At 49.4% G+C, this 70,458-nt stretch overlaps 2 protein-coding genes across 10 annotated transcripts; both read left to right on the top strand.

Annotated features, from left to right (window-relative positions):
* Nucleotides 1-11,177: 11,177 nt before the first annotated feature.
* Nucleotides 11,178-66,591, top strand: HM13 (histocompatibility minor 13). Of its 9 annotated transcripts, none has more exons than XR_004032935.1 (14): nucleotides 11,180-11,513; nucleotides 24,213-24,311; nucleotides 24,656-24,784; nucleotides 35,017-35,099; nucleotides 42,111-42,199; nucleotides 46,207-46,292; nucleotides 46,385-46,510; nucleotides 47,244-47,301; nucleotides 52,229-52,312; nucleotides 57,162-57,198; nucleotides 59,178-59,280; nucleotides 63,238-63,323; nucleotides 65,109-65,311; nucleotides 66,146-66,576. XR_004032935.1 is itself a non-coding variant. In XM_030825409.1 (14 exons), the coding sequence occupies exons 1-14, from the start codon at nucleotides 11,331-11,333 to the stop codon at nucleotides 66,243-66,245; spliced, it is 1,410 nt and encodes a 469-aa protein (XP_030681269.1). In that variant the 5' UTR covers nucleotides 11,180-11,330; the 3' UTR covers nucleotides 66,246-66,591. The 9 variants fall into 9 exon arrangements, 6 of the variants coding, with proteins under 6 accessions (XP_003273538.1, XP_003273537.1, XP_030681269.1 ...); XM_030825409.1 differs by having other exon boundaries at nucleotides 65,109-65,255; nucleotides 66,146-66,591; XR_004032936.1 differs by lacking the exon at nucleotides 24,656-24,784 and having other exon boundaries at nucleotides 11,178-11,513.
* Nucleotides 44,096-46,199, top strand: LOC105737510 (malignant T-cell-amplified sequence 1-like). Its single transcript, XM_012511947.2, has one exon. It carries the CDS (start codon nucleotides 44,307-44,309, stop codon nucleotides 45,231-45,233), a length of 927 nt encoding a protein of 308 aa, XP_012367401.2. The 5' UTR covers nucleotides 44,096-44,306; the 3' UTR covers nucleotides 45,234-46,199.
* Nucleotides 66,592-70,458: the final 3,867 nt, after the last annotated feature.

The following is a 70,458-nucleotide window of genomic DNA, read 5'->3' as shown; positions in this document are numbered from 1 at the left end:
TACAATATCTGCTCTACAATGTTTAAGCTTATAGAAAGTGGAGTCCAGAAAGGGAAGAGTCTTGGAAGCAGCTTTTGCTTTGGGGCCTAGAACCAAACCTCCCCTAGGCAAGAGGGTACAGAAAGGGGAGGGACAAATAGAGAGAGAAAGATGCAAAGTATTAATAATACATCAAATCACCCTGGTACGTAAATGCTATGTGCTGCGAGGGTTTGTTTGCCTTTTAAGTAACTCAGATAAAGATAGAAAAGTGGTCAGGGGCTGGGTGCGGTGGCTCATGCCTATAATCCCAGCACGTTGGGAGGCTGAGGCAGGAGGATCGCTTGAGCCCAGAAGTTTGAGACCAGTCTGGGCAACATAGTGAGACCCCGTCTCTACTAAGAATACAAAAAGTAGCTGGGTGTGGTGGTGGGTGCCTGTAGTCCTAGCTACTCGGGAAGCTGAAGCAGAAGAATCACTTGAACCTGGGAGGCAGAGGTTGCAATGAGCGAGATCGTGCCACTGCACTCCAGTCTGGGTGGAAGGTGAGTTTGAAGCTAGGACCCATAAGAAGGAGCTACCTTAATGATAATAATAATTTAAAAAAAAAAAAAAAAGCGGGGAGAGAGAAGACCAGGCAGGGGACACCTATACAAAGGGTCTGAGGCAGAAAAGAGCTTGGATCGCAAAAGGAGATGTGCAATCAATGAGCTGGACAACTAGGCCATGTTGAAGAGCGTGAAGTTATTTTGAGGGCAGGGGCACCGGGGAGTCATTGAAGGGTTTCAAGCAAAGAGATGCGATGTGCAGGGGACTCCAGGAGACAAATTAGGAAGCTGCTGAAGAGCCCAGGAGGGATGGGCTGGCTTGGATTGGCCAGCAGCCTTAGATATGAACAGCCCCAAATTTCTGTGGCTGGAATTGGCCTTAAAGTCAAAGACTGCATTTGAGCCTCAGAGCGGCCTGCTGCCTCCCCATGAGCCAGGTCCCAGTGGTGGCCCTCCATCCCAGAGTTCTGGCCCCGCCAGAACCCAGCTACGTAGCGGTGGCTGTTAACTGGCTTATGTTGCCCTCTGCTGGCAGGAGAGGGCACCTGAGCAAGGGGAGCTGCAGCCTCCCAAAGCCACTGCGGTGGGTCAACAGCGCGGTGGCTCACATCTGTAATCCCAGCATTTTGGGAGGCTGAGGTGGGTGGATCATTTGAGGTCAGGAGTTCGAGACCAGCCTGGCCAATATGGTGAAACCCCGTCTCTACTAAAAAAAAAAAAAAAAATTAGCCGGGCATGGTGGCGCACGCCTATAGTTCCAGCTAGGGAGGCTGAGGCAGGAGAATCGCTTGAGCCCAGGAGGCGGAGGTTGCAGTGTGCCGAGATTGCACCACTGCACTCCAGCCTGGGTGACAGAGCAAGACACCATCTCAAGAAACAAAAAAAGAAAAAAAGAAACAACTCCAGGTGGAGACAGGGACGGTGCCTCCACCCCACCCATCTTCCCCATCTCAGGTCCTGGCACACCATCATGCAGTAGGTCAGCTCAGAAACCCAAGACACAGTCTTCACACTTCCTTCTCCCTCACGTCCCATCAGGGAGTCCTTTTCATCCTATTTCCTAAACACAATCCTAAATTGGAAATATCCTAGATCTATCTTAATCCTGTCCACCTCTCTTTGTCTCCATTGCCCCCCAACCTCAGTCAAAGCCACCAACATCACTTCTTTAGTCTGTTTACTCACTTTTACTCTTGTCCTGGCCAATCCTTTTCCCACTCAGCAGCCGGAGTCCTCGTGGTGTCCTCTGATTCCAAGATCCTTTCTCCTCAGTGTTTGAGCCAGATGGGGAAATCCCTGAGAAATACAGAGCCCCACACACCAGGGCACCCTGTCCATGTAGAAAACTGTCCTGAAGATGCAAGACAACAGAGGTGCTCACATCAGAGCCCCACAAACAAGGCACTTGGCCACCCTCCTACTGGGAATGTTTCCCCCTGTCTCTACTGGTATCCTAGCCTCATGCCATCCATCTCACTGGCTCCTCTCCTTCCACGTCCTCAGCTCCATTTCTTTTTTTTTTTTTTTTTTTTTTTTGAGACCAGGTCTTCCTCTGTCCAGACTGGGAGTGCAGTGATACAATCACAGCTCACTGCAGCCTCAACCTCCTGGGCTCAATGATCCTCCCACCTTAGCCTCCTGAGTAGCTACAGACACGTGCCACCACACTTGGTTAATTTTTGGTTTTGGGGGTTTTGTTTATTTGGTAGAGACAGAGTCTGTGTTGCCCAGGCTGGTCTTGAAGTCCTGGCCTCAAGTGATCCTCCCTCCTCAGCTTCCCAAAGTGCTGAGATTACAGGTATGGGCCACTGCACCCAGCCGCCGCTCCCTCATATTTCTGTCTGCTACTTCTCTCCCTCCCACAAATTCCTGTTCACCTCTAATGCAAAGCAGATTTGCCATTTCAGCCCTGCCAGCCAGGGTGCTTAGGGCTCACATTTTCCTCAAGCAGGTTGCCATGGTATCTTCCTGTAATGTACATATATATATACAGTCCCCTCCCTAGGAAAAATACCAGTATCAGGACAATAGCATTTTCACCCAGATACATTGTGAGGCTAGCATTCCTTCTATGACCCTGACGTTCATCTCATGACAGTCGATTTTTTTTTTTTTTTTTTTGAGACAGAGTTTCACTCTTGTTGCCCAGGCTGGAGTGCAATGGCACAATCTCGGCTCACTGTAACCTCCTCCTCCTGGGTTCAAGTGATTCTCGTGCCTCAGCCTCCCGAGTAGCTGGGATTACAGGCATGCACCACCACACCCACCTAATTTTTTGCATTTTTAGTAGAGATGGGGTTTCACCAGGTTGGCCAGGCTGGTCTCGAACTCCTGACCTCAGGTGATCCATCTGCCTCAGCCTCCCAGAGTGCTGGGATTACAGGCATGAGCCACCGCACCTGGCCTGACATTCAACATCTTATGGCTTGGTCTGAGATTATGGAAATCCTCACTGACCTCAGATTCAGCCTGTGTAACAGAAGCCTCACCACCCACCCCAGAGGCCTTTGAGAGTAGAATTAGACACCCTTCCAGACTCCCCTGACCAACTTGAGCCAAGGAAGCTCACAGATCTGGGAGCTTCTAGGTTCCTGCAGCAAATCATAACATGTTAACTCAGTTCCTGAGGGCTGCTGTTTGTAGCAAGCCTGGTTTTCTGTGAAAGAGAATGAAAACAAAGCAGATAAAAACAGAAAGGAGATGCAGAGAGAGGATCCTGGCAGCATGGACATCCTGGCTTCCAGGGGTTAGTGAGGCCCAATTCCATCCCTGCCTGTCCTTGCAGGGGTTTGGTTATTTACCTCTTCCTTGGAGTTCAAGAGGCCAATGCATTCCAGCCTTTGCCTAAAGCGTTTCAAACTGTGCTTCCAACCCTTACAAATCAAAGAACCCTGATTCTGTCAGAGGTTCTCTCTGTGACACTTCCCATTCCCTTTGCAAATCTAGCCTCCATCCCCAACTCAACAAAGAACAAAGGGAACTCTGAAATGACAATTTTCTCTTAAAGTCTTCAATTTTCCCTTTTGTTTTCTATTTTGAAAGGAGCAGAGTGACGAGTTCATTATACTCATTCCTTCCTCCTAGCCTATCATCACCATTTTCCACAAGGGCCCTGTTTTATTTTACTTCCGTACCTATTTTTTTTGTTGTTTTAATCCCAGTTGCCACTCTCATTCCCATCCCTCTACAGGCAACCATTCCAATGTGCTTGACGTACATTCTTTAATATGTAAATGACCTTGTTAGATTTGCTATGTAGCCTTCTGATATATACCTTTGTCAGAGGTGCTTGAACCAGAGCAACTCCATCTTGAATAGGGGCTGGGTAAAGTAAGGCTGAGACCTACTGGGCTGCATTCCTAGGCAGTTAGGCATTCTTAGTCACAGGATGAGATAGGAGGTCAGCACAAGATACAGCTCACAAAAACCTTGCTGATAAAACAGAATGCAATAAAAAAGCTGGCCAAAACCCACCAAAACCAAGATGGCAACAAAAGTGACCTCTGGTCGTCCTCACTGCTCATTAAACGCTAATTATAATGCAGTAGCATGCTAAAAGACACTCCCACCCATGCCGTGATAGTTTACAAATGCTATGGCAATGTCCAGAAGTTACCCTTTATGGTCTAAAAAGGGGAGGAACCCTCAGCTCCAAGAATTGCCCACCCCTTTCCCAGAACGCTCATGGATAATCCACTCCTTGTTTAATATATAATCCAGAAATAACTATAAATATACTCAGTCAAGCAGCCCATGCCGCTGTTCTGCCTATGGAGTAACCATTCTTTCATTCCTTTGTTGTTGTTTTTTTTTTGGTGTTTTTTTTTTTTGATACAGAGTCTTACTCTGTCGCCCAGGCTGGAGTGCAGAGGCGCGATCTCAGCTCACTGCAACCTCCGCCTCCCGGGTGCAACTGATTATCGTGCCTCAGCCTCCTGAGTAGCTGGAATTACAGGCATGCGCCACCACACCCGGCTAATTTTTATTACAGAGGGGTTTCACCTTGTTGGCCAGGCTGATCTCAAACTCCTGACCTCGTGATCCGCCTGCCTCAGCCTCCCAAAGTGCTGGGATTACAGGCCTGGGCCACTGCAGCCGGCCACACATTAGCTATTAAAAAAAATAAAACATAGAAAATAAAATATCCTTTACCCTCAAGATTTGGTTCAAATGCCCACTCCACTGGGAGCCCTTCAATGGCAGAGACTGCTGTTGCCTCCTAACTTCCATTCTCCTCTTCTTTCATTGTAAGAATACTCCTGCACTCTGCAGCTTGGCATTTTTTTTCTTTTTTTAGACAGAGTCTCGCTCTGTCACCCAGGCTATAGTGCAATGGCACAATCTTGGCTCACTGCAACCTCCAACTCCTGGGTTCAAGCAATTCTGTCTCAGCCTCCCAAGTAGCTGGGACTACAGTCACACGCCACCACGCATGTCTAATTTTTGTATTTTTAGTAGAGACGGAGTTTCACCATATTGGTCAAGTTGGTCTCAAACTCCTGACCTCAGGTGATCCACCCACCTCAGCCTCCCAAAGTGCTGGGATTACAGGCGTGAGCCACCGCGCCCGGCACAGCTTGGCATATTTTTTTAAAAAAGAAAAAAAAAGAATATTCCATTTTTATCTAGGCAATTGCAAGATTTCCAATAACTAGCTTAATGCTGTCCCACTAATAGAGTGCACACAGCCTCCCTTGTGGCTAAACATGACCAGGTAATTATGGTCTGGCCAATTAAATGTAAGTAGAAGCATTATATAGAACTCCTGGAGTGACTGTCAAAGGGGAGGGAATGAAAACTGTTTTGCCCTTTCCTCCTCCTTCCAGACTACAATTTGAACAAGGTGCCCAGAGCTTTAGCATCCTTCTTAGATCATGAGGTGACCTTGAGGATGGAAGTCCTATGCTAGGATGATGAATACAATAGACAGAAGGAGCTGGATCCCTGATAGCCATGGAGCTGCTGTACTGGCCCTGAGCTGCCTGACTCCACATTTCTTTAAGTTCATCTGTTTTAATTTTTTTTTTTTTTTAAACAGAGTCTCACTCTGCCACCCAGGCTGAAGTGCAGTGGCATGATCTCAGTTCACTGCAGCCTCCTTCTCCTGGGTTCAAGCAATTCTCATGGCTCAGCTTCCTGAGTAGCTGGGACTAAGGTGCACACCACCACATCTGGCTAATTTTTGTATTTTTAGTAGAGACAGGGTTTCACCATTTTGGCCAGGCTGGTCTTGAACTCCTGACCTCAGGTGATCCGCCCACTTGGCCTCCCAAAGCGTTGGGATTACAGGTGTGAGCCACTGCACCTGGCCTCTTTAAGTTCATTTGTTTTAAATCACTGTTATTTGGGGGTTTTCTGTTGCATGCAACCAGCCAAACCTAATCATAACTGACATGTCGTTCTGGTTATCTATTGCCGCATAAAGAGGAACTCCCAAAAGAACTATTTTGTCAAACTCACTGATTCTGGGGATCAGGAGTTTTGACAGGACTTTGTGGGCATGGCTTGACTCTGCTCCATGCTCTCTGGAGCTCCAGCTGGGAAGACTTGATGGCTTAGTGTGACTCAAGCAGCTGGGGACTGGGATCATCTGGAGGACTCTTCACTCACATGTCTGGCACCTGGACTGAGATAATGAAAAGGCTGGACTCAGCTGGCATTGCTGACTGAAGCATCTACACACGGCTTCTCCATGTGACTTGGGCTTCCTTACAACATGGCAGTCTCTGGGCAGTCAGACTTGTTAAAAGTGGCTCAGAGGTCCTTGAGCAATTGTTCCACTGAACAAGGTGGAAGCTGTTTGGCTTCTTCCTTATTTCCTTTTTCTTTAATTTCCTCTACAATATTTTACCTTCGTGTTTGGCCTCTTCTGACCTCGCTTCAGAAGTCATGCAGCATCAACCTCGTCTGCACCTGCCCTGAGCCAGCAGTTCTCTATACACCCAGCATCAGCATCAAGCAAGATGCACCCAGCATGGTTGGAGCAGGCATGGGCAGAGCGATGGTAACCAGGCTCCAGCAGGGGCTGCTGCTTCTGGCACTGCTCCTACGGATGCAGATTTATACAGCTCAAACAACTGCTGTAACTTTTAAGTAACTTCTTCCAGAATAACTACTGCCCCCAAGTCTAGAGAATGCCACCAATAAGGCATTGACAGTGTCCTGCAGTCAACAGCCAGTCTCCCCCCTCACTCCTCAGGGTCTCACGCTCTTCCTCTTCTCTGCTGTTAAAAGACTCAGGCCAGGCCAGGCACGGTGGCTCATGCCTGTAATCCCAGCACTCTGGGAGGCCAAGGCAGGTGGATCACCTGAGGTCAGGAGTTCAAGACCAGCCTCACCAACATGGAGAAACCCCATCTCTACTAAAAATACAAAATTAGCCAGGCATGGTGGCACATGCCTGTATTCCCAGCTACTGGGGAGGCTGAGGCAGGAGAATCACTTGAAACAGGGAGTCGGAGGTTGCAGTGAGCCGAGACTGTGCCACTGCACTCCAGCCTGGCAACAGAGCTAGACGCCATCTCAAAACAAAAAAAAAAGAAAAAAAAAATGAAACTCCATCTCAAAAAAAAGACTCAGGCCAAGACAGATCTACACTTCCCCATCTTCTAAATTCAATTCAAAGGTCATCTAGAAGGCCAGTATGGCAAGGAAAAAACAAGTCTTCATCAAATCTAGTAGATCTAGATGAAATAAGATCCAGGCCAGGCGTGGTGGCTCATGCCTGTAATCCCAGCACTTTGGGAGGCCAAGGCAGGTGGATCATGAGGTCAGGAGATCAAGACCACCCTGGCTAACACGGTGAAACCCTGTCTCTACTAAAAATACAAAAAAAAAAAAAAATTAGCTGGGCACGGTGGCAGGTGCCTGTAGTCCCAGCTACTCGTGAGGCTGAGGCAGGAGAATGGCATGAACCCGGGAGGCGGAGCTTGCAGTGAGCTGCGATCACGCCACTGCACTCCAGCCTGGGCGAAAGAACGAGACTCCATCTCAAAATAAAATATAAGATCCACATCTTGGTTGGGCGTGATAGCTCATGCCTGTAATCCCAGCACTTTGGGAGGCCAAGACAGGCAGATCATGAGGTCAGGAGTTCGAGACCAGCCTGACCAACATGGTGAAACCCCGTCTCTACTAAACACACAAAAATTAGCTGGGCATGATGGTGGGTGCCTGTAGCCTCAGCTACTCAGGAGGCTGAGGCAGGAAAATTGCTTGAGCCCGGGACACGGAGGTTGCAGTGAGCCGAGATCACACTACTGCACTCCAGCCTGGGTGACAGAACAAAACACCATCTCAAAAAAAAGGATAAGATCCACATCTTATTTTATTGACACAGAAAATGTCAAGAACCCCAAATTTGGTTGGTTTGAAGAACATGTGAAGGGTTTGACTAGATGATGAATGTCAATATAAAATCGGCTGAAGTTTCATATACCAAATGAAGAGGAACAACATTCAAACTTAGTTAAGACATAATTTCCTTGAGTGGCCAGGCATGGTGGCTTATGCCTGTAATCCCAGCACTTTGGGAGGCCAAGGTGAGCAGATCGCTTGAGCCCAGGAATTCGAGACCAGCCGGGGCAACATGGTGAAACCCCATCTCTACAAAAAATGGAAAAATTAGCTGGGCATGGTGGTATACGCCTATAGTCCCAGCTACTCGGGAGGCTGAAGTGGGAGGGTCGCTTGAGCCCAGGAGGTCAAGGCTGCAGTGAGCTGTGATCATGCCATTGCATTCCAGCCTGGGTGACAGAGTGAAAGTGTGCCTTGAAATAAAATTTTCCCTTGAATACGGCTCAAGAAATATGGCCACTTAAAACTCTACCTTGAAAATAAATATAGATTTTATCTTATCTAAAGGTAGAGTGGGAAGTTTTCATTTGGTACATTAAATCTATAAGGCCATAAACAGGTAATATAAAAAGCTTTCATAATTCAATTTATATATAACATGAGGAGGAACTTCCAGGTGTTACTATGAATCTTCTATGTATAGTTACAGTCAATATACTTTATATAAGAGATAATTTTAATACCAATATAATCTAGATAACATTTTACTTTGTTATGTTATCATTGTTCTCTTGGGAAATAAATTTTTTCCTCCGAGGCTTTGGATTTGACATTGAATTTTGTGGGTACTAATTGACATGTGCCAGGGCAATGATGGACTGGAATCCACCCCCAAATCAAAGCATCACGGTAAAGCTTGCTTATCCTTATAAAGTCAAATGATAGGCATTTCCCATCACCTATTTCCATTCAACAAGAGCACCAGATTCAGTTAGCTAATCTGCTTCCAAAGAGTAGAACTGCATTGAGCTCAACTAATTTCAAAATGCTGCCTTTTTTTTTTTTTTTTTTTTTTTTTTTTTTTAGATGTGGTCTTGCTATGTTGCCCAGGCTGGTCTCTAACTCCAGGGCTCACACGATTTGCCCACCTCGGCCTCCCAACATGCTGGGATTACAGGCGCGAACCACCATACCCGGCCTATTTCTGCGTATGCTAAACATGCTTTACAATTTTAAAAATGAAGTGTTTTGAAGGTAAAATTACAAATCTTGAAATTAAAAAAGCAAATATGTAAAGAAGCAAAAACTATAAATCAAGCATTTGAGAAGAGAAAATTGGAGGCTAACTTGTATTAAATTCCCAAAAACTTCTATACTTTCTGTAAATACTTTTTTAAAAAACTGTAGATCAGAGGCCAGGCTCAGTGGTTCACGCCTGTAATCCTAGCACTTTGGGAGGCCGAGGCAAGTGGATCACCTGAGGTCCGGGGTTTGAGACCAGCCTGACCAACATGGAGAAACCCCATCTCTACTAAAAATACAAAATTAACTGGGCGTGGTGGCGCATGCCTGTAATCCCAGCTACTCAGGAGGCTGAGGCAGGAGAATCGCTTGAACCAGGGAGGCAGAGGTTGTGGTGAGCCGAGATTGCACCATTGCACTCCAGCCTGGACAAAAAGAGCAAAACTCCGTCTCAAAACAAACAAACAAAAAACCATAGATCAAAATAACCACCTTTAGAACACTTTCGGTTATCAGTCAATATTTTTAGATAGAAGCTGGTAGTAAGCCTAAAGTGGGCTTGATTCTGCAGTAAACGACTGCCTCAATACATAGAAACCTTTTTTAAAATAGGCAGTCTTGCGGGACGTGGCAGCTCATGCCTATAATCTCAGTACTTTGGGAGGCCGAAGTGGGCAGATTGCTTGAGCCCAGGAGTTTGAGACCAGCCTGGGCAACATGGCAAAACCCCATGTCTAAGAAAATATATTTTTTTAACTTTTTCAACAATATCAAAAATAAGAATCACATAAATAAACAGATTCTTCCAATTCTGAAAAGAGCCACGAAGCTTTATAAATCGTACAGGGTCATGAACTGGTAAGTATTATAATTGCCTGGCACACAGTAGGCACTCAATACATTTGCAAAGTCCACACACACCTTACTTTCTTTTGCTTTATTTTTCTCTATTTATCTGCATTAACATGCTATGTAACACATAACTATACACTCTATACACTAACATTTTACAAGCTTTTTCTTGTTTTTTCTTGTTTGTTTTTTTTTTTTTTTTTTTTTTGAGACAGAGTCTCACTCTGTCGCCCAGGCTGGAGTGCAGTGGGCTCACTGCAACCTCCGCCTCCCAGGTTCAAGCCAGTTTCCTGCCTTAGCCTCCCAAGTAGCTGGGATTACAGGCGCCCGCCACCACGCCCGGCTAATTTTTTATATTTTTAGTAGAGGCAGGGTTTCACCGTGTTAGCCAGGATGGTCTCGATCTCCTGACCTCGCAATCTGCCCACCTTGGCCTCCCAAAGTGCTGGGATTACAGGCGTGAGCCACCGCGCCTGGCCTCTTTTTTTTTTTTTTTTTTTTTTTTTTTCAGACGGAGTTTCGCTCTTGTTGCCCAGGCTGGAGTGCAATGGCTCGATCTTGGCTCACTGCAACCTCCGCCTCCCGGATTCAAGCGATTCTCCTGCCTCAGCCTCCCGAGTAGCTGGATTACAGGTGCGTGCCACCACGCCCGGCTAATTGTATTTTTAGTACAGACGGGGTTTCACCATATTGGTCAGGCTGGTCTCGAACTCCTGAGGTCAGGTGATCCACCCGCTTCGGCCTCCTAGAGTGCTGGGATTACAGGCGTGAGCCGGCGTGAGCCACTGCGCCCGGCCCATTTTACAGACTTTCATTTTGTTCAGTTTCTTTATTGTCTTCCCAACGTCCCCCCACACACACTGCACTAAAATGCAAGCTTCACGAAGGCAAGGACGAACTTTTGCCTATATTGTTCACCTCAGTGTCCCCAGAGCCTCGGACAGTTGTTGGCATATTGAGGGACACTCAATAAATATTTAAGGAGTGAATAAACAATTGGATACCCAATAAATGCATGTATGAATAAACACGTTCTTAGTTATTCGGAATATGAGGATTTGCGGAGAGTGGACAGCCTGGGATTGAGGAGACCGGCTGGGACTGGGAAATGGTCATTCGGGTCGCATGCTCACCGCAGTGGCCCGGAGCCCCTGTCCGGACCACTAACAAGTTGCTTAGCAACCCGCCGCCCGGCCCTCTGCCACCGCTAGAGGGCGAGCGGGCGGGGAGACGTGCACGCGCGCGCGAGTGCGTGCAAGCGTGTGTGCGAGCGTGCGCGGCGCGGGCTTGGGTGGGAGACGTCACTTCCTGTTGCCTTAGGGGAACGTGGCTTTCCCTGCAGAGCCGGTGTCTCCGTCTGCGTCCCTGCTGCAGCAACCGGAGCTGGAGTCGGATCCCGAACGCACCCTCGCCATGGACTCGGCCCTCAGCGATCCGCATAACGGCAGCGCCGAGGCAGGCGGCCCCACCAACAGCACTACGCGGCCGCCTTCCACGCCCGAGGGCATCGCGCTGGCCTACGGCAGCCTCCTGCTCATGGCGCTGCTGCCCATCTTCTTCGGCGCCCTGCGCTCCGTACGCTGCGCCCGCGGCAAGGTAGGGTCAGCGGGAAAACCGGGCACTTTCCACCCCCATACCGAACACGGCCGACATGGACCCTTCCTAGGCGGGACAGACACCTCCTCTCCCCGGACACTGACTCTTCCCAGCCCTGATCACCACCATTCCCTCTATCTCGGGCCCACATTCCGGGGCTGGCATTTCCTGCCCCGGGATCTGGGCACCGACCCCCGACCAGGGTATGACACCTTCCCCAATAGGAACTTGCTTCTGCTCCCGACTCGGACCCTGACGCTTCCCTCCCTGTGCATCATGCCGCGGCTGGGAACGCTGTCAGCCCGTCCCCGCACTGCGACTCGGGCACTGATTGTTCTGAGCCTGTTGGGCCCAGGCAGACCAGCCCCATCTATACCTGATGGATACTGGTCCTCACAACTTACTGAATGGTACAGTTTCGTGTCATCCCCTGTTAGGAACCCTGCCTCAGCCCACCGCAGGGCCCTTTCTACCATCCAGACCCATCCCTAGACTCTGACTCCTGTCTCACTGGAATCTGTGGCACCTTATGTGCTCACCTAGATCCCCCACACCTGGCCCTTGCCCCTGCCTCAAAAACAATGATCTCTTAGACCTCAGTTTTTCACATCACTTTCTGGAACCATCCCAGTCAGCTGGCTCCTCAGAACCTGGCATCTTGGTGCCTCTACTTTCCAACCAGGCATGGACGTCTTGTTTTCCTGGTTTCCTCTCTCTTAACTACCATCCAACCTTGGACATGGCCTAGTCAAAACCCAGACCTTGTTCCTAACCTGTAACCCTTTTCCCACCCAGCCTTTGACCCTACCTCAAAGTAGCCCTTCTCCCCATACCCCCAAGACAATCCCCCCACCAAACTGGGCCTGTCTGCTGGGCCACTGTTGGCCCCTCTTGTGAGACTGGGCCAGACTCCATCCCTGGCCTTCCTCAACATCTGTCCCATTGGATACCTAGGAGGACTCCAGCACATTTCACCTTCTGCTTCTCCCTCCCCCTTCCCTGCCCCACTTCTTCCCTATATTAAGCCCTCTCTAGCCCGTTGTACCAATGGCTTTTCACTTCCTGGCACTCTCTCCTTTCCTCCACAACCTCTTAATCTGTACCTCCCCGATGCTCCTCCCCCACCCAGACCTGAGGATGGACCTAAGTGGAAGCTGTCTTGCCCAAAGAGGGCAGGCCCACAAAGCAGCTGCCACTTTTGAAACTGCTGAAGCTGAGGTTCTCAAAACACTACCCGACTTGAGCAGTAGCTGAGGCCTGCCACCCTCCTTCCCCAAGAGCAGAGAACTCACTACTGGCTCTATATGCGATCAGATGCAAAGGAAAGTAGTTAGGCAGGGCTTAGGCTGAGAGACTCAAACATGACTCCATTTTCCTTTTTATTTGGATTTTTCTAAGCTGAGTTCAGGTGATATTAAGCCTCTCTACTATGCCTGTCAGGTAGACACTTAGTGTCGAGAGAAGTTCTGAGATAAACCAGGGCAGAGGAGGCGAAGGACAGCTGGCATAAGGCTAGGCAGCTTGATCTGAGCTGCTCTCCAAACTGAGTAATTCTCCCTGGCAACTTCTGTACATGGATCACTAATCTCTGCAGAAAACACCTTACAGGCAACAGTATTTCCTGAACTTCCACCGTCAGGGGTAAGGGAGGATTGCTGCAAAGATGAGTAGGTCAGAGCCCTGTCACCAAGGAATTCGGGAGCCCAGGTGAAAGAATAATAACTAGATCTGTGATTATAATACAAGCAATGCTACAAGGTTTAGGGAGAAAGATTGAGCACATCTGGGACAGTGCAGGGAGGCTTTGTGCTAGAGGTAGGCCTGAGCCTTGACGTAGAGGTAGAATTTCAGCCAGGAGAAGGCATTCTAAGCAAAAGAAACCAGGTAAGCAGAGAGAGGTACGGAGGCAGGAGGCTACGAGGCAGTTCAGGAAATAGTGGAAGGTTTGGTGTGGCTGGAACAGAGGGTATGGATAGGAGAAAGCCTTAGCCTCTGAATACCTCTCCCAAGCATCTCCTGCAGGGCAGCAGGGTGTGGAGGACTGTATGAATTTACAAACAGGACCTGACCATTAAGAGCCTGCCACCACCAATGACCCAGATGCTGTAAAGCTTGCAAAACCTTCACGCCCTTTGATGCTCACAGCAACTGAGGTGGCAGGCAGAGCCAGTTTCATTATCCTCGTTGTACAGGAAAGGAAACTGAGAGTCAAAGAAATGACTTCTGAAGATCACTCTGCCATTTAGGGGCAGAACCAGGTATGCCTAGTCCTAGTCCAGGGCTCTCTCCTAATACAGGTACCTTTAAAGACAGGCAGCATTGACCTAGGGAAAGGACAGGCCAAGTGACTCCCTTTCTACCCTGAGTCGTTTCCCTGGTCATGTGAAAAGGAGAGAGAAGAGTTAGTGTGGGGACCCAGTTTTGATTTCCCACCAGTGTTGGACCCCAAAACCAGTTGGGAGAGAGGGAATGTGAGGAAAGAATTCTCCCCAAGGGTCAAGGTGTCCATAACAGGCAGGGAAAATTGTGAAATCATGGAGAGAAAGAAGGTAGAGCCTCCAGGAGTATGTTGTGAGCCTTGGGAGGAGCAGTCTCAGAGCAGCACCCATCACTGTCAAGAGTCCTATATCCCACACAGAAGTGAATCTGACCCAGGCAGTAGCTGCACATTAAACATTGGTTTAAAGGGCCCTCAGCAAACAGGACTGGGTGCCTGCTGTGGGCTAGGCTCTGGGCTGGGTACCAGGAGTTCCGGGACAAAGAAGGCCAAGCCCTGCCCTCACTGAGCCCAGTCACCAAGGAGAAACAGACATGTGACTAGCCAAGTAAATAGATAGGCCTCCTGGAGGGGGCAGCAGTTGTCTTTGCATGGATGGGGAGAGTCCAACAGGCAGAGCAGGAGAAGGTGGGGCAGGGGACCACAAGATGTGTTCAGGGAGGCAGTGAAGAGTATCATGTGAGCCCAGGAGAGGGGCTTGGATGTAGTGACAAGATGTTCAGGAAGCTTGTGGCCTTTCTGGGGAAGAGAATCCTGAAAGCAATGCAGCGGTTAATCGTTATTGTTACAAAAATACTATACATTTGTTAAAAAAAAAAAAAAAATCAAGCAGTGCAGAAGTATAAAGGAAAAGCCTCCTGGGCACTATTCCTTGGAAGTAACCCAACTGGCTGTTGGGTATATAACCTTCGAGAATTTTTTCTGTGTATACACATACGTTGTGTATGTGTCTGTGTATATAGACATGTAAATTTATTTTTATAAAAATTGGATTATATAGTACATATTTCTCCACAACTTGATTTTTTTTTTTTTTTTTTTTTTTTTTTTTTGAGATGGAGTTTCACTCTTGTTGCCCGGGCTGGAGTGCGATGGCATGATTGGCTCATTGCAACCTCCACCTCCCAGGTTCAAGCGATTCTCCTGCCTCAGCCTCCCGAGTAGCTGGGATTACAGGCAGGCACCACCACGCCTGGCTAATCTTGTATTTTTAGTAGAGATGGGATTTCTCCATGTTGGTCAGGCTGGTCTCAAACTCCCGACCTCAGGTGATCCACCCTCCTCAGCCTCCCAAAGTGCTGGGATTACAGGCATGAGCCACCGTGCCCAGCAGTTTTTTTTTTCTTTAACAGTACGTTGGCCAGGCACGGTGGCTCATGCCTGTAATCCCAGCACTTTTGGGAGGCCGAGGCAGGTGGATCACTTAAAGTCAGGAGTTCAAGACCAGCCTGGCCAACATGGTGAAGCCCCATCTCTACTAAAAATACAAAAATTAGCTTTGCGTGGTGGGGCACACCTGTAATCCCAGCTACTCAGGAGGCTGAGGCACAAGAATCGCTTGAACCCGGGAGGCACAGGTTGCAGTGAGCCGAGATCACGCCACTGCACTCCAGCCTGGTCGACAGAGTGAGACTCCATCTCAAAAATAATAATAATAATATGTTTCATTATTTTTCTGTGTCAGTACATATAGACCTAAAGTTTACTAGACATGATGGCATGCACCTGTAGTCCTAGCTACTCTGGAGGTTGAGGCGAGAGGATAACTTGAGCCCAGGAGTTCAAGGCTGCAGTGCGCCCTGATTGCACCACTGGGCAACAGAGTGAGACCCTGTCTCAAAAAAAAATATATATATAGAGAGAGAGAGAGAGATCTACCTCATCTTTTATGGTGGGGAGGGTAGGTAATACATGCCCATGGTACAGAATTCAAAAGGTACAAAGGGGTGCACAGTGAAAGTCTCCCTGCTACCCCAAGCTGCCCTATTTCCCTCCTCAGAGGCAGCCCCTCTTCTGTGTTTCTTAGATATCCATCCAGAAAGATTCTGTGTCTTTACAAATAAATAGGCATATACTTTTCCCTGATTTTTTTTTTTTTTTAATGAGACCGAGTCTCGCTCTGTCACCCAGGCTGGAGTGCAATGGCACAATCTCAGCTCACTGCACGCTCCATCTCTTGGGTTCAAGCGATTCTTCTGCCTCAGCCTCCCGAGTAGCTGGGATTGCAGGCACCTGCCATCATGCCTGGCTAATTTTTGTATTTTTGCAGAGATGGGGTTTCACCAGGTTGTCCAGGCTGGTCCTGAACTCCTGACCTCAGGTGACCCACCCACCTCGGCCTCCCAAAGTGCTGGGATTACAGGCGTGAGCCACCGCGCCTGGCCAGCACACTCTTCCTTGCACCTTGCTTTTTTCACCTAATGTGTGTTGCAGATCCAATCATGTCAGTACATAGGGTGTGGGTGTGTTCTTTAACAGCTGTATGGTATCCCACTTGTACCCCAGTTTGCTTAGAATGCTAGTTCTCTAGTATCTGGTCCCTGGGCCAGCAGTGTCAGCATCACCCCAGAACTTGTTAGAAATGCACATTCTGAATCAGAAGCTCAAGGTGGGCCCAGCAATGTGTGTTTTAACAAGCCCACCTGGTGATTCTGATGCATGCTCAAATTTGAGAATTTGAGTCCCCCACTGGTCATTTGGGTTGTTTCAGTCTTTTGCTATTACAAACCATGCTGAAATTAATATCACTATACATTTTTATTTCACGCTTGTCTGTGTATTTGTGGGATAAATTTCTCAAAATTGGTGGGTCGAAGGCTATGCACCCTTTTGTTTTTGTTTTTTTTTTTGAGACAGTCTCGCTCTGTCACCCAGGCTGATTGTGAGTGCGGTGGCGCCATCTCAGCTCACTGCAACCTCTGCCTCCTGGGTTCAAGCAATTCTCCCACCTCAGCCTCTTGAGTAGCTGGGATTACAGGATTACAGGCGCGCACCCACCACACCTGGCTAATTTTTATATTTTTCCTACAGATGGGGTTTCACCATGTTGGCCAGGCTGGTCTCAAACTCCTGACCTCAGGTGATCTGTCCGCCTTGGCCTCCCAAAGTGCTGAGATTACAGGCATGAGCCACTGTTCCCAGCCCACACTTTTTATTTAGATAGATTTTACCATATGATCCACTGTAGAGGTTGTATCAGTTTACTTTCCCACCAGCAGTGATCTCAATTCTTGTTTAATGGCTGTGGAGTAGTCTGTTCTCCAGAGGTTTTGTTTTTTTGTTGTTGTTTTTGTTTGTTTGTTTGTTAGAGTCTCACTCTTTGGCTAGGCTGGAGTGCAGTGGTGTGATCTTGGCTCACTGCAACCTCCGCCTTCCGGGTACAAACAATTCTCGTGCCTCAGCCTCCCAAGTAGCAGGAATTAAAGGTGTGTGCCACTACGCCCGGCTAATTTTTATATTTTTAGTAGTGATAGGGTTTCACCATGTTGGCCAGGCTGGTCTCGAACTCTTGACCTCAAGTGATCCGCCCGCCTCGGCCTCCCATAGTGCTGGGATTACAGGTGTGAGCCACTGTGCCTGGCTTCTCCAGAGGTTTTTAAGCAGATATGTGATACAATCAGGTGTAGGCTTTAGAAAGAGCTCATGGCAGGGTGGGTGATAGGCAGGAGGGAGAAGTGTAATATTGGTGCAGGGGTTGTTGAAGACAGCAATGAGGGCCAAAGGATTGGGGTGGGAAGTTAGGAAAGGTAACCTTGGAGAGCTGAGTGACTGGATGTTGTGGTAAGGAATGGAGACTCTGGAGTCTCCAGCTGGGGCAACAGTAACAGAATGGCCCGTGAATTTCAGATCATTTCCAGGGCATGGTGTAGAAGCAGTGCTCTGAGAGCTTGAGCCGTGCCAATGGCTTGAAGCAGGCATCTGTCCTCTCTTACAGCTTTTGTTTCCGCTCTGATAACAACATCCAGAATGTCATGGAAGCTACATTTACTTCTGCTGTTTGTGTCAGGTTTTTCCCCCACTTTCTAATTGTGTTTTATGTTGCAGGAGCTATTGTATTTACATACGCAAATCTGGTTAAAAAATCGCAATTGGATTGGTAAAGAATCCTAACAACTTTTTAGTATTTTTGTCACTACAAAGATTAGCTGTTCAGTTACCTTCAGGATTCTGTTCCTCAGAAAGGTTGCAGGCTTCCCAAGTATCTTCCTGTTAAAACTTTCCAACAGAAATTTCCAGATAGGAAAGATAGAAATCTTCTAGGAAATAGCTCCTAAGAGTTTGGGGTCTGGAACTGGACTGCCTCAGTTTCAGTCCTGGCTCTGCCACTCACCAGCTGTGTGACACTAAGCAAGTTACTTCACCTCTCTAGACCTCCGCTTCCTCATCTGTAAAACAGCTATTAAAAGTACCTGCTGGCCAGGCGCGGTGGCTCACGCCTGTAATCCCAGCACTTTGGGAGGCCAAGGCAGGCAGATCACGAGGTCAGGAGATCGAGACCATCCTGACTAACATGATGAAACCCTGTCTCTACTAAAAATACAAAAAATTATCTGGGCGTGGTGGTACATGCCTGTAGTCCCAGCTACTCGGGAGGCTGAGACACGAGAATTGCTTGAAACCAGGAGGCGGAGGTTGCAGTGAGCCGAGATTGCGCCACTGCATTCCAGCCTGGGCAACAGAGCGAGACTCTGTCTCAAACAAAAAAAAAAAAAAGGACCTGCTTTGTGGGGTTTTTGTGAGGATGAAAACATGTAAAGTACCTAGAACAGTGCAGTAATGTTATTGTTATTACTATTATCGTCAGATTTCAGGTCTCCCGTTCTTTTATTTATTTATTTTTTTTAATAGAGGCAGAGTTTCTCCATGTTGCCCATGCTGGTCTCAAACTCCTGGGCTCAACCGATCTGCCCACTTGACCTCCCAAAGTGCTGGGATTACAGTCCGGTCTCCCATTCTGACTCAGCATTGCAGCATGGGATATTTATAAGTCACCCACAAAGGAGACCAGAGTCCTCTGTGTGATGGAGAGGATCTGTCCAACCTTGGTTTGTCACTGAATAAGATTAGGCCTCTTCCCACCCAGGGTGCTGAGCTGAATTGAAAGGAATATGTGGAAATGAGCCATAATACTGGTTTGTAGGTGAAGCCACAGAGTCCTGTGTGTCCTTTGACAGCCCTGAGCCTCTGCATGTGCATATCTTTCTGCCTGATAAGCACTTCCTTTCCTTGTACACAAAGCAGACTCCTCAAGCCAGGCATGGTGGCTCACCTGTAATCCCAGCACTTTGGGAGGCCAAGGCAGGCAGATCATCTGAGGTCAGGACTTTGAGACCAGCCTGGCCAACATGGTGAAACCCCATCTCTACTAAAAATACAAAATTAGCCGGGTGTGGTGGCGGGTACCTACAATCCCAGCTACTCAGGAGGCCGAGGCAGAGAATCACTTGATTTGTAGTGAGCCGAGATTGTGCCACTGCACTCCAGCCTGGGCAAAGAGAGCAAAACTCCACTCAAAAAAAAAAAAAAAAAATGACAAGCTGACTCCTCAACCCAGTCAGCATTTATCTGGCTCCAGACTACCAGACCCTGTGCTTGACCATCAAGGCCTTGCTTAAGTGGTACCTGCTCTCGCCACCTCTGACTCCCTTACTTCTCTGCAGAAATAGTGTCTTGTTGGCTGTCTCGTGATTCCATTGTGCATAATAATGATACAAATGGTGTATACAGTTTAAATGATGACTCAAGGCACAATGCTGAGTACTTCCAAAGCAGAAATCAGAATCCTCACAACTTGTTTTACAGCTGAGGAAACTGAGGCTTAGAGAAAAAAAAAATCACTTTCCCAAGGTCCCACAGCTGGGAAGTAGAGCTGGGAGTCCAAATGGACTTCCTGATCTCAGAGTCCCTTCATAACTGCTGATGTTCATATTGTGTGTCACACTGATATACATGTCTGTTGCATCATGTGTCACACTACATTATAATAGCCTGTTTGGGGTTTTGTTTTGGAGGGGCTTTTTTTTTTTTTTTTTTTTTTTTATGTGAGACAGAGTCTCGCTCTGTTGCCGAGGCTGGAGTTCAGTGGCACGATCCCCACTCACTACAGCCTCCACCTCCCGGGTTCAAGCAATTCTCCTGCCTCAACCTCCTGAGTAGCTGGGACCATAGGTGCACGGTATCACACCCAGCTAATTTTTGTATTTTTAGTAGAGATGGGGTTTCACCATGTTGGCCAGGCTGGTCTTTTTTTTTTTTTTTTGAGACAGAGTCTCGCTGTCACCCAGGCTGGAGTTCAGTGGCTCAGTCTCAGCTCACTGCAACCTCCACCTCCCAGGTTCAAGCTGTTCTCCTCCCTCAGCCTCCCAAGTAGCTGGGAATTACAGGTGCACACCAGCACGCCCAGCTAATCTTCGTATTTTTAGTAGAGACAAGGTTTCACCATGTTGGCCAGGCTGGTCTCGAAATCCTGACCTCAGGTGATCCGCCCGCCTCCATCTCCCAAAGTGCTGTGGGATTACAGGTATGAGCCACCACGCCCAGCCAGTTTTGCTGTGCATTCCATAAAATAGAATACCTGTTCCCTGTAATATGTATCATGTCATGGTATTAACCTACCTGCCTGTGAGTGCTTCAAGATCAGGAACTCATTTTTGTACCCATACTACTGCTACACAGGAAATGTATTGAATGTGTGGAGATGCTCAGAGGGGATGAGGAACTTGCCCAAGTCCCACAGCACCCTGCTGGCAAAAGCAGAAGCCAAGGGTTGGGAGAGAATAGGGAAGGAAGGAAACCGGGCCTCTCATGTGGGTATTGCTCACCCACCCCACTCCCACCTCCTGGCAAAGCCGTCCAAGTGACTCATATGGAGCTGCCTCCAGTGGCTCCAGAGGGGAGGGTCTCTCTTCCAGCCCAGAGCCTGGGCTGCCTCAGCCATGCATAGGCAAGGGTGTGGTTAGGGACCTCCTCACTCAGCTCTCCCTGATAGTCACAACCCCCAATACGGGCACAGTACTTTACAGTTTGCCAGGCTGTTTCGCATCCCATATCTCATTTGGTTTAAGACTCCTATGGGGCTGGGTGTCGTGGTTCATGTCTATAATCTCAGCATTTTAGGAGGCCAAGGCAGGAGGATCACTTGATGCCAGGAGTTCAAGGCTGCAGTGAGCTATGATCCTGCCACTGCACTCCAGCCTGGGCAACAAAGAGAGACTGTCGCTTTTCTTTAAAAAAAAAGAAGGCTCTTGGACCTTTTTTGAAGTGAGGCTAGAGATCGTCCTCCTGTTTGACAGAGAAGTAAACCCAGTTACTCAGCAAGCTGTTAACAGAGCAAGGAATACCTTGGATACACTTTATATGTAGCATTTTACTTATGTATGAACTATATCTGTAGGGAGATTTCCCACAGGTGGAATTGCTTGGTCAAAGGGTATGTGTATTTGTGATTTTTTATGTATTGCCTAGTTGCTTTCTACAGGAAGACAGATTGACTCTCATAGGCAGTGTGGGAGACTACATCTTTCCCCGTAGCCCCACTGACTCAGTATGTTACCCAGTGTGTGGATTCTTACCTTTCTATTAGACAAAAAACAGAATCTCAGTGTGCTTTAGTCTGAGCTCTTATTAAGAGTGAGAATAAAGACTTTTTTTTATTATTAAGAGCCATTTGTAGTTCTTGTTCCGTGGTTTTTTTTTTTTTTTTTTTTGAGACAGAGTCTCACTCTGTTGCCCAGGCTGGAGTGCAGTGGCACGATCTTGGCTCACTGCAAGCTCCGCCTCCCGGGTTCACGCCATTCTGCTGCCTCAGCCTCCCAAGTAGCTGGGACTACAGGTGCCCGCCACCACATCTGGCTAATTTTTTCTATTTTTTAGTAGAGACGGGGTTTCACCATGTTAGCCAGGATGGTCTTGATCTCCTGACCTCGTGATCCGCCCACCTCGGCCTCCCAAAGTGCTGGGATTACAAGCATGAGCCACCGCGCCCGGCCTCTGTGGCTCTTCTTTTTGTGTCTTTGGGCATGTGGAAATTTCAATCGAATGCATCCTACCAAATTACCCTCCCCAAAAGGCTGGACAGGTTTATACTTTAGGCCAGTGCTGTCTATGTATTTCCCTTAGCCAGGCACAGTGGCGCATGCCTGTAATCCCAGCTACTTGGGAGGCTGAGGCAGGAGGATTACTTAAGCCCAGGATTTCAAATCTAGCCCACACCTCCCTCTCCTAGTAGTCATTTCGTGGGCTTACTGCCCTCTGCCCCATCTCCTTCCCTCTTTGCAACCTTCCACCTGGGACACTAGGGCCTCTCTGAGCTAGTCTTACCTTCTCCAGACACCCTCTCTCTTAGCAGGTTTTTTATTGTTGGTTTTTGTGAGCCAAAATATTTGTGAGTCTCCATAACTGAATGCGATCCCTTCTTCTAGGGATGCTGGTGCTTTACTTGCAGGATGGACATGGTGATGGTAGAATCTCAGGCACTGTAATGAGCCTGTGGCTACTATGGAAAGAACTTCGGCATGAGTAGGAGTCTAATCTGGCATTGCTAGGACTTTTGGTAGCCATGATATAAAACAGTTGCAGGGTAGGCTTGTCCCAGCGGGGAAATCTGGAAGGGCTTCATGGCAGTGACATTTACTAGGCCCTTGAGGACTGTGAGGATTTTGCCTAGCAGAGAGAGGGCAAGTAGAGACCACTGTGATCCTGGAAGCTTTTAACCTGTTTGGAATACAAATTTATACCAAAAATAAAATAAAATAAATTTATACCAGTACTACATATCATTGATAAATTTTCATTAGAAAGTTCTGGCCGGGTACAATGGCTCACACCTATAAGTCCAGCACTTTGTGAGGCTAAGGCGGGCAGATCACCTGAGGCCAGGAGTTTGAGACCAGCCTGGCCGACATGGCGAAACCCCCTCTCTGCAAAAAATACAAAAATTAGCCAGGTATGGTGGCATGTGCCTGTAGTCCTAGCTACTTGAGAGGCTGAGGCGGGAGAATTGATTGAACCAGGAGGCAGAGGTTGCAGTGAGCCAAGATTGTGCCAATGCACTCCAGCCTAGGTGATGGAGTGAGACTCCATCTCAAAAAAAAAAAAAGTTCGTCATAAATTCTTTTTTTTTTTTTTTTTTAAGACGGAGTCTTGCTCTGTCGCCCAGGCTAGGGTGTTCAGTGGCACGATCTCGGCTCACTGCAACCTCTGCCTCCTGGGTTCAAGCAATTCTCCTGACTCAGCCTCCCAAGTAGATGGGATTATAGGTGCCCGCCACTGAGCCCGGCTAATTTTTGTATTTTTAGTAGAGACGGGGGTTTCACCATGTTGGCCAGGCTGGTCTCGAACTCCTGACCTCGTGATCTACCCGCCTCGGCCTTCCAAAATGCTGGGATTACAGGCGTGAGCCACCACGCCTGGCCTTCTTTGGCATAAATTCTATGAAGCTAATCTATTTCTATGTTGGTCTGTTACTCCATTTTCAATTCTTTTCCATTTTTGTAACACTGAAATTATTTTGATTGCATTTAGTTCTTTTTCATGTAAATATTTATCATTCATCAGTTCTTTACCCACATCACATTCTTGCCAACTATAGCATCTGCCATTATAAATTTAATTGTGGCTTTTATTTTTACCATTTTCAAGTCTGCCAGTCAAATTTCTTAAATTTAAGTTTTGTCAAGATTTGCTTCTCTTCACAGTTGGTGTCTTCCTATGTGCAGTTTCAGCCATTGTCTGTCTTGTTTGTTGTTAATTTCATTACCTACTGGATGACAGAATAGTCATTTTTCCCTCTTGGCTGATCCATTAGAAAACTGAAAACAATTTTCTTCGAGAGGTCTGAAACTGCTGTGGCATCGCTGGTGTCCAGGTTTTCTTCTCTCAGTTATTCCACACGGGAATGGCCTCTGCCATAGCCCTTCTCCCCAGATGTGTCACACATGCCCTGGGTTCTCCTTGGTCTCTTGATCAGGGTCCAGATCTCCTCATGGCAGAATGGCAGGAGCAGCCAGGCATGGTGGCTCATACCTGTAATCCCAGCACTTTGGGAGGCCGAGGCAGGTGGATCACTTCAGGTCAGTTCGAGACCAGCCTAGCCAACATGGTAAAACTCCATCTCTGCTAAAAATACAAAAATTAGCTGTGCATGGTGGCGCATGCCTACAGTCCCAGCTACTCGGGAGGCTGAGGCAGGAGAATCGCCTGAACCCAGGAAGCGGAGGCTGCAGTGAGCCGAGATCATGCCACTTCATTCCAGCCTGGGTGATAGAGCAAGACTCTGTCTCAAAAAAAAAAATGGCAAGATCAGAGCATCTTGCCCCAGGATGAGGCAGGCAGCATCCCTAGCCAAGGGAACAGCATTAGCAGAGCCTTGCAGGAACACATGGGAACCAGCCGTGCTGAGCCATTGCCATTCTCTCCTCTAGAATGCTTCGGACATGCCTGAAACGATCACCAGCCGGGATGCTGCCCGCTTCCCCATCATCGCCAGCTGCACACTCTTGGGGCTCTACCTCTTTTTCAAAGTAAGTCTTTTGCCATTTGTTGTGTCATTTGATCTCAATGACTTTATCTTATTTTGTTTTATTTTTCCCATCACAAGAGCCATGCATGTTCATTTATAGAAAATAAAGAAGAGAGAAAAATTAATAATTCACCCATAGACCTACCCAAAGACAACAACTGTTAGTGTTTGGGACCCTTTCTCACTAGTCTGTATTTCTTTTATCCATGTAGCTTTTTGTTTTGTTTTTGTGATATCAGTTTGGTTTCATCATACTGTTTATGTTGGGATGGGGTATAGCTTGTGCTCAGACATACCTCTACCATACTAATGGCCTTTTTTTTTTTTTTTTTTTAATTTATCGAGGTTTATTTTCCCAATAAAAGTTACACAGGCTCAGTGTTGAAAACCTGGAAAACACAGAAAAGTAAAAAGGGAAAAACAGCAGTCATCCAAAACCCCACTACCAGAGACAGTCACAGTTTCCCTTCGGAGGTGTGTCCTTCCACTGTTTCTCCCTGTGCATGGTTTCTCCGTAGCTGTGACCACATGGTGTATTCAGTTTGTAGCTGCTTTTTTCACTTCACATTAATAACATCATAAACATTTTCTCATGTTACTGCAAACTCTCCTTAGTTGTACTATTTTCTGGATTATAAAAGTAATATATTCAGAAAAACTAAAGAAAGTATATCAATAGAGGGAAAAATAAATTCCACAAGACAGAAGTAGTCATTAACATTTTGGCATATCTCCTTTCGGGCTTTTTATTTATTTTAGGACAGAGTCTCACTCTGTCCCCCAGGCTGGAGTGCAATGGTGCCATCACAGTTCACTGTAGCCTCAACCTCTTAGGCTCAAGAGATCCTCCTGCCTCAGCCTCCCAAGTAGCTGGGATTATAGGCATGCGCCACCACACCCTGCTAATTTTTTCTTTTTTGAGACGGAGTCTCGCTCTGTCACCCAGGCTGGAGTGGAGTGGCGCAATCTCAGCTCACTACAACATCCACCTCCCAGGTTCAAGTGATTCTCCTGCCTCAGCCGGCTGAGTAGCTAGGATTACAGACGTGCGCCACCACGCCCAGCTAATTTTTGTATTTTTAGTAGAGACAGGGTTTCACCATGTTGGTCAGGCTGGTCTCAAACTCCTGACCTCATGATCCGCCCGCCTTGGCCTCCCAAAGTGCTGGGATTACGAGCGTGAGCCACTGTGCCCGGCCAATTTTTTCTTTTAGTAGAAACAAGATTTCGCTTTGTTGCCCAGTCTGGTCTCAAACTCCTGGGCTCAAGTGATCCTCCCACCTTTCCCTCCTAAAGTGCTGGGATTACAGGCGTAAGCCACTGCATCCATCCCTTTCAGCCTTTTAATAAGTGTATGTTTAGCATTATTATAATCATAACTGTAGTGTTAGATCTTCTTTTTGTTGTTTATGTTAGGTTTTTCTTTGTTTATTGGTTTGTTTAGAGACAGGGTGTCACTCTTGCCCAGCCTGGAGTGCACTGGTACAATCATGGCTCACGGGAACCTCAATTCCTGGACTCAAGTGGAAAACTGGCTGATTTTATTTTATTGTATTTTATTTTTAGAGACAGGGTTTTACTATGTTGCCCAGGCTGGTAACAAACTCCTTGGCCTCCTAAAGCACTAAGATTACAGATATAAGCCACCATGCCAGGCCCTTGTTTTGTTTGTTTTGTTTTGTTTTTGAGACAAGGTCTTGCTGTGTCACCCAGGCTGGAGTGCCATAGTGCAATCATGGCTCACTATAGCCTCAACCTCCTGGGCTCAAGCAATCCTCCCACCTCTGCCTCCAGAGTAGCTGGGACTACAAGGTGTGCACCACCACACCTAGCTAATTTTCGTATTTTTAGTGGAGATAGAGTTTTGCATGTTACCCAGGCTGGTCTCGAACTCCTAGGCTCAAGCTATCCACCCTCCTTGGCCTTGTAAAGTGCTGGTATTACAGGCATGAGCCACCACACCTGGCCCCTTCTTGTTCTTTTAATAGTATGTTAACTTTTTTCCTGGTCATTGAAAATTCCTCAAGGATGTCTTTAATTTACATCTTAAAATGTAGGCTGGGCGCAGTGGCCCACACCTGTGATCCCAGCACTTTGGGAAGCCAAGGTGGGTGGATCATCTGAGGTCAGGAATTCAAGACCACCCTGGCCAACATGGTGAAACCCCGTCTCTACAAAAACTACAAAAATCCATCCTGGCCAACATGGTGAAACCCGGTTTCTACTAAAAATACAAAAATTAGCTGGGCATGGTGGTGTGCACCTGTAGTCCCAGCTACTCGGGAGGCTGAGGCAGGAGAATCGCTTGAACCCAGGAAGCAGAGGTTGCAGTGAGCTTAGATGGTGCCACTGCACTCCAGCCTGGCGACACAGCGAGACTCTGTCTCAATTTAAAAAAAAAAAAAAAGAAATGACTCAATTAAAAAATAAATATACATGTAGGCCTGGCGCAGTGGCTCACCTGTTATCCTAGTACTTTGGGAGGCTAAGGTGGGAGGATCACTTGAGCTCAGGAGTTGGAGGCCAGTGTGGGCAACATAGTAAGACCTCATCTCATTCATAAGTAAATAAATAAACTGACTCATCAATAATGTATATCATTTAACAAAATTTGTTGCCAGCCTAGGCAACAGAGCAAAACTCCATCTCAAAAACTATATATATTTTTTTCAACCTAAAGTACAAATGAACCATTATCCTCTCCCCAATACAGTTTCCTGTGATTCTGTCATGCATAAATCTATACTTATGTTAAATTATATATATTTATATATGTATCAAATACATGATTCTTACCATGGAGGTATTTTTATATCAACACAGTCAAATTACCCCATTCTTTCATTCTTCTTTTTTTTTTTTTTTTTGAGACAGACTCTTGCTCTGTCGCCAGGCTGGAGTGCAGTGGTGTGTGATCTCAGCTCAATGCAACCTCTGCCTCCCTGGTTCAAGTGATTCTCCCGCCTCAGCCTCCGGAGTAGCTGGGATTACAGGTGCGTGCCACCACACCCAGCTAATTTTTGTATTTGTAGTAGAGATGGGGTTTCACCATGTTGGCCAGGATGGTCTTGATCTCTTGACCTTGTGATCTGCCCGCCTCAGCCTCCCAAAGTGCTGGGATTACAGGCATGGGCCATCATGCCCAGCCTCTTTCATTCTTTTTAACAGCTGCTTATGGTTCTGTTTTACAGTGTACCCTGAGGGTATTTAGGTCTGTCCAGTGTTGGGGTATCATAGCAGTATTATCATGAACACTCATACACATAATTTGTGCACTTATTTTCTTCAAGTCTATCTGCAATAGGTCTACCAGGTCAAATGCATCTCCATTTGTAATTAGATAGTGCCAAATCACCCTCCAAAAAGATTGTACCATTTTACATTCCCACTGACAGTTACAAGTGTGCTGGCCTACCCAGGCGCTCACCTGCATTGGATAGCACCAAAATTTTCAGTTTTTTCAAGTCTGTGAGTGAATTAAAAAGATTTTTTTTTTTTTTTTTTTTTTTTTTTTTTGAGATGGAGTCTCACTCTGTTGCCCAGGCTGGAGTGCAGTGGCGAGTTCTCGGCTCACTGCAACCTCCACCTCCCAGGTTCAAACGATTCTCTTGCCTCAGCCTCCCAAGTAGCTAGGATTACAGGTGCGTGCCACCATGCCCAGCTAATTTTTGTATTTTTAGTAGAGACGGGGTTTCACCTTGTTGATCAGGCTGGACTACTGGCCTCAGGTAATCCACCTGCCTTGGCCTCCCAAAGTGCTGGGATTACAGGTGTGAGCCACTGCGCCCAGCCAAAAACATAATTTTTTAACACGTGTTTCCTATTTCATAGCTCCCTCATTTTGGATCGGATTTTTTTTTTTTTTTTTTTTTTTTTTTTTTAGAGATGAGGTCTTGCTCTGTTGCCCAGGCTGGAGTGCAGTCACATAATCATAGCTTACTGAAGCCTTGTTCTCCTGGGCTCAGATGATCCTCCCGTCTCAGCCTCCTAAGTATTTGGGACTATAGATGTATGTCATTACACCCAGCTGTAAATCCTCTTTTTTTGTTGTTTTTTGTTGTTGTTGTTTTTTGTTGTTATTGTTTTGTTTTGTTTTGTTTTTTGAGACGGAGTCTCTGTCACCCAGGCTGGAGTGCAGTGGCATGATCTCAGCTTACTGCAATCTCTGCCTCCCAAGTTCAAGCAATTCTCCTGCCTCAGCCTCCTGAGAAATGCTCTTTTTAATGGTTACAGGATATCCCCACAGGCAACCAGCCTGGGCAACATAGCAAGACCTCATCTCTAGAAAACATTTAAAAATTAGCCAGACATGGTGGTGCAGGCTTATATTCCCAGCTACTCAGGAGATTGAGGCTGAAGGATGACTTGAGCACAGGAGTTCAAGGCTATGGTGAGCTATGATCACACCACTGAACTCCAGCCTGGACACGAATGTTACCCTGACAATAAAAGCGGAAAAATATCCCTATAAGCAGATACAGCACAGTTGACTTAAAGCATCCGCCTCACTTTAAACAGAAAATGTCATTCTGATTTTTACTCTAAGAAATTAGAGTGCACTAAATAACATTGGCTATTCACAGGTTGTTGTTTTTTTTTCTTTTTTCCTGGACCTCAGGTAAAGAGCTGAATTTAGGCCGGGCGCGGTGGCTCAAGCCTGTAATCCCAGCACTTTGGGAGGCCAAGGCGGGTGTATCACGAGGTCAGGAGATCAAGACCATCCTGGCCAACATGGTGAAACCCCATCTCTACTAAAAATACAAAAACTAGCAGGGCGTGGTGGCACATGCCTGTAATCCCAGCTACTTGGGAGGCTGAGGCAGGAGACTAGCTTGAACCAGGGAGTCGGGGGTTGCAGTGAGCCGAGATCGCGCCCCTGCACTCCAGCCTGGTGACAGAGAGAGACTCCATCTCAAAACAAAACAAGCAAACAAAACAGCTGAATTTATCAAATGCCTTGGTTCATAGCATACCATCCTTGGTCTATGCCAGGCCCCCCTACGTTTTTTTTTTCCCACTTCACTCCAATATCCACCTCCATTTCCCACCTTCATTTCTCTCTCTGCCAGAGGCAGCTGCTTTAATGCATTTGACTTCTGTCCTTAGATGTGTATGTTTCTTATAAAATATGTAGTGTTGGTGTATCTGTGTGTATGAGTGGGAATTGCATTTCCATAAATAGAACTGTGCATTGCATCTCCCTCTGTTTCCTTTTCCGCTCTCTGTACCTTAAGATCTCTCTGTGGCTCTGTGTACATCCAGCCATTGCTTCTGCCTTTGCTTTTGGCAGATATTTCTGAAGTCTTGAGAGACCTTCTAACATTTTTAGTATTTAGGATTCTTTCCTTAGACCAGATGCTCCCAAAAGGAATTTCTGGCAGCAGTGGGTGTGAGCATTTTTATTTAAGGCACTGGCTTCCTGTTGCTCAGCCTTTCCTCCTCTCTGGGCAGGTAAGCCTCAGTCTGCCTCGTGCCAGAAGCACAGAGTATACCTCTTCCCCGTGCCTCTAGAGTGTCCCCAGTAAGATTTCTGAAAGGCAGCTGTCTGGACAGCACAGCCACTGGGCTCCTCCTGGACTACCCCCGACATCTGGCTGGTTGGTTTGCTTAACAGAAAAACAGCCCACCACAGCGGCTCTCCCTTGGCCCTTTTCCTCCCCTCCTCCTGGTTGGGGCACTGGAGTTTGTAACTGCATTGTACATTTTTAAAACTTCAGGGCCAAGTGCAGTGGCTCACGCCTGTAATCCCAACGCTTTGGGAGGCCAAGGTGGGCCGATCACCTGAGGTCAGGAGATTGAGACCAGCCTGGCCAACGTGGTAAAACCCCGTCTCTACTAAAAATACAAAAAAGTTAACCGAGCACGGTGGCCCATGCCTGTAGTCCCAGCTACTCGGGAGGCTGAGGCAGGAGAATCGCTTGAACCCAGGAGGCAGAGGTTGTGGTGAGCCGAGAACACGCCACTGCACTCCAGCCTGGGTGACAGAGTGAGATTTCGTCTCAAAAAAAAAAAACAAAAAAAAACTTCATATTTTCCTGATGCCTCAGCATCCCACAAACAGGCCATGAACACTTTGCTCAGGTGAACAGGTGCCAGTGTGTAAGGCTGGTCCCTGCCACAAGTTCCCCTTCTTGCCCTCCTCTACTGTGACCTAGTGACATTCAGACACATCAGTGAGATCCCCTTTTGCTTGTGTCTTTCACCCTGAGCCCCAGAGAAGGCACTTGGCCATGGGTCTCCTTCTGTAGGACCTGTGAGTATAATAAATCCTTTCATTTCATATGCCTCTCTCTCAAGGACTTTCACCCTGAGTTTAGAATGATCCCATCCTCATCACCAATTGTGTTGTAAAAAAGAAGTTCCCCTTGTGAGGTTTTTCTGTTCTTGTTTTTACAGGCAGAGTCTTACTCTTTCACCCAGGCTGGAGTGCAGTGGTACGATCATAGTTTGCAATAACTAAACTCCCAGGCTCAGGTGGTCCTCCCACCTCAGCCCTCTGAGTAGCTGGGACTATAGGCATGCACCACCGCGCCCACCTAATTTTTTTTTATTTTGTAGAGATGGGGTCTTGCCATGTTGCTCATGCTGATCTTGAACTCCTGGCCTCATGCAGTCCTCCCACCTTGGCCTCCTAAAGTGCTGGGATTACAGGCGCAAGCCACCGCACCCAGCCCACTTTATGAAGTCTTTTAAGGATCACTCTCACATAGTCACAGAAACTATGCTCAGAGAGGCTTATGAAATTACCGGATTTACTACACTCACATGGGCATGCATGCCACACAGGGGGCCATATGGGAGGAGCTTCAAGGAAGCCACTCAACCAAGCAGGTGGGGAGAAGGGGGAGAGGACAGAGAGAAGGAAGGAGAGAGGAGGACCCCTGGGCAAGTGCCTCTGTTGGGGCTCAGGGTAGTACAAGCAAAGGGCATGAGGGGATTTACCTGTGTTTGAATGGTATTAGGTTATAGAAGAAGCGGACCAGAGGCTGGGCACCATGGCTCACGCCTGTAATCCCAGCACTTTGGGAGGCCAAGGCAGCAGATCGTTTAAGCCCAGGAGTTAAAGATCAGCCTGGCCAGCATGGTGAAACCCTGTCTCTACAAAAAATACAAAAATTAGCCAGGCGTGGTGGCACACACCTGTAGTCCCAACTACTTGAGGGCTGAGGCAGGAGGATCACTTGAACCCTGGAGGTCGAGGCTGCAATGAGCCAAGATCAGGCCACTGCACTCCAGCCTAGGCAACAAAGTGAGACCCTGTTTCGAATGAAAAAAAAGAAAAAGAAATGGGCCGGGTGCAATGGCTCACGCCTGTAATCCCAGCACTTTGGGAGGCCGAGGCGGGCAGATCACAAGGTCAGGAGATCGAGACCATCCTGATAACATGGTGATACCCCGTCTCTACTAAACAAAATACAAAAATTAGCCGGGCATGGTGGCAGGCACCTGTAGTCCCAGCTACTCAGGAGGCTGAGGCAGGAGAGTGGCATGAACCTGGGAGGCGCAGTTTGCAGTGTGCCGAGATTGTGCCACTGCACTCCAGCCTGGGCGACAGAGCAAGACTCCATCTCAAAAAAAAAAAAAAAAAAAAAAAGAAGAAGAAGAAGAGGGCCAGAAGGAGAACCTGGGCAGAATGTTCATAGCCTATTTGTGGGGATGTTGAGGCAACTGTAAATAAGTTTTTAAAATAAGTTTTAAATTTTTACAATGTAGTAACATTTCACAAATTTTTACAATATAGTAACATTTCACAAATACAGTAACATTTCACAAACATAGTATTTACTTTATCCCACCTTATTTAAAATTGATTCCTTTGAGGCAACTCAAAAAATTAAATCCAACAGCATAACAAAAAAGAAGAAATAGAGTTAAAGGAGAAAATTAAAATAAGATAAAACAAGCCTTGGGTGAGGACCACACCCATACCCCATGCTCTAAAGCCTGTACTCTTGCTAGAAATGGGCTTAGCTGTGGCTCTGGCTTTTTTGCAGCCAAAACACAAAGGAAAGTGAGACCTGGTGCCCAATCCACATGGGTCACAGTGAAACCAACCAGAAGCTCAGAGGTGTGGCCTGAGAGCAGTTTGCCCCAAGGGCTCAGATTGAAAGAATGCAATGTGAGAGATATGCCACATCGTCATAAATAAAGCACAATCCATATGCCTACAAAGTCTGCTCATAGGTCTTTTTCTTGTAGCAGTAACATAGACCACCAATTTGCCCTTCCATTCAGTCATTCTGCATTTATTGAGAGCCTGCTACATCAGGCCCTGGCTGGGTACTGGGGATACTGAAGTGAGAAAAACAGCTGACCGTCCCTGTCCTCAAGAAACATCTTGTTAAGTGGTAGAGACAGACACCAATCACACAGATAGATGTGAAGTTACAGCTGTACAAAGTGATGTTAAGGTGAGGTCCATAGCACCAGGAAAGCATGGAAGAACCAGCTCAGGGTGAACCTCCACCTAAGGTGAACTGCCCAAGCCCCTTATCCACAACAGCACCTGCACTGTCCTAGCTCAGCCGAAACTCCAGGAGTCATCCTTCTCCCTGCATCCCCCAAGCCCTTGTATCCAGCCCCTTCACACATCTTGCAGCTCCAATTCCAGAACAGATCTGGAGGCTGGGTGCAGTGGTTCACGCCTGTAATCCCAGCACTTTTGGGAGGCCGAGGCAGGTGGATCACCTGAGGTCAGGAGTTCAAGACAAGCCTGACCAACATGGTGAAACCCCATCTCTACTAAAAATACAAAATTAGCCGGGCATGGTGGTGCATGCCTGTAATCCCAACCACTTGGGAGGCTGAGGCAGGAAAATACTTGAACCCAGGAGGTGGAGGTTGCAGTGAGCCAAGATCTCACCATTGCCCTCCAGCCTGGGCAACAAGAGCGAAACTCCATCTCAGGGAGGGTGGGGGTCAAGGGAGCAGAACAGATCGGGAATCCTTCCACTGCTCATCACTTCCCCTCCATCCCCCCAAGGCAGGGCACCGTCCCCCTCTCCTGCTCCCTGCTTCCACTCTTGCCCTTCAGGGTCTTCTACACAGCAGCAGAGGGGTCCTCTCATGCTGTCTGATCATGTCAAACCCTGCCCTCAGCACTCCAGTACCAGCCTGTCTCATGCAGGCGAATCTAAAGACTTTCCCATGGCACTGCAGGGTCTGGCTCCCTCTTCCCGCCCAGGCTACTTTCCTGACACTGTCCCCATGCTCCCTTAGCTCGGGGCTCACAGGCCCTCTGTAGTCCCTGCACACATGAACATGCACCCACCTCAGGACCTTTGCACCTGCTCCCTTCGTTTATGACTCTCCTCCTATGTCCTCTCCTCCAGAGCCTTCCCTGACCACCTGTCTAAAATAGCAGCTCTGCCCTTTCATTCTCTATCTCTCTGCCCTGGTTTGCTTTTCTTAGTGCCCATTACCACCTAACAATATAGGTAACTGTTTCTTTCGAGATTCTTTCTCCCTCACTGGCCCGTGAACTCTAGGAGAGCAGCGACTTTGCCTGATTCCTTGCTGAATCACTGGTGTCTAGCACAATGCCTTGCACGTAGTAGGCAATCAATCAATATGGGCTGAATTACTGAGGGGTTATTGTGTCATAGAAACTATGTGAGCAAAGCTTCTCTGATCTGGGAGCTAAAGAACGTTGAGTAGGGGTGGCCTTGGTGAAGAGAGAAGAGAGAACATCTCAGGCAGCAGGAGAGCTTGTACACAGCTGCCTGTGGGTGGGCATGTGGCACACACATCATACTGCAAAAAGGCCAGTGTGGCTGCAGTGTGTAGAGAAAGAGCATGTGTGAGCCAAGGCTCAGGAGACCTGTGGTGGCCACCACGAGGGCAAGAGGCCAACAGGTGGATGTGAGCTTTCAGCTTATGAGAGCAGAGGTTAGCTGCGGAGAGGCTTCCAGTAAGGGAGTGACATGATCTGACAGATGTTCAGCAGATTCCAAAACAGCCTTGCTTGAGAGTGGCCAGGTTCCCTACACCCCACACAACAGCACATTATTCCCTCCAGGTTAGAGACCACGATAGTAACAAATTCATCAGGGATGCAGCAAACATGCACCATGGCATAGCCTTTCCAAAGTCTAGAATTAACACGTGATCATTGACTGGAGCACTGTGACAGAATATTTCTGAAGTTTCATCTAATGACGAAAAGACCAAGAAGCAGCTGTCAGGGATGCTGTCATAGCTTCAGCCACCACTGCAGGAGGAATCTTCAGAAAGCAGAATGTGGAGAATGGAGTGGGACAGATATCTTGTAACTAGCATGCTTGGGGCCTGGGTGGCCACTCTGTAGGGGCTCCCTGGATGATTAAACAGGGAGAAGGAAACGTGGAAGAGCGAGTTCTGAGGTTCCAACAGCTCTCTTGGGGCCCTATACTGAAGACTCCCTTATCCCTTCAGAACCCCTGTGCAGCACTCTGAGCACAAACATAATTGCCTCTCTCCAGATAATAGGGCCACTAAACGTAAACCTACAGACCCCTTTGCGAGGTACATCTGGGGGCTTGAGGTTTCTCCCCTTTCCCCCACAGCTGCAGAAACTAGAATGCCGGTAGTATTGTCTGAGACTCTTCCTGACTGTCCCCCAACTCAAGAAGGGTGAGACCAACCTCCAGAAGAGAAGCAGGGACTCTGGTTTCCTCACAGCTACTAGCAACCCTAACTTCCTGTTTCTCTTTGTATTTCTGCCTCAGATATTCTCCCAGGAGTACATCAACCTCCTGCTGTCCATGTATTTCTTCGTGCTGGGAATCCTGGCCCTGTCCCACACCATCAGGTCAGAAGGCATCTCTCTGCAACATTTGAAGCAGCTTTCTCGGGAACCAGTACAGGGTCTTGGATGAGAACATGACTTTTGGCATCATTCAGAGCCAGGTTTGAATCCTGGCTATAAAACTCAAGGGACTCTTTCCCCTGCACACTGTAGATGACTAGGACAAGAACAATGACCTCTCTGGGCCACAGTTTCCTTATAGACATGATGAGGATCTGGTGGGTGTTTCTGCCACCACAGCTGTTGGGAAAGTGATTTGTGAGCAGTAATGTCATGTTAGTTGTGACAGTACTCAGGTGAGTAACACCAGTACCACCTGCCGGGTGTTGTGGCCTAGCTGTGTGCTAAGTGCCATGTTGGGCTCCTCACACAAGATCTTGTTTCGTAAGGAGCCAGAGGCAGCATAGTGAAAAGTTAGGAGCACGGGCTCTGGCATTTGACTACCTGACTTTGAGTCCAGACTGCCACTTAATAGCTCTGTGATCTTGGGCAAGTTACTTAATCTCTCTGGCCTCAATTTCCTGGTGAATGTGGAGAAAAATAATAGTGCCCTTCCCATGGGGTCATGTGGAAAGCTTTTAGCACAGTATCTGGCGATTTAAAGTGTTCAGTAACTATTAGCTGTTACTGTCATTATCTGTGTTAACCTGCCAGACAACCTTATATGGGTTGCTTTTGCTTTCGCACCTGTATGATAGTTATGGAAACTGAAGCCCAGAGTGGTTAAGAAATTTGCTAGGATCACACTGCTAATAAGCAACAGAGCCAGGATTCAAACCCAGGTGTGGCTCCAGAGCCCATCCTCTTCCCACTGCTACCCTAACTCAAACTGCCACATGCTCGTGTCCTTTCAGTGGGGAGAGTGGTCCATTAGAGGGGGTTGCTACTTCTATTTTGGACAGGCCAGTTCTCCACTCTGCAGGACTATCCCACGCATTACAAACAGTTGGCATCCTTGCCCTGCTCACCAAATGGGAGCTGCATACCAGTCTTCCCCAGCTTGTGACTACAAAGATGTCCCAGTATGTTTCTGTCTGCCCCGTTGAAGAGGTGCAGCCTCAGGCTGAGAAACACTGATAGACCAAGAGGTGGCCAGGGTTCCCAGAAGGAAGGAACTCAACTTGAACTTAGCTTTCTTTGAAGGGTAGGAAACCTGGAAGACGTACAAAGGATGGAGAGGTCAGGTGCTAGACAGTTTGTGCACATTGAGGGCATAGGCAGAATCTTCTCCCAAAAGCATTGAAAGCCAATATGAGGCCAGTGGTGGCTCATGCCTGTAATCCCAGCACTTTGGGAGGTGGAGGCGGGCGGATCACAAGGTCAGGAGATCGAGACCATCCTGGCCAACATGGTGAAACCCCATCTCTACTAAAAATACAAAAAAATTAGCTGGGCATGGTGGCGCACGCCTGTAGTCCCAGCTACTCAGGAGGCTGAGGTAGGAGAATCACTTGAACCCGGGAGGCGGAGGTTGCAGTTAGCCGAGATCGCGCTACTGCACTCCAGCCTGGTGACAGAGTGAGACTCCATCTCAAAAAAAAAAAAAAAAGAGAGAGTCAATATGAATGTGGCTTCATTCTTCTAGGCACACTGGCAGGACAGTGTGGTAGTCAGGAGCATGGGGTCAAGAGGCAGGCAGCCTTGGGACCAACACCTGGCGCTGCCAGCTCTAATATGTGTAAATTACTCAAGCTCTGAGCATAGTACTTCTACTTATAAAATGGAGAGACCGCAGGTACCTCCTCACAGGTGTGGGGAGGGTCTAGTGAGCCCCAGGCTGTAACATCCCTAGAGCACAGTGCCAAGCACACAGTGAGTCTAGTGGCTGGCCCAGGGTTACACAGCTGGGACTTCACCTCTGGTATTCCAACTGAGGTCATTGTTGTCCTCACCTGCACTGACTCTTCACCCACAAAATTTTATTCTAGCTAGCTTGGGAGAATTCTAGTCCAGCCCCGCATCATGAAAAATGGAGGGCCAGGGAACCTGAGTGACTTGGACCCAACCAAGATAATGGCAGGCCCAGTCGCCCTTGCTCACAGGACAAACCTGTCCTTTCGTGGTGGACCTGGGGTGGGGTGGGGGCAGTCACTTCCAGACATTGGGTGTCCTCCTTTCCCATGCTGATTAGGATCCTCCCCAACTCTAGCCCATCCTACCCCAGCATCTGTGAAACGCTTGAGACCCCCAAGTCTTCCCACAGCCCAGCCTCCACCTCAGAGAGAGCCCAGTGTGTTTTGAAAGCCACTGTTAGGCTGTGTGCTGAGGAACTGATTATTTAACGTTATTGCAACAACCCTACAATGAAGATCTTATCTCTACCCAGCTGCCCAGGCAGGGTATTTTGAACCTTTATCATCTTGACACCAAAGACTTTTTTTCCCTTTTAGAAATAATAACTAAGGGACATTGTCCCAAATTTCTCATAGATGATTAATCTATGTCAAGAGATAATTGAGGCTGAGCACAGTGGCTCACACCTGTAATCACAGCACTTTGGGAGGCCAAGGCAGGTGGATCACCTGAGGTTAGGAGTTCAAGACCAGCCTGGGCAACATGGTGAAACCTTGTCTCTACTAAAAATACAAAAAAGTAGCTGGGTGTGATGGTGCACCCAGCTACTCAGGAGGCTGAGGCAGGAGAATCACTTGAACCCAGGAGGTGGAGGTCGCAATGAGTCAAGATCACACCACTGCACTCCAGCCTGGGTGACAGAGGGAGACTCCATCTCAAAAAAAAAAAAAAAAAGAAATCGTTATCTATCTGTCTTTTAGCCACTTCATAATTTTTAGAGAAAGATATTATCAACAGAAAATAAAACCAGCAGCAGCTAAAACTGCGCATGGTAAAATGTATGAGTGACTAGAAACTAGCAGAAGAATCATTTTCTTAATGAAATTTAGAGCAACAAAATTTGACCTGGGAAAACCATACCTTTTAAAAATAATGGGCCGGGCGCGGTGGCTCACGCTTGTAATCCCAGCACTTTGGGAGGCCGAGGCGGGCGGATCACGAGGTCAGGAGATCGAGACCACGGTGAAACCCCGTCTCTACTAAAAATACAAAAAATTAGCCAGGCGCGGTGGCGGGCGCCTGTAGTCCCAGCTACTCGGAGAGGCTGAGGCAGGAGAATGGCGTGAACCCGGGAGGCGGAAGTTGCAGTGAGCCGAGATTGCGCCACTGCACTCCAGCCTGGGCGACAGAGCGAGACTCCGTCTCAAAAAAATAAATAAATAAAAAATAATGGATCAGCTGGGCATGGTGGTTCACACCTGTCATCCCAGCACTTTGGGAGCCCGAGGCCGGTGGATCACCTGAGCTCAGGAGTTGGAGACCAGCCTGGGCAACATGTTGAGACCCTGTCTCCACAAAAAATATAAAAATTAGCCGGGTATGGTGGTGCATGCCTGTGGTCCCAACTACTCAGTAGGCTGAGGTGGGATGATCACGTGAACCTGGGAGGCAAAGAGGTTGCAGTGAGCTATGATCATGCCACTGCACTCCAGCCTGGGTAGCAAAGTAAGACCCCATCTCAAAATATAAAAATAAAAATAAGAATAATGGATAGCCATAGGCAGAAGGGATGCTCACCATATGGGGTTAAAGCTGGTCCACTAAAAAATTTGATGGGGACCAAAAACTGTCAGATGAAGGAAGTCATTATTGTAAAATTAACATGGAAAAAAACTGAATCCAGTGAAAATAATTTTAGTAAGTAGGGGATGATTTGATCATGCTTTTTAGAAAGTTGGTCTACTAATTAAATGGATGTTTCAATTAAATCGAATTTTCTTAAATATTTTCTCAAGGAAAGTCTACATTGTTGTTAGAATTTTGATCAGCTGCCTGTATCCACAAACTTAGACCTTCCTCAGGATCCAAACAACAGATCCAAAGGTTTAAGACAGAGAAATTAGGCTCAGAGGGGTTTTGTGACCACCAGGATTCACAGCTGGTAAGGGCAAAGTGAGGTTTTGAGCTCAGGTCTGTCTGCCTCCAAAATCCCTATTCCTTACAGTTTTGGCAAAAGTGAACTGGGGGGAGCTTAAAGAGGGTGGGCTGGCCACCTCCTGCCATTGAGCCTGTGGTCTCCCAAGGACTGGCAGAGGAGAGGCCTGCTGAAAGGCTGCAGAGAGCTGCACCCGAGCTGTGACAGCACAGGCTGAGGTTCTCAGGATTCCCTCCACCTCCACTACCACTTCCTAGCCCACATTAAGCCTCTTTGGGGAACAAACCCCAGCCTTGGGGATTGGAGGAGGGCAGGGGCCACAGCCTGCCTTTACTTTGTGTAGTCACCAGGATTCAAACCCAAGACATCCTTCCTGCAAAGGGAACCTCGGCTTAACTTCATCATCTGTGTCTGAGCTCGTGCCCCACCCAGCTGACCTTAGAGGGAAAAAATGCCCAGAAGGGCCAGATCTGCCACCCCAGAGGAGGAAGCCACGTCACCAGTTTCACTGACCCTGCCTTCCACCCCCAGGGGAGAAGGGCACCAGGATGTGGCTTGTCAGTGGGAAGCAATGACCTTTACGTTTGACATGAGCCATCAAGGGCCAGGAAGAATCTCTGCCTGCTACAAAAGTCTGCATTCAGAGTCATTCAGCAAGCATTTTAGCAGATGTCTAGCAGGCACCAGGCATCTTCACCCCAGGGTAGGGTGAAGATGATGAGACAGGGCCTCTGTTCTCAAGTCCACAGGCTCGTGCTAGCCAGGTCACTTGACTCTTCCCCTGTGTAGTGCTAAGCAGCCTCTCTTTTCTTGGAATAACAAAGATAACAATCTAGAGACTTGCTACTTGAAGTTGAAGCTGCAGTTAAGTTTATAGGGTGCCAAGTGCTCATTTAATCCTCTCAATAGCCCTACAAGAAAGGTGTTATAGCATTCCAGATGAGGAACAGTTGTACAGAGCAGTTAAGTAAGTTTCCCAAGATCAGACCACTAATAAGTGGCAGAGTTAGGATTTGAGCCCAGGAAGTCTGGCTCCAGAGTCCCTGTCTTTAACTATCACACTCTGCTGGTTGAGAAGCTGAGCACCAAGCTCCTAAGGAAGAGGCTGGCTAAAATGGGCAAAGGGCTTAGCTCTTCAGCCTGCCTTTCTGCCTCCGTCCATACCTGCACTCGCACCCTGGCTTCAGACGCCCCCAAAACTGATTCAGCAAACTAATCTGAAAGTAGCTTCCCGTCACCCACCCAGCTTCTGCCTCCCACCGCCTCAGAACCCTGCTTGTGGGAGCCCATTTCCGATTCTGCCTTGCACCTGTTGTGCTTCTGTTCACAAAGCCCTCCCATCATTCATACCACAGCCCTACAGGCTAGGAGGGATCGGCTCTTTGACAAGTGGAGAAATGGAGGCCCAGAGATGGTTTTTTGTTTTTGTTTTTGGAGACAGAGTCTCGCTGCGTCACCCAGGCTGGAGTGCAATGGTGCAATCTCAGCTCACTGCAACCTCTGCCCCCCAGGTTCAAGCGATTCTCCTGCCTCAGGCTCCTGAGTAGCTGGGATTACAGGCTCCTGCCACCACGCCGGGCTAATTTTTGTATTTTTTTTTTAGCAGAGATGAGGTTTTGCCATGTTGGCCAGGCTGGTCTCGAACTCCTGACCTCAAGTGATCCTCCACAGCCTCCCAAATGTTGGGATTACAGGTGTGAGCCACTGCACCTGGCCAGAGAGGGTTCCTGAATCTACATCTTGCTCCATGCCACCAGGGTCTTTAGAAGAGAGTTCCCTTGGCCGGGCGCGGTGGCTTATGCCTGTAATCACAGCATTTTGGGAGGCTAAGGTGGGCGGATCACGAGGTCAGGAGATGGAGACCATCCTGGCTAACACAGTGAAACCCCGTCTCTACTAAAAATACAAAAAAAAATTAGTCGGGCATGGTGGCGGGCGCCTGTAGTCCCAGCTACTCGGGAGGCTGAGGCAGGAGAATGGCATGAACCCAGGAGGCGGCGCTTGCAGTGAGCCGAGATCGCGCCACTGCATTCCAGCCTGGGCGACAGAGCGAGACTCGGTCTCAAAAAAAAAAAAAAGAGTTCCCTTTTCCCTCCCTTTATCACTGTGACCTGGGTACCCCTGGCCTGCCTCATCCCTGCTAAAGACTCCATGCCAGGCAAAGCATTCATCCTGCCTTCTTTCGTATCTTCATGGCAATGCTCTGAGACAGGTGGTATTGTTAGCCCTGTATACAGATGAGAAGATTGAGGTCCAGGGAGACAGAGCCACTGAAATGGCTCTCCCACAGCCACATGGCAGAGCAGGCCTCGGGGCTGGGCCACTCCACAGTACTGCCACCAGGCTGGGTCAAGAGGCCTTGGTTTGCTAATCTTGCTCTGAAAAAAGTCCAGAAAAGGTCTCTGCTTCCTTCCTGGCTGGGAGGTGGGGCATGCTGGGTAATCAGAGAGAATGCTTCTGGAGATGAGGCCAAGCTGGTCTTAAAACAACTGAGGCCTTGTGGAAGGAGTGAATGTGATGGTGATCCTGCCCAGGGGCTATGATTCATCTAGCTGATTGATTCCAGCTGAGTCTGTAAAACTCTCAATCCTGCTATTGGAGAGCAGAATGTCAAGTCATGGAGTGGGGTGGGGGTGACTGTGAGGTCATCTAACTTGATAGGTTTGGAAGGGAGTCCACAGATATGCTTCTTGACAAGGGACTCATATAGGTGGCATGTGGGCCAGACTTTGGGATCCTCTGCTCTCCCAAAAATGGTATTTTGCCTGAAAGTCTATCTGCTTCTGCTTTGCATTTCCTTCATGTTAACAAAAAGGCAGTACAGAAATCACTATGAATGCAAAAACCTAGGTTTGAGTCTCAGCTGAGATATAGGACCCCTGTGTGACTCTGGGCAAATCACTTACCTTTTGAGGGCCTTTGTTTTCACATCTGTAGAGTGGGAACAGTAACACCTACCTATCAGGACAGCTGTAAGGGTGCCAGCTGTAAATGGGGCAGGGGTGTGTTAAGGCTGACTGCCCATGGGGGCTCTGTTTGCCGACTTGCTTTGTCTTTCCTTCCAGCCCCTTCATGAATAAGTTTTTTCCAGCCAGCTTTCCAAATCGACAGTACCAGCTGCTCTTCACACAGGGTTCTGGGGAAAACAAGGAAGGTCAGTGCTAACCACTTTCCCCTGTAGTGTGCCTTGGGTGTCTTCCTCCACCATTCCCTTTGTCTCTCCAATATTGGGGTTCTCCAATAGAGCAAATGATGGAAGTGGGCTCTGGAATTTCATGGCCAGGATTCACATTCCAACTCTGCTACTGTCTAGACATGGGACCCTGGGTGAATGCCTTACCTCTCTGAGCATTGGGTGTTTTTGTTGTTGTTTTTTTTTTCCCATCTGTAAAATGAAAGTGTTAATCTAGTGCCTCCTTCACAGTCATGTTCTTAAGATGGCGAATCAATAAGTGGAAAGCATTCAGCATGGTGCCTGGCTCATAGTAAGCACTCAGTCAAAGTCGGCCTTCATGATTATTTTATTTGTATATATTTTTAGTGTGATCACTGCCTCACCTAAGGTTTAAAAAGGGGGTTCCACAGCTCTTTTTCAAAAATAAAAACTGGCCAGAAACAGTGTCTCATGCTTGTAATCACAGTAATTTGGGAGGCCAAGACAGGATGATCACTTGAGGCCAGGAATTTGAGACCAGCCTAGGCAACATAGCAAGACCTCATCTCTACAAAAAAATTAATTTAAAAAAAATGCAAACTGTGGGAAAGTGTGGAGATCCTGGGATTTGCAGGTTAGTTAGGGTATGGATTCAAATGCTGTAACAAGATTATCAATGCTTGACCAAATAGCAGGTATTTCTTTTTTTTGTTTTTTGTTTTTTTGAGACAGAGTCTTGTTCTGTCACCCAGGGTGGAGTGCAGTGGTGCGATCTCAGCTCACTGAAACCTCAGCCAACTGAGTAGTTGAGATTACAGGCGTGTGCCACCACACCCAGCTAATTTTTTTGTATTTTTAGTAGAGATGGAGTTTTGCCATGCTGGCCAGGCTGGTCTCAAACTCCTGACCTCAAGTGATCTGCCCACCTCAGCCGCCCAAAGCACTAGAATTACAGGCGTGAGTGAGCCACCACGCCCAGCAGGTATTTATCTCGTGTACAATACTGAACGTGTGAAATCCAGCACTTTTTTTTTTTGAGACAGGGTCCCGCTCTGTCGCCCAGGCTGGAGTGCAGTGGCACAGTCTTGGCTCACTGCAAGCTCCACCTCCTGGGTTCACGCCATTCTCCTGCCTCAGCCTCCCGAGTAGCTGGGACTACAGGCGCCCGCCACTACGCCCAGCTAATTTTTTTGTATTTTTAGTAGAGACGGGGTTTCACCGTGTTAGGATGGTCTCCATCTCCTGACCTCTTGCTTCGCCTGCCTCAGCCTCTCAAAGTGCTGGGATTACAGGCGTGAGCCACCGTGCCGGGCCACAGCATTCTCTCTTACTGGTACCTAGCACATGCTGCCTTGTCCCTAATCGGCAGCAATTTTATGTGATTGCTTTGTGCATCTCTAAGGAACCTCTGTCAAAGAAACAATTGTTGATTTTTTTTTTTTTTAAAGGCTAAGCTTGGGCCAGGTGAGATGGCTCACGCCTCCCAGAACTTTGGGAGGCTGAGGCAGGCAGATGACTTGAGATCAGGAGTTCCAGACCAGCCTGGCCATCACGGCGAGACTCCATCTCTACTAAAAATACAAAAAAAATTAGCCAGGCATGGTGGCGTGTACCTGTAATCCCAGCTACTTGGGAGGCTGAGGCAGGAGAATCGCTTTAACCTGGGAAGGCGGAGGTTGCAGTGAGCCGAAATCGCGCCACTGCACTCCAGCCAGGGCGACAGAGTGAGACCCTGTCTCAAAAAAAAAAAAAAAGACTAAGCTTGGCCAGGCACGGTGGCTCATGCCTGTAATCCCAACACTTTGGGAAGCTGATGCAGGAGGGTCACTTGAGCCTTGGAGTTCGAGGCTGCAGTAAGCCACGGTCAGTGCATTCCAGCCTGGGCGACAGAGCAAGACCCCGTCTAAAAAAATAAATAAATAAAATAGTAAAAAGGCTAAGGCTTATACCACAGAGTCTTCAAGGTCCCAGGCCCTATCTATCTCATGCTCCGCCATATACAGCACTGGCCCTCAGGTCAGGATGGTGTCATCACTCCACTGTCCAGCCAGAGGGAAGGAGAGGCATCCATATTCCTTGTCCATTTAGCTATAAGAGAAGCTGGAAAATGGCCGTGAGTCGGTCTCGTGTCCAGTTAGAACTAACTCATCAGGGTGCGCATCTCCAGTCTTCTCTTCCGGCAAGGAGAAAGCATTCGTATCACTTCTTGCTTCTCAAGCCCTACTGTTTCAGTGATCCTCATTGGAGAGGAATCAGCAGTCGAAAGAACAGCGGGCCAAGCGCAGTTGTGACGTGGCGTTTAGAGAGCGGAAGTTGTCAGATTTCACCGGGCCGTAAAGCGCGCTGGCTGTGTCATCTTCCGGTTAGCGACAACGGCTCTGACCGTCCGGCAGGCCGCGTGGCGCCCGCCGGCCTTCCTGCAGGGGACTCTACCGGAGCCTTGCCAATTCCGTTTGTTTCCCTGTTGTCGCCCGCTTCACCCTGGATCATGTTCAAGAAGTTTGATGAAAAGGAAAGTGTGTCCAACTGCATCCAGTTGAAAACGTCAGTTATTAAGGGCATTAAGAGCCAACTGGTAGAGCAATTTCCAGGTATTGAACCATGGCTTAATCAAATCATGCCTAAGAAAGATCCTGTCAAAATAGTCCGATGCCATGAACATACAGAAATCCTTACCGTAAGTGGGGAATTACTGTTTTTTAGACAAAGAAAGGGGCCTTTTTGTCCAACTCTAAGGTTGCTTCACAAATACCCTTTTATCTTGCCACACCAGCAGGTTGATAAAGGAGCTATCAAATTTGTACTCAGCGGCGCAAATATTATGTGTCCAGGTTTAACTTCTCCTGGAGCTAAGCTGTACCCTGCTGCGGTAGATACGATTGTAGCAGTCACAGCGGAAGGAAAACAGCATGCTTTGTGTGTTGGGGTCATGAAGATGTCTGCAGAAGATATTGAGAAAGTCAACAAAGGAATTGGCATTGAAAACATCCATTATTTAAATGATGGGCTGTGGCACATGAAGACATATAAATGAGCCTCAGAAGGAATGCATTTGGGGGGCTAAATGTGGATATTGATTGCGTCGTATGTGTGTTTGTGTCTGTGTGTGACAGCGTGAAGACAATGCCTCTGTGGCTTTGCTAAATAAGTTTAACAGATACTTTATAGAAAACAAATCAAGGTGTTCTTACCACAGATGAAAAAACAAATTAGGTGACAAGCAGCAAGCAGTCGGCTACACTCTGGAATGTGAAAGGAGTGGCTGGACTCTTTGACTCCCGGCAAACTCCACAGCCTCTAGTTGTCTTCTTAGGAAGCTTGGAAGCAATCAAGAATGGTCTAACGTCAAGATGACTACCACAGGGCCCCCCACAAAAGCAGCCTCGGGGACTCCGGCCTTTCCTTGAGACCTGCGTCTCTTCCCTTCTTCATCGCCTGCTAGTGAACTGAGGCTGCCGCTAACCTTCTTCATCCTTTGGTGGCAAAGTAGAAAGATTCCAGAATTAACTCAGACCTTTCTAAAGACCTGGGCTCAGTGGCAGCTGGCATTGGCTGAGCACCCGCTATGTGCCAGGCACTGTGCTGAATGCATTGTAAGGACTGTTTTACTTATTCCCCACAGCAGCCCTAAGAGGGAGTGCTGTTATCCCCTTTTTACAGATAAGAAAACAAGCTCAGAGAGGGCACTGCCTTCCCCAAGGCCACCCAGCTACAAGTAACAAAGCCTGTGCTTCTAACACCAAAGACCACTTCCCGCTGACACTGTGCCAGGCTTGTAAGTCTCTCTTGGCCTCCGTTCCCTCCTGTAGGAAATTGGAGGGGTTGGGGTGGCTCCAGTGAGCTCTCCCCTTCTGAAACTTATACTAATCTGGGGCAGCCAAGGCTTAGCCCCCCAGCCTGTGAACCTCTCACAGTGCCCACAGCCATGCCCTCCTCCGTCCAGGGGCTGACAGGTGGGAGGGGTAGCCCCGCCCCGGGGAGTGGACTTACCTGGCCTCTCTGCTCAGAGATCATCAATTATGAATTTGACACCAAGGACCTGGTGTGCCTGGGCCTGAGCAGCATCGTTGGCGTCTGGTACCTGCTGAGGAAGGTGAGTAGCCAGGACCTGGGCAGAAGGGGAGGATGGGGTTGACAGGGCAGGGTGGGTCACAGCAAGCTGGTCTCACTCCCCACTTTCCTCAGCACTGGATTGCCAACAACCTTTTTGGCCTGGCCTTCTCCCTTAACGGAGTAGAGCTCCTGCACCTCAACAATGTGAGCACTGGCTGCATCCTGCTGGGTGGACTCTTCATCTACGATGTCTTCTGGGTGAGTCAGGCAGGGATGCCAAGGATGTCTGGCTCCAGGGCCATCTCATCTTCCTACTACCCTGCCTCTCTGGCCCAAGTGGCAGTCATCTGATGGAGAAGAGCTGTTTTGGGCTGAAGTTCCAGACTGCTGAGCAAGTCCTCTCCGGGCCCGTCTGTGAGATGGAGCCAGAGAGAGCAGATTCCACCTCTTTCTGAGAGCACACTCATGCCCGGTGCCTTCCAACCACCTGCCTATCTTCCTTGCTAGCAGGGGTGTTACCTAATCCCATGCCTCCTTGGCAAGGGAGTTGAAACTCAGAGAAGTTCAGGTAGGGGTAGAAGAATGTTGATGAATGGGCCCAGCAAGGGCATTCACATTCACTCTGAGAGGCATCACAGAGGGACTGAGGTCAGCCTGACTTGGGCACCCTTTTCCTGGCCCCAGGCAGCCTCTTCCCCTCTCGAGTGGGTAACGCTGGGGGACTTTATCACTTGGGAGAAACAGAACTGTAAACAAACATAGGCTGCCTGGCTTGGGCCATCAGAGGTCCTTTCTATACTCCCTCGAATTTCCCCTCTTTGTTGCCCAGAACCAGTATCAGTGGCCACCTCACCCCTTCAGATCTGCACTGGAGCCCCTCCCCAGCTCCCCTCAGATCCCAGGCAGCAGCACATCTAGAAGCCCAGGGACAGCCATTCTTCCCCCACAGCCCCTCACTTCCCTTCATACTGCTCTTTTTTTCTCCTTCTAGGTATTTGGCACCAATGTGATGGTGACAGTGGCCAAGTCCTTCGAGGCACCAATAAAATGTAAGTGACCACCCCACCACAGGGAACCCCTTCCCCCACCCCTGCCAGGCTATGCCCCCACAGCCCGTTTCAGTCAGTGCATCTCCCTATCTCTTCCCCATGTACCTCTTCCTCCTGTGGCTCTCCAGCCTGGTTTCCTTATCCTCATTGATTCATCTGGCTGCGTTCATCCTGCCCAGGCCCCGGCCTCTGGCCACTTGGTCATGGTGCAGCATGGTATGAAATGAGCCAAAATGGGAGCGAGCGTGGAGGGGAAGTGTTTAACCCAGCCTGGGGGGCACGCGCAGGGGCTTTCCAGGAGAGAAAATCTCTAAGCCGAGACCCCTCACTGGGGTCCCCTTGGCACCTGAGTGTTGGGTGCTGTCTATCCCGTGCCTCTCAAACTGCCTTGGTTTTGTTCTTCAGTGTATCTACTGTTTATAAGTAATAGAAAATCCACCTACAGGTTGAGCATCTCTAATCCGAAAATCTGAAATCCAGAATGCTCCAAGACCCAAAAGTTTTTGAGCACTGACATGACACCACAAGTGGAAAATTCCACACATAAGGACTTAACACAAACTGTGTTTCATGCAGCAAATAGCATTTTAAGATTGTATAAAACTATTTAGGAGGCTGAGGCGGGAGGATCGCTTGAGGCCAGCAGTTCAAGACCAGCCTGGGTAACAGCAAGACCCTATCTCTACAAAAAATTAAAATATTAGCTAGGTGTGGTAACACACACCTGTAGTCCTAGCTACTTGAGAGGATCTGAGGCAGGAGGATCACTTGAGCCTGGGAGTTCCAGGCTGAAGTGAGCTATGATCATGTCCCTGCATTACAGCCTGGATGACAGAATGAGGCCCTGTCTTTAAAATTTATATATATATAAATATATATGTGTTTGTACATATATAAAACTATCTTCAAGCTATTATGTATAATGTGAATTTCATATTTAAACTTAGGTTTTATCCCCAAAACATTTCATGATGTATATGCAAATATTCCAGAATTCAAAAAATGTTTGAAACTTTTCTGGTCGAACCATTTCAGGTATGGGACACTCAACCTGTATTAACTGTCTTTAAACAAGGGGGAAATTTTGTCATCTCACACTACAGCAAGCCCAGGCGTAGAAGGCTCAGAGTGGGTTAATGACCCTCTCTTCACCAAGAGCCAAGGTTACTTCAGGACTCCCACCCCAGCATTCTCAGCATGTCCACCTGCCCCTTAGGTCGTCCCTTCATGGTCCCAAGATGGCTGCCACAGCTCCTAGCACTGACTCCTCACATAACCGTGTCCAGAAAAAGAAAGGGGAAATTATGTCTCAGGGAGGGATGGTTTTTCCCAAATCTTCTGTGCAGTCTCCGTCATACTTTATTGGCCAAAACTGGGTCACAGGCCCAAGTCTAAGCCATTCACCAGTGAGGGGGATAGGAAACATGATTGGCTTAGAGTTTAAGCTTTAGACTAGTGGAGAATCACCTCCTGGTATTACAAGGCTCAGAGAGGGGAACAGAATCCGTCAAGCATGCTAGCAAGGAGGAGAGGAAGATGCTGCCGGGAGGGCAGGCAACAGTGAGTGCCTGCCATGGAAGCACTGGCTTGTGGCGACAGGCAGTCGTAAGGGGAGACTGGGGGAGATTCCACTCAGGGAATCAAGAAACAGCTGTCTTTCTCTTTTTTTTTTTTTTTTTTTTTGAGACGGAGTCTTGCCCTGTCGCCCAGGCTGGAGTGCAGTGGCGCAGTCTCGGCTCACTGCAAGCTCCGCCTCCCAGGTTCACGCCATTCTCCTGCCTCAGCCTCTCCGAGTAGCTGGGACTACAGGCGCCCGCCACCACGCCCGGCTAATTTTTTGTGTTTTTAGTAGAGACGGGGTTTCACTGTGGTCTTGATCTCCTGACCTCGTGATCCGCCCGCCTCGGCCTCCCAAAGTGCTGGGATTACAAGCGTGAGCCACCGCGCCCGGCCAACAGCTGTCTTTCTCATGCCTCACTCTCTACCACTGCGGACAGCCTTTCTCCCTGCTTTGGGGAGAGCTTCATGGCCACAAACAGCTCCTGAATTCTGTGGTCCCAGCTTAGTGACCCCAGAGGAAAACAGGTTTCTCCCTGTTTTGGAGAAAACAGCTTTGGCCTGAATAAACCTACAAGGCCTGGCCTGGCCCATGAGCCAGACACTCCCACTGGAGAGATGGAGGATCATGATGGACAGGCCAGGGTCACTGCCCTCTCCAGTGCCTGGGGGCAGAGTATTGGAATTGGCAGCCCCCCAGAACCAAGTGTACAAGGGGAGGGCAGTTCTCCAGAGCAAGGGAACAGATGCTGGGCCAGCCGGAGCAACAGCTATTCCCCAGTGCCTTGATGGTTGAGCCTGGGGGTGTGGAAGCCCAGAGAACCCAGCCAGGGTGTCAGGAAAATGTTTTCTGGGTCACGAAGGATGAATACACATTTCCCAAGCATGCAGGGGCAATATGGGCATTTGAAAGATAATGTACAGCTTTAGCAAAGGGCTGGAGGCAGGAAGGTGCATGGAGGGGCCCGGGAGCAGAGAATCAGGGAGTGGGCATAGCTGAGTTCAGGGAAAAGAGGCTGGAAAGAGGTGGGCAGAGGCCAGATTTGGGAAGCCAAGGATGCCACTCTAAGGAGCTTGGACACTGCCCCGTAGGCCACTGGAAGGCTCCAAGCAGGGAAGTGGTGCTGTCATATTTGGTTTCTGATACTTAGGGTCTGGTTTTCTGGGCTAGGGAGAAGACCCACTGCCTTCTACTGCAGGACTAGTGCTCAGTGGCAGAAAGGCAGAACAGTGAAGTGCTCATATGCTGAAGTCAGGCTGCCTGGACTTGAATCAGCTCTGCCACTTGCTGACTGTGTGGCCTTGGGGAGAAGACTTGTCCTCTCTGAGCCCTGGTTTCTAGAACTGTAAAATGGTGACAATAGTCTCTGCCACTCAGAATGGAATGGTACCAGGATCGAGAGAGAAAATCTGTAAATCACTGTGCATTGTGCATTCAAGGCAGGAAGAGGCAGGCAGGGCAAGGGTACCTATCCATGTATTAGGGAAGCACAAGCTTACTCAGAATCCCTGTGCACGCACCTCTGTGTACCTATTGTTGGCCAGATGAAGGTGGCAGTGAGCCAAGATCGCACCACTGCACTCCAGCCTGGGTGACAGTAAGACTCTGTCTCAAATATGTATATATATATATGTATAAAGAAATAAAAATTAAATGGCCAGGCGTGGTGGCTCATGCCTGTAATCCCAGCACTTTGGGAGGCTGAGGTGGGCAGATCACGAGGTCAGGAATTCGAGACCAACCTGACCAACATGGTGAAACCCTGTCTGTACTAAAAATACAAAAATTAGCCGGGCGTGGTGGCGCATGCCTGTAATTTCAGCTACTCAGGGGGCTGAGGCAGGAGAATCACTTGAACCCGGGAGGCAGAGGTTGCAGTGAGCCGAGATTGCGCCACTGCACTCCAGCCTGGGCGACAGAGCGTGACTCCATCTCAAAAAAAAAAAAAAAATGTTGGCCAGGGCTGACCCCTACCTGCAAGGAAGGAATGCAAGGAACAGGATTTTCCTGATTGGCTTAGTCTTGCACCATACTTATCACCTGGGAAGGCTGCCTCACACAAAACCAGGACTGGATTAGTAAAGAAGGCATGAGGTAGCAGTTAACGGTGTGTACAAATAATCTAATCTTCACTACCACCCTGAGGAGTCAGTTCTGTTGTCTACCCATTGCACAGGTGACAAAACTAAGGCAGGTAAGTAACCTATGCAGAGCACAGAACTAGGACTCAGACCTACAGACCCACAAGTCAGCCTCTAAGGCCCACTTATAACTGCTCTTCTGCTTGCAAGGCCCTATGGATGAAATCCAGTTATAACCTCCTTTTGCTATAACTAGATACAGAGGGAGGTGTTTCTCCCTAATCTGTATGTATCCAAACAAGCTGTCCAGCAAGATTTCTGAGTGAGGGGCTTTAAGGAAGCAATCTGCGGGTGTGTGGCCTTTTCTCCCTCAGCAAATACAGAAGGAGCTTATAGCTCGGGCTCACCCTGCTTCAGAACAAGGGCCAACATCTGTCCATACCCGTTATAGTGAGATGGGAAACCTTGTAGATGTTGGCACTGTGTGGCTCTTTTATATACTGGGCTTTAGGGTCAATCCCATTTAACCAAAGGGTTCAATAGCTATAAAAAGGCATTGAAATTGTACGGTTGACATAGCTCAGTAAAGGCATTAAACCTTCAGCCTAGATGACCCTATTCCTCCCCACTCTAACCAGATGTGACTCCAGATGGAGACATTGCCCTGCATCCTCTCACCTCCTCATCCCCCACGTCCCACCCAGAAACACAAATGTGTGAGTTTCATACAACAAGAATGGGGGGTTAGAAGTCAAAGTAAGCTGGAAATACAAAAATGGGGCGGGCGCCTATAATCCCAGCTACTCAGGAGTCAGGAGAATCACTTGAGCCTAGGAGACAGAGGTTGCAGTGAGCCAAGATCGTGCCATTGCACTCCCGATTGCAGTCCTCATTGCTCTGGGCAATAGAGCAAGCCCCTGTCTCAAAAAAAAATACAAAGTAGGCCAGGAGCAGTGGCTCACGCCTGTAACCCCAGCACTTTGGGAGGTCGAGGCAGGCGGATCATGAGGTCAGGAGATCAAGACCATCCTGGCTAACACGGTGAAACCCCATCTCTACTAAAAATACAAAAAATTAGCCAGGTGCGGTGGTGGGCACCTGTAGTTCCAGCTACTTGGGAGGCTGAGGCAGGAGAATGGCATGAACCCAGGAGATGGAGCTTGCAGTGAGCCAAGATTGCGCCACTGCACTCCAGCCTGGGTGACAGTGTGAGACTCCGTCTCAAAAAAAAAAAAAAAAAGTAAACTGGGCTCCAGCTGACTCCTCACATCCCTGTCTCCCTCTTCAGTGGTGTTTCCCCAGGATCTGCTGGAGAAAGGCCTCGAAGCAAACAACTTTGCCATGCTGGGACTTGGAGATGTTGTCATTCCAGGTGAGCCTGCTGGGGTGGGGGCCATGTGAAAGGGGTGGAGAGGGTATTCCCTGGAGCAAGGGGATTACTGCTAAACAGACAGGCTTACCAGCTGAGAAAGAGAAAAGGTAAGGCCGGATCAGGCCAGGGATTGGTGAAGGGTTCCCCCTTAACATCCATTTACGGAGTGCCAGTTGGGTGCCATGCCCCAGGCTGGGTCCTGGGCAGGTGTCAGTGAACAAGACTGTCTTCACAGAGCCTCTGGTCTAGGTGAGCAGGTGTTGCTCAAGAACTACAAAAGTAAAAGTCTAATGACAGACTGAGGTACACTCTGAAAAAGCACATTTCATGACAATCTTAATGGACTAGACCCCTCTCACACACACCCACACATACACATACCCCTTCCCAGTGTCCGCAAGCATCACAGATGTACCAGAATTGCCATAACCCCCTTGCTCCTCCCTGTGCCAAGACGTCTCCAGGGAGAACACACACGTGGGCTCCTGTGTCTGCACTCTCAGCAGAGGAGCACGTGTACACACACCTGCTTGTCTGCAGAAGCTGGCCTTCGAGCCCCTGGATCTGTGTGTGGGTTCTAGTCAGTGTGTCTGTGGGTATGGACACGGGCCCCGTCCACAATCCAAGCAGGAAAACACATCCTGTGCAACCACAGCCTGGCCTCACCTTGGGGCAGGAGCAGCTCAAACTACCAGTCGAGAAAGAGACTAATGGCAAAGCTGAGCTGCTGAAGTGGCTGAGGCTCAGGTGTTCTGTTCTGCTGATCTGGGCCCAGTAGTGGGGGCAGTGAACCCAAGGGACATACTTGTCTTCCTAGCCTCAGAGTGAGAGGGTTAAAAGCTTGCTTAAAAGAAGGTTTTAGCTGGGCACAGTGGCTCACACCTGTAATTCCAACACTTTGGGAGGCTGAGTGGGGAGGATCACTTGATGCCAGGAGTTCAAGACCAGTCTGGACAACATAGCAAGACCTCATCTCTACAAAAAAAAAATTAGCCAGTCGTGGTGGCTCATGCCTGTAGTCCCAGCTACTCTGGAGGCTGAGGTAGGAGGATCGTTTGAGCCCAGGAGTTCAAGGCTGCAGTGAGCTATGATTGTGCCACTGCACTTCAGCCTGGGTGACAGAGTGAGACCCTGTCCCTTAAAGAAGGAGGTCTGGCCTGGGCAAATTGTGAGACCATATATACATATATATATAATTATTATTTCTCTCTCTCTCTCTCTTTTTTTTTTTTTTTTTTTTTTTTTTTTTTTTTGAGACGGAGTTTCGCTCTCGCCCATGCTGGAGTGCAATAACGTGACCTCGGCTCACCGCAACCTGAGGCCTGGTTCAAGTGATTCTCGATTCTCCTGCCTCAGCCTCCCAAGTAGCTGGGATTATAGGCATGCACCACCATGCCCGGCTAATTTTGTATATTTAGTAGAGATGGGGTTTCTTCATGTTGGTCAGGCTGGTCTCAAACTCCTGACCTCAGGTGATCCGCCCACCTCGGCCTCCCACTACGTGCTGAGATCACAGGCATGAGCCACCACCCCTGGCCGACCCCATCTATATTTTTTAAAAGAAGAGGAATTATTTTAAAGCAGCAGATTAAAGGCTGACTTACTTTCCAGGGTAGGATATTATAGCAATTCTGATCACCTAGGGTGATACAGGCACTTCTATTTGTGACAGTTGCATTTTGTGACACATGGAGGTGACACAGAGGCTTTCCCTGTTTTACCAATGAGGAAACTGAAGCTCAGAAGTAAAGGGAATGATACAAATTCACACACTAGTAAGCAACAGGGCCAGGACTCAGACCAGCACTGTCCAACTTCAAAAAAGGCTACGCTGTCAGAACTGCTCCTTAAGCAGCACTAGCAGTAATAAGATGGTAATCACAACAGCTACCATTTATCAGGCACCTGTCGTGTACCAAGAATGGTGCTAGGTGGCCGGGCGTGGTGACTCAAGCCTGTAATCCCAGCACTTTGGGAGGCCGAGGCGGGCGGATCATGAGGTCAGGAGATCGAGAACATCTTGGCTAACACAGTGAAACCCCGTCTCTACTAAAAATACAAAAATTAGCCAGGCGTAGTGGCGGGCGCGTGTAGTCCCAGCTACTCGGGAGGCTGAGGCAGGAGAATGGCATGAACCCGGGAGGCTGAGCTTGCAGTGAGCCGAGATTGCACCACTACACTCCAGCTTGGGCAACACAGCCAGACTCCGTCTCAAAAAAAAAAAAAAAAGAATGGTGCTAGGTACTTTTTATATGTTATCTTTACTTCTCCCAACAGTCCAGTGAGATAGAGGGCATTTCCATTTCACAGATAAGGAAACTGAGGTTTGACTTGCCTGAGGCCATGGGGGTGTGGGCTTGCACCCATGTGTCTTCATAATTTGCAGTGCTGTGAGGCAGGGAGACTTGCTTCCCCAGTAGAAGGCATCTCCGTCAGACAAAAGAAATGGAGTCCTGTAAAGCATCTGGCTCACTCTCCAGGGCACGGTCTGTCAGGCACCCACACAAACTTCCCATGTCCTTGTCATAAGTTCCGGGCTTGAGACATGCACAGGACATCTCGGCATATCTGTCCTTCCCCCACCCTCTGTATATATCCCCAGTAGTCCCGCAATCACAATAAATGTAAGTTGATCACAGTGGAGCGTTGTTTGGAAGGCAAGATGCACTTTAGGAGTGAAAATCACTGGCAGAGATCTGACCCTTGGATTAGTTGGAGAACACTTGTAGAAATCAGCCGCCAGGGGGCACTGAGTTCCCAGCTTGATTCCAGAATAACTGCAGTTGTCTGCTCTCTCCCCAACCAACTCCCTACTCCTACAGAGTATTCATTGAGAACTAATTCATTTCCCTCTTTAAAATTAATCATATGTTGACAGGCAGTGCTTCTTTTTTGTTGTTGTTGTTTTGTTTTGTTTTGTTGTTTTTTTTTTTTTTTTTTGAGATGGAGTTTTGCTCTTGTTGCCCAGGCAGTGCAATGGCGCAATCTAAGCTCGCTGCAACCTCCACCTCCTGGGTTCAAATAATTCTCCTGCCTCAGCCTCCTGAGTAGCTGGGATTACAGGCATGCGCCACCACACCCAGCTAATTTTGTATTTTTAGTAGAGATGGGGTTTCACCATTTTAGTCACGCTGGTCTTGAACTCCTGACCTCAGGTGATCCGCCTGCCTCGGCCTCCCAAAGTGCTGGGATTGCAGGCATGAGCCACCACGCCCAGCCAGGCAGTGCTTCTTACCAGTGCCTTCCTTTAAGTAAATGAGACTCAGAGCCCAGAGCCCAGTGAGGGAGGTGACACACAGGGTGTGTGTATAGCACAGGGACAGGACTGGTTGGCTGTGTTTTGGGGATGCTTAGGCTTCCGGGATGTCTCTTTCTTTTTTCTTTTTTAGCAGAACCATTGCTTACAATTGGCTTGGTTTTCAAGTTTCAGAGTGCGGTGGGTGGGCCAAGGTAACCCTCTCCTGTGCTCCTGTGGAGCCTTCCAACGGCCCACTGCTTGCCCCTCCTCCTCCCCCCTCCAGCAACGCAGCTGCCACAGGGGCCTCTTTCAAAATCTGTTTAGGTTGTTCTGCTCAGAACTCCTCCAGTGCATCTCTTCACTCAGGATAAAGACCCAACTCCTCCCTATGGTCCTCGGGGCCCTGCAGGGCTGGTCTATCTCCTCATCTCCTGCCAGTGGGCAAGCTGCCTTAGTGGCCCCTCAGTCCCTGCCACGTCTCCTGAGCACTCTTTCTCCAGGACCTTTGCACATGCTGTTCTCTCCCCCTGGCATGTGGCATTTCCAGGAAGCCTTCCTTCTTTCCCCTCCTTCACCCCCGTGCAGCCTAGGTCTCATCCTGTTAGACCTTCTCACAACATGGGAAGCACAATTCTCCTGCCTCAGCCTCCCAAGTAGCTAGAATTACAGACGTGCACCGCCATGCCTGGCTCATTTTGGGGTTTTTAGGTTTTTGTTTTTTGAGACGGAGTCTCGCTCTGTCACCCAGGCTGGAGTGCAGGGGTGTGATCTCAGCTCACTGCAACCTCCGCCTCCTGGGTTCAAGCGATTCTCCTGCCTCAGTCTCCCAAGTAGCTGGGACTACAGGTGCCTGCCACCACACCTGGCTAATTTTTGCTTTTGTTTCTTGTTGTTGTTTTGTTTTGTGTTGTTTTGTTTTGTTTTGTTTTGTTTTTTTGAGACAGAATCTCGCTGTGTCACTGGGCTGGAATGCAGTGGCGCGATCTCGGCTCACTGCAACCTCCACTTGCTGAGTTCAAGCGATTCCTGTGCCTCAGCCTTCCGAGTAGCTGGGACTACAGGCGCATGCCACTATGTCTGGCTAATTTTTGTATTTTTAGTAGAGACGAGTTTTCACCAGGTTGGCCAGGATGGTCTCGAACTCCTGACCTCGTGATCCACCCACCTCTGCCTTCCAAAGTGGAAGCACTCTTTAACAGTTACAGTCTCACAATGACTTCCGTGACTATTTGAGGTATGTCATAGTGTGGCTACCCTGTCCCCCTGGCTGAGCTCTGTGGGAGCAGCGATGTTGCCTACTCCTGCATTTCCCATAGCGCCTGGTACACAGGCAGTTGATAAGCATTTGGGCAGACACAGTGTGACATAGTATGATGCGGTGAGGTGCTGGGTCATTGTAGTCCCAGGCCAAAGCAAAATCCTGGGCCCCTCTCATTGTTCTAGGTAGAGAAATGGGACTTTCTGCTGGCACTTGAGAGTATTGGCCACACCCTTGGTCTCCAATGATTGCTCCAAGACGGAACACCAGGTTGGGGACCAGGACCCAGTCTCCTGTTAGTTCACTGCCCTGCTGCTTCCCTGCCACTCTCTAACCCCAGCTTTCTCCCACAGGGATCTTCATTGCCTTGCTGCTGCGCTTTGACATCAGGTGAGTGAGTGAGGGCCTGCCCCAGCATGGGCTTCTCCAGGGATTCTCCAGTGGCCTTCAGGAGCCCAGAGAAGGTACCTCAGGAGACCAGACCCTCCACCCCCACAGCAGCCAGAGCAATTCTGAGTTTATCTGCATTTTGCATCTTGAAGTTCTAAATGTTTGAAGAGCTTGTGGTCAAAAAATTGTTTTAAGAATCACAGGCCAAGAGATTTAAACCCACAAGGGCCTGGTGGTACTCACAGTGCTTTCTCACTGTGTGACCTTGACAAGTGGCCTGACCTTCCTGAGCCTCTGGTTTCTCATCTTGAGTTAATAACAAGAGTTCCTACCATGAAATCTGGAGAGAGTGCTGAGTACACACTGACCTCAGTAGCTCTTGGTTGAATCCTGGTTGCAGTCATCATCATCATCTTTTATCAGCCTAGGGTCAGGTCACCATGTCTCAGCTGCTCTAGCTGTTCCCTGCCCTCTCTTTACTCAGACATTTTTCAGTCTGTTGTAGACAGTGAGCACGAGGGGGAGAAGGTGGGCAACTTAGGTCAGCATTTAAAACACAGGAAAGGTCTTATCCGAGTTAATGCACCTATGCAACGGGACTTGCCGTCAGCAGGGGGCGCCAGCAACAGCTCCATCATTTTATGCCGTCATCCCTGTGAGGGCTGGCGATGTTGCACTGAACTTTGAGGTGGTTTGTGAACTTCTCTTGATTTCCTCATGCCTGATAGTTGCAAAAGCAGTAATAACAGTGAGAGTGGTAATGAGAAACTTACTACCAGCATCATTGAAATCCAGTTTCCATGTGAAACTTAGGTTTTTCCCACTTACATACACCTGGGTTATTTGTGTAGTGCCACTTCGAACCTTAGGAGCATATGGGCTCACAGTCACCTTTGGAAGAGACCTGGCCAGTCTGTAAGTAGAGGGATGTCTGTGCCAGCCATCTCTACTCCTGGCTGTTCAGAGGTAATACAAAGTGAAACCCATAAGAAGCCCCCAGGCTATTTGCTGGAGACAGATTCAACCGCCAGCACCCTCAGAGACAGAGTCTCATTTCTAGCCTGGGCCCACAGCATAAGCAGCTCCTCAGCTGATTCCAGAATCAGTGCAACATTCCCAAAGGGAGTCACTGGTACCCCAGTTCTCACGATAGGTGAGTTCTCAATGTACTTGCAGCCGAAGGCTTAGAAGCACCCAGGACAAGGAGAGAAGGGGGTCAGAAGCACTCATTCATTCCGCAAATGTTAATTGAGTCCATAGTACTGGCTGGGCACATCCCAGGCGCTGGGGACATGCAGAAGTTATGGAGCTGGCACTGGATAGGGAAGTCACGTAATGGCAATGCTGGGCTGTATATGCTTCATCTGTTCTGAAGCTGATCTTGGATGAATCACCTCCAGGAAGCCACTGGCATTTATTCATGCAGCCAGCATCTAGTTAGTACCACAAACAGGCTACTGAACTATTACGTCCACTGCACTTAAAAGTAGTAATTACCTTTGCAGTTTCTGTATCTGTGTTTCTCAAAGCATTATCCAACCGTATGAGATTCACCTCAGATGTTTTTTACAAAATGCAGATTCCTGGGCCCTGCTCTAGAGCTATTAGATCAGACTCCCTGGGGGTGGGACCTAGAATCCTGCATTTTTTCACAAGCTTTCCAGATGATTTTTATGCTGACTAAAGTCTTACAGCCACTGTTATAAGTTGCAGCATTTGATATTCATAACTACCAAGGAGATGAGCTCATTTTCCCATTTTGCAGATGAGTAAACTGAGGCTAAGAGAAGGAAAGCAACTTGTCCAGAGACACATAGCTGGAGGCAGTATCAGCGTGCACACCCACCTCCAGACTCCCAGCCCAGAGTTCAGTCACCCCCAACTACCTCTAGGGTCTTCCCCAGCTCCCTCAGAAGGGGTATTACTACCCCAGTCCCTATATCTAACGCTCCTCCTCTTTCTTCACACCTTCCCTGAAGCTTGAAGAAGAATACCCACACCTACTTCTACACCAGCTTTGCAGCCTACATCTTTGGCCTGGGCCTTACCATCTTCATCATGCACATCTTCAAGCATGCTCAGGTGAGCAGGATGGTACCAGAGTGTCAGGAACGCCTCACTGCAAGTAGAGGGAATTACAGAGGATTTATTTGTAAATGCAAGCAGTCCAGAGATAGGCACTCCCCACGTGTTGGAGCAGTCATGTCTGTGATTCTCTGGGCCTTCCATTTGTGGTTGCAAGATGGCTGCCACTGCTCTAGGCAGCATGGGCACGTTAGAGGCAAGAAGGAGGGAAAAGCGTTAACAGCCATGCCTGCTGCCTTCATCAGGAAGGCAGGAACTTTCCCAGAACCCTCTCAGCATCTCATGGGCCAGATTGGGGTCCTAAAGCCACCCTGGCTACAGGAGAGTCCAGGAAAGAGGATTTGGCTTCTCAGCCTTGGTAGTGGGAAGCAGGCAGAGAAGAACAGGATTGGAGTGGGTGTTGGGTATTGGGGCGTCCCTCCCCCTACTCCCAAGTAGCCCAGGCTCTGCCTCCTCCCACCAAGATGAGGATGGAGTACTGAGCCGCCACAGAATGAAGCAACATAGCACAAGGACTGGGGGCCCTCAGTGTGGCCTGGAGAGGGGAAGATTCAGGGGAAAGTGAGCAGACAGGATTGCCCTACTCTCTACTGGAAATAATAAGAGCTCCTGTTTGTTAAGCACTTCCACGTGCCAGGCTCTGCACTCATGAGGATCCTTGTGAACAGGTGGGGAAATGAGTTCAGGTGCCACACTGCAAGTATGTGGTAAAGCCAGGATTAAAACCTGGGTCAGCATGGAAACCACACGCAGGCTCTCAAGCCCTGGCCATGGGAAAGGCAGCATGGAACAGGGGCTAAGGGAGCCGTGTTGTGAATCCCAGCACCACCCAGTAACCATGGAACTCTGGGCTTGCTGCTTCTGTCCCCTTTCCCCTTCCCCAGGGTCCAAATACAGACGAGCCAACTTTGAATTAATCACAAAAGCTGGGTTTTTTTTAATCACTCTGTGCCAGGCACTGTGCTAACCTCTTTTGCTAATAACTCATTTAGTCCTAGTACAGTATTAACTTTATAGAGGGTCAAAAGGCCCCTAGCCCATAATTAGAAAAACCAAGAACAACCATTGTGGAACCACCTCTCACTTCTGCTCAAGGGCTTCAATGGCGTGTAAGCTGAGAGTAACATGCATATGGCAAGGGTCACAGAGAGTGACTGGACCTGGTTTGGAGGACTAGTTAAGAGGCCTTTTGGAGGTCTCTGCAGCTCTCAGCTCCTTATTGGAGTCCAAGCCTAGAGCCAATTCCCCCAGTGGCCACAAGGTGGCAGCCTCACCCTCTGCCTGGCTGGACTGAGAAGAGGCTCCCATTCAGAACTCTGGCACACAGGAGTCCTCTCCTTTATCAGGAAACTGCAGCGCTGAGATGAACGCAAACACTACGTCAGGCTGGGCCCTGGGTGGCGATCTGGACTCCATACTAATGAACTCCTGAACCCTGGCCCAAGGCCTGTGTTACTCCCCAGCAGCAGCCCAGCCCTTAACCCCAGTCATCCAAGTGGGCACCTCTCTGAAAATCCTTCTTGGAAAGGGGATCCAGGACATGAGGGGACCCTGTCCCATGGGGTCCTTTGGTCTCCAACACACAGGTAGTCCCAGTGCTAGCATTGCTCTAGATAAGGGTCACCTCTGCCTTTGTGCAGTGGTGTGATCTCAGCTCGTTGGAGCTCCGCCTCCTGGGCTCAAGCAATTCTCCTGCCTCAGCCTCCCAAGTAGCTGGGATTACAGGCACGCACCACCACGTCCAGCTGATTTTTATATTTTTAGTAGAGACAGGGTTGCACCATGTTGGCCAGTCTGGTTTCAAACTCCTGACCTCAACTGACCTGCCCACCTCAGCCTCCCAAAGTGCTGAGATTACAAGCATGAGCCACCACACCCATCCTACTTAGGGACTGTTAGATTCAATAATTTAATATACATAAAGCTGTATTGATCACAGCCCACCTATGGCAGATGGCAAGAAATAAGTCTGAATGTTAGGATCAAGGGCATGCGGGAAAGACTTATTTTTTTCTGGCCAAGGACTGGCTTTACATTAAGAATGAAGTCTCCAGCCAGGCATGGTGGCTCACACCTGTAATCCCAGCACTTTGGGAGGCAAAAGCAGGTGGATCACTTGAGCTCAGGAGTTCAAGACCAGCCTGGGGAAAATGCTGACAACCAGTCTCTACAAAAAATACAAAAATTAGCCAGGCATGGAGGCGCACACCTGTAGGCCCAGCAACTTGTAGGACTGAGGTGAGAGCATCACTTGAGCCCAGGAGGTCAAGGCTACAGTGAGCCGTGTTCATACCACTGCACTTCCATCTGGGAGACAAAGTGAGACTCTGTCTCAAAAAAAAAAAAAAAAAAAAAAAAAAATTGGCTGAGGAATGCTGTGAGGGAAATTAGAGGGACTTACAGAGCACATAGCAAGGGACCTGACTCCATGTGAAAGAACTCAAGTGCACCAGCCTGGCCAACATGGTGAAACCCCATCTCTACTGAAAAATACAAATATTAGTCGGGCATGGTGGCACATGCCTGTAATCCCAGATACTCGGGAGGCGGAGGTTGCAATGAGCCAAGATTGCATCATTGCACTCCAGTCTGGGAGACAGAGCAAGACTCTATCTCAAAATCACAAAAAAAAAAAAAAAAGAAAGAAACTCGGCCAGGCGCGGTGGCTCACACCTGTAATCCCAGAACTTTGGGAGGCCGAGGCAGGCAGATCACAAGGTCAAGAGATCGAGACCATCCTGGCTAACACGGTGAAACCCTGTCTCTACTAAAAATACAAAAAATTAGCCAGGCGTGGTGGCAGGCACCTGTAGTCCCAGCTACTCCGGAGGGTGAGGCAGGAGAATGGTGTGAACCTGGGAGGCAGAGCTTGCAGTGAGCCCAGATCACACCACTGCACTCCAGCCTGGGCGACAGAGCCAGACTCCATCTCAAAAAAAAAGAAGAAACTCTGGGCTGGGTGCGGTGCCTCAGGCCTATAATCCCAGCACTTTGGGAGGCCGAGGCAGGCGGATCACCTGAGGTCAGGAGTTCGAGACCACCATGGAGAACGTGGCGAAACCCCATTTCTAGTAAAAATACAAAAATTAGCCGGGCATGGTGGCGGGCACCTGTAGTCCCAGCTACTCAGGAGGCTGAGGCAGGAGAACCGCTTGAACCCAGGAGGCGGAGGTTGCAGTGAGCCAAGATTGCGCCACTGCACTCCAGCCTGGGCAACAAGAGTGAGAGACTGTCTCAAAAAAAAAAAAAGATTTGGGTCTCTGAGTCCTGGGCTGTTTTCCCTCTCATTGTGAAGCATTGGTCTTCCTCCTCTGCAAAAGGATAACCATCATGGGATGTGGCAGTGGGCTGACTTCCTGGGAAGGCTAAGCTCAGTGCCTACACAGTAGATGTTCATGAACGGGGTCTTAGTATAACTGTCCTTTTCTCCAAACCCAGCTTTACCAGGAGTCTCAGCACAGACATGCCAAATTGCTTGGATGGGAATCCTGGGGGAGCCAGTGACCAGCTAGGTCACCTTAATACAGGCTGCAACAAGTAGTCATTACATAGCAGCTGTGGCGTCATCATCACTATAATAGCATCTCCTGGAGCATTTGCTAAAATGCAGGTGTGAGCCCCAGACCTCAGGAAGCAGAGTCTCTGGGAGTAGGACCAAACCAGGAAGTTGCCTTTTGAACCTGGTGACCCAGGTGATTCAGATGCTGCCAGCCAAACCCCTGGGAACCCTTGAAGCCCTGCATGCTTGAGTTTCTTAGTTTTCCTGCATTCCCCCTCGGGAGGAGCAACCCTTGTCTGGAAATTAGGAGCAGCCCACCCAGGACCACTGACTTGCTATGGTCCTGAACCAGTCACTGTCCTTCAGTCCAGCCCAGGAGGGGTTTGGGGTGCTGGGCATGGCCCCGAGGCAGTGCCGTGCCCAGCATGGCTTCACCAGCCTGTGTCCTCTCATAGCCTGCCCTCCTATACCTGGTCCCCGCCTGCATCGGTTTTCCTGTCCTGGTGGCGCTGGCCAAGGGAGAAGTGACAGAGATGTTCAGGTAAGGCACAGTGGGGGGCAGATGTCCTCATGGGCACCAGTGCGCCTGCTGGCAGTCAGTGGAACCTGCTGAGGGTATCTTTACACCTCTCTAGGGGAACATTGTTCCTGCCACCAGCCCCACCCCTTGCCTTTTTCACCAGTACATGGGTACCTGGCCTGTGGGCACCAGTGGGAACCTTCCCTTGGGCCAGGAGCCAGGGGAGCGCAAGGCATCAGGGCCCTCTAGGCATCCCCCCATCCAAATGCTAGCCGGATCTCAAGAATAGCTGTTGTGGGTTTTTCTCTGCCTACTGTCAGAAGCCCTAGGTGACTCTGCCCCCAGGTGACTTCAGGCATGTCTTCCCCTCCCATGGCCTCAGTTTTCACATGTGAGTAATAGAACAGGGGGCGTGTGGGATGCCCTAGTGTGGTAGAAAGTGCCCCGAGTAGAAGGTGGATGTCAGTCCCTGTTCATTCGCCTCTGTGGCTTTAACCCACAGCTCACTGCTTTCTATCTGTTAGTATCTCACACAGATACCCCTTCCCCAGAGCCATATCCACACCTACCACACCCTGCACACAGCCCCACCCATACCCCAAGGCCTGCGTGACTCCAACAGGTGTCTGCCCCCAGCACTGCCGACCCTGCCTGCCAGGGACCTAGAAATAGCTGCCAGTTGTGACTAAAGCTGCCTACTCGGGTGCCTTCCTCCCAGTTCCACCTGCCTGGCCTCCAAGCTGTCCCTAGAGCGCCTGCCAGGGCCTCCTGTGCACCTGGCTCCCCGCAGGGGAGCCTGTGACTCACCCCTCCCCCGGACCTGCCTCTGCCCTCCCTGTCCTGCCTAGAATCCCCAGCCCCCAGCCTGCCTGCCCACATTGCCTCGCCCAGCAAAGCTCTGTGGTCTGAGGCAAGTGGGGGCTAGGGGTGAACTTGGGGACAGGTCTCAGGGAGCTTTGGGAGCAGGCATGGCACCCGATCCCTGAGCTTGGCACCCACCCCTCACCCTCCCTCTGCCTCCCATCCAGCCCAGGTTTCCCTGCCCCTCCCCTTGGGGTAACCACCCAATGCTTTTGTGCCTTCATCAGGCAAAGCTCTGAATACACAAGGCAGAGAGTGCCCCTGGCCTTTACCTGCTTGGTGCTAAATGTTCTGCTGTACAGGTACCCTGCCCCCACTGTTTGCCCTCCGCTCCCACCCTGGACGTTCTTAGATTGGGGTTAAAAAGCAAGTGATCTCTGTCTCTCTCTCCCTCCTTTCTCCCCATTTCTCTCCTGATTCTCCACCTTTTGTTTTACTTTTCCCTTTTATTCTCCTCCTTTTTTTATTGATTTACTTATTTTTATATTGGTACCACATTCACATAGTTAAAAATTCCAGAGCTGTAGCTGAGAGAGCACCCTCATGCTCCAGCTACCCCACAGAGGCCAGCAGTATTACACAGACATTCAGACACCTGTACACTGACGTGTGTATACTTTTTCTTGCACAGACGGTGGCATTCTTGGAGCATTCTGCACCTTGGGTTTCTATGGTATTTCTTAGAGGTGTTTCTACAGCAGCACATACACTTCTAGAGCATGCTTGTTCTTTTGCACAGCGGCCTGATATGCCTTTGTCTAGGTGCATCTTTTCTTTTTTCATTCTCCAAATAATATCAGCTTCTTTCCATAAAATCTGGAAGTGCAAAAATAGGTAAAAACAAGACGGTTCTGCTCTCTGCTCCTTGGAAAGGAAGTCTCTGTCCTCCCTTAGTCTTTCCCTATCCATCTATTTTTTTCTGTCTCTTCTCTGTCTCTCACACAGCTACGAGTCCTCGGCGGAAATCCTGCCTCATACCCCGAGGCTCACCCACTTCCCCACAGTCTCGGGCTCCCCAGCCAGCCTGGCCGACTCCATGCAGCAGAAGCTAGCTGGCCCTCGCCGCCGGCGCCCGCAGAATCCCAGCGCCATGTAATGCCCAGCGGGTGCCCACCTGCCCGCTTCCCCCTACTGCCCCGGGGCCCAAGGTAGGGCAGACACTGCAGCTCCAGTGCATAGGGCAGGGACCATTGCCAGGAGTAGGCCGCAAGAGCAGCTCCTCCACAACTACGGGGCAGTGGCTGCACCCAGCCATGGGGCTGGGAAGCAGGACAACCCCGAAGCTTCCTGCCCTCACCAGTAATGCGGGGCCCACATCATAGTGGATGGAAATGGCCCTTGTCATGCAGTAGTAGATACTGTTACCATTCAAGGTATATGTATAACCTTAGGCAAGTCACTTTCTTCATCTGTAAGTGCGCACATTCCTGCCTCACAGGGTTGATCTGGTGAGGAAAGATGTGTATTGTCTTTGGCATGAACTCAGTTGCTCGAAAAATGAAGCCCATAGCAGGAGCTAAGCCAAGGTGTCTGTCTTCAAAGCAGCACCTTGCCACTTGCCAGTACAGCAGTGCCCTCACCTCTGGGGCTGAGCTGTTTGATGCATGCCGTGTGCCCTGGGAGGCAGCCTATCTCCATCTCTTGTAGCCTTGTCATGGCCGCCCCTTTTTCCACGCTACAGCAGAAGGTTCAGGAAGCTTGAAGTTGGCCCACACAAGCCCAGGCCCAACCTCTCTTCCATTGGCTGCTGCCCTTGCTGCCTCTTGGTACCCCTGGGCTCAGAGAAAGCAGAGCAGCCTGCCTGAGGAGGGCATGTGATAGGGTTGGGGCCAGGCGCTGTTAGATGCTGGGCAGTGGACACAGGGCTGACGCTCCGCATGTGACCAGGCGCTTTCCTAGGATGGGGGTGGGGGAAGGGGACAACCAAGGTTCTGCTCACCCTCTCCTCTAAATGTATTTTTATTGTTTTGTTTTTTGGTCAGTTATGAGGAGTCAAATCCTAAGGATCCAGTGGCAGTGACAGAATCCAAAGAGGGAACAGAGGCATCAGCATCGAAGGGGCTGGAGAAGAAAGAGAAATGATGCGGCTGGTGCCCGAGCCTCTCAGGGCCAGACCAGACAGATGGGGGCTGGGCCCACACAGGCGTGCATGGGCAGAGGGCACAGGAGGCCGAGGGCAGCTCCAGGACAGGGCAGGGGGCAGCAGGATACCTCTAGCCAGGCCTCTGTGGCCTCTTGTTTCCCTCTCCCTTTCTTGGCCCTCCTCTGCTCCTCCCCACACCCTGCAGGCAAAAGAAACCTCCAGCTTCCCCCTTCCCCGGGAGCCAGGTGGGAAAAGTGGGTGTGATTTTTAGATTTTGTATTGTGGACTGATTTTGCCTCACATTAAAAACTCATCCCATGGCCAGGGCGGGCCACTGTGCTCCTGGAAGTTTCTCTGTGTAAGCACCCAGTGTCTTGCCCTAGGTTTTCTAGGTCTCACCTGCCCACCCAGAATCTTTTCTGCAAGCCCCTTAAGGGTGCCCACCCCAGTGCCTGGCCAGCCCAGCACCCCTAAAACACTCTAGCCAGTAGAGGGGGCCCACAAGCCCTTCTCTCACCAGCTAGCACTTTTCTCACCACCTTCCTCGAAATACTTGGGGGCAGCAAGGATGTTAGCAGGTGAGAGTCTCCCACTCACCGTGGTGAGAGTGGTGGGGAGTACCCAGGGCTGACCTGACTCACAAGGGAAGCAGTAACTGTAGAACCTGCCAGCCTCCCTGGTCCCTGTGCCCATATGGCTTCGGCTGGCAAGGGCTCAGACTCTAGGTTGCCCTGAAGATCAAGGCTTTGTCTCTCCCATTCTGCCCATTCCTGGGTTTCTTCCCAAAATGACTACTGTGGGGCCAGTCATGGCACAAGGGCCAGGACCTCTAGAGAGGCTGGGGTGGGGAAGGATTGAGCCTAGTGATTCTTAGAGGCCTTCTGGGGCCTAAGAGCTGAAATCTCAGGGCCCGGGTTTCGCTGAAGTTTGCTGAAGACAGCAGCCCTGGCCAGCAGGAGACCGACCCCGCACCACCCCAAACCAGGCAAACGGTGGCCACAACCCTCATCCACCCACCTGGTATGAGGTCACTGAGTGGGGAAACAGACAGGAGCGGGTGGCCACTGGACTGATAGACCCAGGGCTCTCCCTTGCCCAAGCCTTAGGTTCAAAGGCTGAAAATAACAGTGGCTTCCAGTTTGGAAGTGGCCAAAGGACAATCATGACCAGAGACTTAGGAGTATGATTGTAATATCCTCACTAGGTATTGACATGTATGTACTAAGCACCTTGATAGAGGATTTCACTTCCTTCTGAGTCTTGGGCTGTATGTGCTATTATTAGCCCCACTGTGCAGATGAGGGAATTGAGGCAGCTTACCCATGGACATCGATTTGACCTTAGCCAAGCCAAACTGAATTGCAGGTTCCTAAGGACGGCAGCTCCTCCCCAGACCCCTGGGACCAAGTCACTGTGGCTGGTGTGCTGGGCATCCCTGAGCCCCAGCCACCCAATTTTACTGGCTCCAGGGTTCTATAGGAAGGAAAAGGGGTAGAAAATTTCAAAAGGCTTCTTCCTTTCAGGGAGGGGGGTTCCCTTTCAGGGGCTTCTCGAATCTCTACCCACTCCAGCCGACTCTGAGGCCATGTGGTCCTGGAACAAGGCCCCTCTGAGGGCGGCAGATGGGGCAGGCGGCCCAGGCACACAGCATGGTTGGCTCTGTGGCCCAGGGCCCACAAAGGCCTTATTGAGTCACCACCAGCCCCCGGCAGAGGCTGAGGTGGCAGTGGCGCCGAGCGCCTGCCACCTAATGACTGTCCTGGCCCAGCCAGATGTTCCGCAGACCTCCGGAGCGGCGGACCAGGGCCCGCCCGGCCAGCCGGCACCACAGAGGCCACTCTAATTCCAATTAACCAGCTTCAGCTGAGCAAACAGCGGGCAGTGTGGCCCAGCCCGGGCGGTAGGCCTGGCCCGCAGAGCCTGCGAGTCTAGACTCCAGATGTGAACCACCACCACCAGAGTACCATGGAAAAATGGCACCAGGCCGGGCAAGGATTGGGCTTGCATGCTGGGGAGGGGGTGTGAGTGGTTGGGCAGGGCCCCGAGTGGGCTGGATGCCAGCCTCACCTGGTTTGGGGTGGATTATCAGGAAACTGCTCTAGAACCCAAGTTCTACCCTGCTTTATTAGATTCTGTTTCTGTGCCTCAGTCTCCCATGACTGTGATACAAGAGAGGGTTCCAAGGGGAAAACCAGCCCTGCTGAGACCCCAGTGTGCACTTGGACGTATTTCACATGTGACTAGCATTATGCTGGTGCAACTGACCCTTGAACAACACAGGGATTAGGGGCACCAACCCGTCATGGTCGAAAATCTGTATAACTTTGGAGTCCCCCAAAACAACTAATAGCCTGCTGTTGACCAGAAGCCTTACCTGATAACATAAACAGTCAAAACATTTTGTATGTTATACGTACTACACTGTGTACCATAGAGTAAGCTAAGAGAAAATGTAATTAAGAAAATCGTAAGAGCCGGGCACGGTGGCTCATGCCTGTAATCCCAGCATTTTGAGAGGCCAAGATGGGCAGATCACGAGGTCAGGAGATCAAGACCATCGTGGCTAACACGGTGAAACCCCGTCTCTACTAAAAATACAAAACCTTAGCCGGGCCTGGTGGCGGGCGCCTGTAGTCCCAGCTACTCAGGAGGCTGGGGCAGGAGAATGGCGTGAACCCGGGAGGCAGAGCTTGCAGTAAGCCGAGAGAGGCAGGCGGATCACAAAGTCAGGAGTTCGAGACCAGCCTGGCCAATATGGTGAAACCCTGACTCTACTAAAAATACAAAAATTAGCCAGGCACGGTGGCAGGCGACTGTAGTACCAGCTATTCAGGAGGCTGAAGCGGGAGAATCACTTGAACCCAAGAGGCAGAGGTTGCAGTGAGCCAAGATTGCACCACCGTACTCCAGCCTGGGGGACAGAGTGAGACTCCGTCTCAAAAAAAAAAAAAATCATTCAGTGAAAGTGGGTCATCATACATAAAGATCTTCCTGGTCTTTGTGTTGAGGAAGAGGAGGGGGTTGGTCTTGCTGTCTCGGGTGGCAGAGGTAGAAAAAAAGTCCACGTATACGTGCACCTGCACAATTCAAACCCGTGTTGTTCAAGTTTCAAATGTATCTTAGATTTACTTAATCGTTGTAACAACCCTTTGAAGTACCTACATCAGTCTTACGATGGGGAAACTGAGGCAGAGACCGTAAGTAAGGGCCCAGGGGGCATGTGAACCCAGAGTGTCTGGCTTCCAAGACTCGTATTCACCGTGGTGCTGTTTGACATGATCAGGATAATGGATCCCCGGTTCCCTTTTTTGGGGACAGCATTGGAGAAGGGGGTTTGGCTCCTGCAGTGTGAATGGAGCGGTCTTGTGCTCGACTGCGAACAGGGGTTAGGACCTGCTTCCCAGGGCGGGTCCAGCTTTCTGAGGGAAAGCCTTCAGAGCCTCCATCAGGCCGGCACCAGGTACCAGTTAAGCACTGGGCAGGGAACAGAAGTGGTCAAACGCCGCTTGCCGCGACTTGAAACTGCTGAATAAATGGATAAGGTCAAGCGCTATGGCTTAGGGCAGTAGTGCCTCCGGTTCCTACAATCGTGTCTGGGGTCCCTGAGGAGCAAGGCAAGAGTCGCCATCCCGGAGGTCAGAGTTTAGCTGTTCTTGCACAAGCAGGGAAGCTGAGTCACCCCAAAACACGGGCAAGACTTGCGGTGGTATCAAATGGCTATCAGGGGCGGGGCCTCAGGGGCCGGGGCGTGCTCCTGCCTCCCCGCCCCGCTTTTGGATTCCCTCCAGCATTCCGGGCCAGGGCGCGGGAGGCGGAGGCCGAGTAGAGGAGAGGAGGCTGCATCCTGCCCTGGTGCGTCAGGAAGGGCCGAGCGAGCGGGAAGGAAAGCACCACCCCCCACCCCCGCCGCGGCCACACCTGGGTTCTCCAGGCGGGCAGGGGGGCCCCCGGGCCGGCGCCTGGCTCCAGCAAGTCTGGGCCGCCTCCCCGCGCCGCCCCGCGGGGGCCGCCAGATGGGCTGCCCGCCCGCCCAGCGACGCAGGCAGGAAACGGCCGGCCGGGCTGCCAGGAACGCGCTCAGGGGAGGGGGCGGGCCCGGCCTGGCCACGCCCGCCGGGGGGAAGGACGGACCAAGCGCCGCCCGGCGGGGACTGGTGAACTCCAAGAGCCTGCAATCCCCGTCCCTGCCTTTACTAGCTGGGTTTCCTTGGC

Source organism: Nomascus leucogenys, chromosome 13, assembly GCF_006542625.1.
Source record: "Nomascus leucogenys isolate Asia chromosome 13, Asia_NLE_v1, whole genome shotgun sequence".
NCBI lineage: Eukaryota > Metazoa > Chordata > Mammalia > Primates > Hylobatidae > Nomascus > Nomascus leucogenys.
The sequence above is the reverse complement of the archived record's forward strand: the minus strand, read 5'-3'. Positions and strand labels throughout refer to the sequence as shown.

Coding starts and splice junctions, on each gene's coding strand:
- HM13 (XM_030825409.1), top strand. CDS start 11,331: ATGGACTCGGCCCTCAGCGATCCGCATAACGGCAGCGCCGAGGCAGGC. Junction 42,200..46,206: donor TTCTGGGGAAAACAAGGAAG/GTCAGTGCTAAC, acceptor CTCTCTGCTCAG/AGATCATCAATTATGAATTT. Junction 52,313..57,161: donor TGGAGATGTTGTCATTCCAG/GTGAGCCTGCTG, acceptor TTTCTCCCACAG/GGATCTTCATTGCCTTGCTG.
- LOC105737510 (XM_012511947.2), top strand. CDS start 44,307: ATGGCCGTGAGTCGGTCTCGTGTCCAGTTAGAACTAACTCATCAGGGT.